Source organism: Primulina eburnea, chromosome 11 (genome assembly GCF_022965805.1).
Source record: "Primulina eburnea isolate SZY01 chromosome 11, ASM2296580v1, whole genome shotgun sequence".
NCBI lineage: Eukaryota > Viridiplantae > Streptophyta > Magnoliopsida > Lamiales > Gesneriaceae > Primulina > Primulina eburnea.
Window position 1 is genome coordinate 31,493,904 of NC_133111.1, and position 69,691 is coordinate 31,563,594.

Genomic DNA, 69,691 nt, shown 5'->3' on the forward strand with positions numbered 1-69,691 from the left:
ATAGGCCCTTAGGGCAGCCATGATCAGATCCTTACCCTTGGACAGAATCTGAATTTTCGAGACACACATATGGACACAAATGAAGTTGCTGTCAAGTTCTGAATTCTCAGCGATATGGGGGCTGCATGAATGGACAAACACGATCCTAATGCATCCTATTACATGTATAGGAGTCGCCTTGGGAGCCTGGATTCGAGCCAATCACCTGAACACACAAAAACAAGCAAACCGTGAAGAGCATCATGAAACTCGAAAATTCTGCACTTTGCATTTTTCTGAAAATTCTAGGTAGATTTCGGTTTTGCCATAAAATGATGATCATAAATCATAAAAAAAATAATGATAGTATGACTTGATTGAGGTTTTTAAAGAATCTAGACATGCCTGGTTTGTTTGAAATAGAATCGAAAAGAAACAACGACGACGCGACGCGGAGGAGTGGAGCGCTTCTTTTCTACCTTCCTTCTCTCGATTTCCTTTCCTATTTCTTGCTATGCTTCTCACGTTTTTTTCCTCTCAAAGTGCTCTGAATTTCGAAATGGAGAGGGGGGAGAAATGGTTAGGGGAGTGAGGGAGTGGTTGCCAAAATATAAGGCCAAATCATGACCAAGTCCACTCTCATTTTGAATTTTAAATTCTTGTTTGATATCAACTCATCATGGGTGCTTCTAGAATTGTGAGGGCCGATTGCTACCTTGGAAATTTAGACTAGGATAAGCTCTTAATTAATTAAATGGTGCTAAACAAAATTCTAGAATTATCCTACTAGTTAAACATCAAGAAGAGGTCAAAGGGATGAGTTGGCAATGAATCTTCTTGCACCATGGGTGGGCCGAAATTCTTAATAAAAAAATGAGGGGAATTTATTTTCTAACTAGTAGATTTATAACCCTTAAGAGCCTCACACATCCTTTAATTAATTTAGTAAATAAATCCCTTAATTATGTAACTTAAATGAGCTTATTTTTCTACTCACCTCAAGCAACTTAATTAATCCCTTAAACTCTTTTTTAACTTAAATTAACTTACTTTCTAGTTAAATTAAATCCTGGAAATATTTCTCGAATCTTAAATTCTATTTCAAAACTCCAACTCCGGTCCGGCCTCACTGAAATAACTGAAATGCTGAAAATCAATTACTGAACTGAATAAATAAATAATTAACTTCAAATAAATGCATTAAAAATAATCATGCAATGAAGTTAATTAAATTTTAAAAATCTAGAATTATGCATGACTCATACGTTTACTGATTTACGGGTTCTACAAACCAATAAGCTAACTAATCCAGTTGAGCTAACTGATCGCTTAACATAATTAGTTTGGAAGATGATAGTGCAGAAGAGGTTCATGTCAATCGAAACATCCTTCAAACACCAAAACCAGAAGTCGTGGATCAAACAGTTGAACAGGAAGTTGTTCCTAACAATCAGTTGGTTGAACAACATGATGATATTCAAATACCAACTACAAAAAAGAAATGTTCAGTTACAAACAAAAACGGTTGCTGAAATTAATCATCGAGCAAAACTTGCACTATAAAATCCTTAATAAAAATTTATAATATTCAAGCTCGAAATAATTGCAAGTGCATGATGTTAAGTAATAGTATAATGTACGAGAGTACGAGTATCGTTCCACTAGAAACTTTATTTTGCAATTATTATTTCCAGTTATTAAACTTTAGCAACGAAATTTGAATGATTGTTTACTACTACTGTGTTTAAATAAAACTCAATGAAAAAGTTCAAGAATTAAATGATGAAATATATAAGCTAGAATGATTAATTAAAATTCAATGAGAAATGAATTCGTTGGGAATCTCGGTTCACCTATCCCTCGTCATTTATTTAATTCGTTCGATAGTGATCTGCGCTTCTGACAAAATTTCCTATCCAATTGAACACGTCCTATCGAGCTATGCCAAACTAATTCTACTCAGTGAAGTAATTAAATCTCTTTAATTATTTATCACAAGTGAATTGCATGTTGTTCTATGAAATCCCCTAGCTTTCGCACTATCGGACTAAGACTATCGACATGTATCCAACTTCATATTTATATATAGATTGTAAATCCACAGACTATGCTACTCTTTCTTATCACAGATCATTCTCTTGAACTCACTTGCAATATAAAATAGTTATTAAAATTATCTACGCTTTAACAACGCAATAAAATAGCACAATCAAGAAAAAACAAAAAATCGAAATATGAATTAACTAAACTCGGTTTCGGGGTAGGATCCTTTTAAATCCCAACAAATAAAGTAAATTAGCTACTCAATGACATAATTAAACTAAGCAAAACAATGTTTAAATAAGAGAAAATAAACTCGAAATACAAGACGTGACGAAATATGAGAAGAACGGTACCCAGAAATATTCAAATCTTCACTCCAAGCACAAAAAACTCTCCAAAGCTTGTGGCGGCTCTTCAATAATGTCTGAATGATGCTCCAAATCGTCCAACCCTCCTTTACATATCATCTTCCTTTAGAAAATAAGGGAAGAAATCGGCCAACCAATCTTTCCAAAATTAAGTGGCGCTCGGGTGGCCAAATCCTATCGCTCGAGCACCACATCCTCTGTTTTCATCTTTTTCTCGCAGCCAACCACGCTCGAGCGGTCAAATCCTACCGTTCGAGCCCAAGTCTTCTGTATTTTTCTTCTGAAATCACACCACTCGCGCCCGGGTGGTAGAATATTACCGCCCGAGCGCCACGTCCTATGGATTTTACTCTTCAACAGTCACACCTCACGCCCCGGTGGTAAGATTATACTGCTCGAGCGCCAGCCTTTCTGCCACTTTCTTTTGGTTTGCATATTTTTGTTCCGATTTCAGTTTCCCGGCCATTTTACCTGCAAATTCATCACGTACAAGTGAGACGCGATCATATGCATATGCTTACTCTAAAACAAACAAAATGTAAATGAAATGCATGTATGCACAATGCAACAACACACAAAACTAATGCAGTAAAACACGTAAAAACGACACCTATCAACCCCCTCATACTGAACTTTTTATTACCCTCAAGAAAATAGGTCATATACCACAACTAAGACACAAAATAAGACACCAAACAAAAGTACTAAACAAATCTAATCAATGGCGAAGCAGCAACTAGTGTCTCATGCCTCGGCGGATTTTTGAACTACATCCAATTAGTCAAATCACGGCATCCATTAACACCCCTTTCAAAGCACCACATAGCATTTTTATTTGGACAGAAAATGTGTTCGTGTTTGTACTGTGGGTTCTACTAGCTTGTGCTTCAGATAGTTTCATTCTCAAATCATGTGAGTCACCAAATCAACAATTCAACTCAAGTTTTCACTCTCCTGAGTTCTGTTTCTATTCGTGATCGACCAGCAAACGCAGAGTAGTAGAATTTTATGGTTGAACAACGATATTTAGGGGGGTAATGTCAACAAGTGTTCAAGTGGTCCAAAAAGATGGGGATTACACCGATCATTTTCATTATGCAATTGTCAGGATTTTCATATGACATTCCTCAACGCCTTACATCTCCATCATTTTAGCTTAGGGATAGGATTTAATCCCTTTTTTTGGCTCCCCCACACCTTACATCCTCTTTTGTTTCACATTTTTTTTAATATGTGCATAATTTTCTCATGTGTACTCCCCAGGCTATGAATATAAGGCATGTTTATTTATTTGGCCTAGGGACGAATTTTCAGGTTCAATGCACGATTGGGAAGAAGGTTATTTTAGGTTTACTTTGGTTTTCTACTCGATTTCATGCTACTGGTGTCACTCCTTTCAACAGACATTCATTCAAGTTCTACTCGCATCTCATGTTTTTCCAGTTTCCCCCATATATTTTTAAACTCGACTATCATTCAACCACTACCAAAACCCATTCTTTGTGCTTATTAAAAACTCACAGTTCATGCTACAGGGGTATTCATTACGGGTGACAAGACTCAGAAACATGTAATTCATTAAGCCCAAAATCATCATCGGCTACCAACCTGCTTGTTCCACCATCAATTGACACACATGCAAAACACAAACGAGCAAAACACAACCGACCCCCTCATACTAAGAGTGCGCAATGTTCCAATTGCACAAAAGACAGACACACATAAATGAAACATGAATGCATAAACACAGAAACAAATGCAATTTAAAAGACAGAATGAAACAAAAATGATAACAAAAATAATGCAACAGAAAATAAAAAAAATGAAAAGAAGGGAAAACAATGAACTCCCTTGATCAAGGCTCATCCTCGTCGTGTTCTTGTGGTGGCACTCCTGATGCATCCCCCTGCTGATAGTAGTCATACTGAAAATGGTAAGTGTGAATAAACGGCAGAGGTGGTGGTAAGGTCCATGGGTCAACACCCCCTTGGACAAGCATAGTGCGCATCATGGACTCGACGTACGCGAAATGTTCATTAAAACTCGCTTTGACTCGATCTTGATGAGTCGTGAAGGCGAGAGTCTAATCCATCTTGTCATTTTGGGACCGTCTGTGGGGCAGTAAGCGATGCAGGGCGGTGGTGCTCGATCCATCTGCATCCCCCTCATGAGTGGAAAAGTATATATGTCGTTTTGCACTCTTCCGCTGCAAGTCCTCCACACAAAGGGGCTTCATTGGTTGCAGTCATTCCTCGTCATCTCGGAAGACAACCCCCGCCATGGCACACAACTCAGATATGATAGTGGGAAAGAAAAAAACCGATGTGGTTGTTATGAATGCTCATCATGATTTGAGAATTGATGAGCTTGCCCACATTGATGCCATAGTCCTGATATAAAACATATAGCACCACTGCCCACTCCTTTTGTACCTCTCTCTTGTGTGAGACATGCATCATCCTCCTTGCCAAAAACAAATACCAAAGGTCAATATCGGCCCGCAAATATCTCTCGTCAAAACAACTCGGTAGCGCCCCTAATGGTTTCCAGTTCGCCCCTGGAAGACATAGAGTCTCGAGTATCATAGTGTAATCAGGGGCAGCAACCAACGCCTTGAATTCGGAGTCATCAACCTCGATCTTTCTAACAGTGAGTTAATCGTGACATAATCAAACGGCACAAGTCGACCTCTTACAAAAGCCTTATCATCCGTACTTTCACCCGCATTGTCATAAAATTCTCTAACTACAGACACGACAACAGCAACTGGTTGACTTCCAAATCTTTCCCGTCCCCGCTTACCCAACTCCACAAGAGGTGTTAAGTGTCTATCTTCAAATTGCCTACGAAATCCCCTCTCGGCAATTGGTTTTCTATGAATCTTAGCATGATTATATAGAGTCCTAGTCGCCTCATTCACAAAGAGAGTTCTATCAAATGAAGAAGAAGGGGAGGAGCTGGGAATACCTTTCAATTTCTTTGGGGCCATGGTGGTAAATGATGGAGATGGTGACTGGAGGAAGATGCCGCTTGACTCTTACTGGAGTAGTGCGAGCCACGCCGCTTGAATCCTGAGTTTGGGAGAGATTCGCTGCAAAAAAAAGGGATAAAAGGCGAATTTGAGTGTTAGGTTTTCAAAAACTTTTGTGCACAATGAGATAAGGAGAAAGGGAGGAGCGAATTTATGTGTAGTCGCGCCCGAGCGGCGATGCACTGGAATTACTCACGGGCAGAGGCGTTCGCATTTTACCGCTCGGTCTCGAACCTTCACCCTTATTATTATTATTATTATTATTATTATTATTATTATTATTATTATTATTATTATTATTATTATTATTATCAATTAAAAATAATAAAAAATTATTATTTTGTTTTTTATAATAATAGCAATAATAAAAAAAAAATAACCAACATCTAGATTAAAGACTCAACTCAATAAAATAAAAATTAGAAACGAATAGGAAGGGAAAGAAAATAGATCTCAATTTATAGTCGAGAGCTAGACTGTAGGTTCCTCTCAGCTATGACTGTTTTGGAATCGAGCGACTCCAATATGTGGCTCGACTGTGCCACGTAAATAATACTTCAGTCGTTGAGTATTGACTGTAAACGGCTCATTTTTTCCATCTTTTAAAGTTATTGCTCCCGAGGGGAACACCTTGGTGATCATGTATGGGCCCGTCCATCTGGACTTGAACTTCACAGGAAATAAGCGTAGGTTGGAGTTGTACAGTAGCACCGCTTCACCTTCTTTAAATTCCATCGGTGTGATGCGCTTGTCGCGTGCTTGCTTTGTACGCTCCTTGTAGGTCAAAGCCAGGTCATAGGCTTTACCCCGGAATTCTTCCAACTAGTCCAACTGCAGCAACCTGTGTTCATCTGCAAGGGAAAAATCAATATTCAGTGCTTTTGTTGCCCAATACTCTCTATGTTCTAACTCAACAGGTAAATGACACGCCTTTCCAAAAAGTAATCTATACGGTGTCGTGCCTATAGGTGTCTTAAAAGTAGTCCTATATGCCAAAAGCGCGCCATCCAAACTCAACCACCAGACCTTTCGATTTAACCCCACAACCTTATCTAAAATCCTCTTACTCTCCCGATTCAACACCTCCACTTGACCACTCGTTTGGGGGTGATAAGGAGTGGAGATTTTATGAGTGACCCCATATTTACCCAAAAGTTTTTCAAAAAGTTTATTGCAAAATGGGTACCATCATCACTAATGATCGCTCATGTTGTTCCAAATCTGTTGAAAATGTTTTTCTTTAAAAATTTCAGCACCACTTGTGCAACGTCCCGAAAATTTGAAAGTTCACGGGAACCACATGCATGCAACTTATTAAATTTCTTTGGTATTTTATTAAATTGTTTTAAATCAGTAAATACATGTTTATTTCATTAATTATGTGTTTAATTATTTTTATGCATTTTATACATAATTCATGCATGATATGATTTAATTCATGAAATTCATGCATTAGGATTTCTAGATGCATTTCACGTTCGAACGAAGATCGGAGACCGGAGAATTTTCAAGAAAATTATTTTATTGCATGATTTATTGTTATAAAGTAAGTTAAGGTGTTTTAAAGGTATTTCTCAAAAAATGAGATTTTATTTGGGTATTTTTATCCGTAGCATTTTATTTTTAACGGTATGCAAATTTTATCGAATCAGGGAACTTTTTAAGCGTTTGGCTATTATTTTCAAAACATTTTCAACACAAAACATTTTTCGGGAGTACGTTTAGATTTAATGGGCCTAATTTTAAGCTTGTTGGGCTTAAAACCCTTTTCAAACCCTTAATTATCATATTAGGGCCCATTAATTATTTGATTAACTACCTAATTATTATAAAATAAACCCTTAACCTCCCGTAACCACTCCACACAGCCAGTTATACATGCCTCCCCTTTCAAAATTCCTCGGATCAGAACACAACAACTGAAGGCTTTGGTCCCTCTTGGTTTGCAAAAGAAAAACTTCATCCGGGTCTCCATTTGCATCGATCTTGTCTTCAAATTATCAAGGCACGCATTTTATCATCCTTTATGCATCATACACGTTACATATATGTTGTTATATGCTTGTCAATTCATGAAATTCTCGATCCAGCAACTGTACATGAGGATTTATTGGTTTTGCCTTGTTCCATGCATCTCCACGAGCACCACTCACGTTTTCTGATTTGTTGTGCAAGGGCTGCTAGTGCTGGTCTTTTAGGGGCTGAGCGAGGTCATGAGACGATGTTATGGGGTTAGAGTTTAAGGCAGCTTGCGGTAGGATGAAGAGCCGAGGAGTTGAGCGTATATGGTCTCGTTTTAGGATGGGGCTCGGACCAAAGGTGCAACTGGCGGGGTGAGGGCATCTCCAGGCCGTGGACTGGTCTCTGATAAGTCTAAGTCACGATCTGGAAGGGCTTGAACCCTGCTGGTCTGAACTCGAGGGCCACGTGAGAGAGCTGCATGGAGGAGGAGTCATGGCCGAGTACTTTGTAAGGTTTAGCGAGAAGCTGGAAATCACCAGCGTGCAGGGGACTAGTTTACGTGGGTTCAGTGGAATCAAGGACGTCCTAGGAGGGTCTAAGAGGACTGATACGGAGCTGTATTGATTGTGTGTAGGCTAGAGTGCATTAATGGGAAGTGGGACACTAGGGTTGGTGGAGGTAGGGAATATGAAACTTTCCAGCAACTTTCCAGCAGCTGTAAGAGACTGATTTCCGTGAGTTATGGGCCTTAATTGTTGGGTTTTAGGACTATTAAGTGTTTTTAAGTTATGGTAAAAGTTTGGGAAAATTTGGGTAAAGTTCGAGTCGATTCGGGTTAAAAACGGGACCCCGGTCCAAGTTTTAAAACGAATCGGTTAAGTTCGGATTTTTGGCTCGAGTTTATGTCTAAGAATGCTTTTATAATGCTTTGGGACATTTTAAGGAGTTTGGTTAGCTTCGGGTCAATTTTAGAAGTCCAGGGGGTGAAATGATAATTTTGGGTTTCTGGGGGCAAAATGGTCATTTTGCACCCGAGGTGAGATGTTGGTCCTTGCAGCGCCCTGAGCACAAGTTTATGATATTTTAAATGTTACGCATCACGTTTACGAATTTTACGCAATATTGATTAATACGTTGCATGCTTGGTTTAAAGGAAAAGTTACGTATATGCATGCTTTTATTAAGTGATGAAAATGATGATATTTTTTGAAGGATGAGAATTGGTTGTGACTGACGATGTATATGTATACGATGACATGAGATATGATGAGCTTAGGCTCGGGCTCGGTGGGCGGGTAATGCTGTCGCTGATGTCCCTCGCCGCCGAGTACCACGGTTTTTATAGATGGATCCATCGATAGAGCTGATACGAAAGTCACAACTAATGAACTGAATTCAAGTAAAAGAAAATGTTTAATTTTATGATGACACGATGAGCTGTTTTGACATGTATATGATGATATGAGATGACATGAGTTGACACGACATGATTTTAGACGACACGTTTACGTTATGTTTTTAAGTTCATGAAAGATATGTTGAGTATGATATTTTTCACTACTGTGTGCTATGTATATGTATTTGTTATTAACGGTACAGGTGTGTTGAGTCTTTAGACTCACTAGGCCTGTGTGATGCAGGTGAGCTTGTTATTGAGAGGACTGGAGGTGCTGAACACTGAGTAGACAGACCTGGTGGGGTGACACGACCCGAGGACCACATGTTTTCCGCATTTTGTTTTTATGAGATTTGAGATGATATGAACATTTTTATATGCTGGTTTTAATACGCCGATGATTTTCACAATTTTTACTCGTTTATGTTTACGCACTATTTTTATTGTCAAATACTTAAGACATTTTTTAAATATTATTTCGAAAATGCGAGCTTTTATTAAAAAAAATAATTCCGCGCTTTTAAAATTAGTAGATGTTTCAACTTGAGCGTCATTCGTGGCATATGATTCCGCCTCCACCCATTTGGAAACATAGTCAACCGAAACCAAAATGTATTTTTTTTGTAAAATATGTTGGAAACGGTCCCATAAAATCTATCCCCCAAACATCAAAGACCTCGCACTCGATAATATTATTTAAAGGCATCTCATGATGATTAGAAATGTTACCTGTGAATTGGAATCTATCACAAGAGAGGACAAATGAACTGTACATCTTTAAATAGATTTAGCCAATAAAAGCCACGTTCGAGTACCTTGGATGCCGTTCATGTGGGTCCAAAATGACTACCTACCTCGCGGTCATGATAATGACTAAGAATGGATCTCATCTCTTCTTCTACTACACATCTCCATATCATGGCATCTGCACAGATCTTGAACAAAAAAGGCTCCTCCCAAAAATAATATTTCATGTCAGAAAAAATTTATTTCTTTGGTGAAATGTTAAATTTGGGCGGGCCTATAACAAGAAAATTCGCAAAATCTACAAACCATGGAAAATTTTTCACCACTAGAAGCTGTTCATCCAGAACCAATCATCTATCTCATCATTTTCACAATCTTTTCTAACATGCTCTAGCCTAGAAAGATGACCAGCTACTACATTCTCTACACCGTTTTATCTTTTACTTCGAGGTCAAACTCTTGAAGAAGTAAAATCCACCTAAGCAATCGTGGTTTGACCTCTTTCTTAGCAAGCTGATATTTAAGGGCAGAGTGGTCAGTAAACACAATAACTTTTGACAAGACAAGGTATGAATGGACCTTATCAAGTGCAAATACTACTGCAAGTAACTATTTTTCAGTGGTTGCATAATTTAATTGTGTTTCATCTAGAGTTTTACTTGCATAGTATATAGTGTGAAATACATTGTTCCGTCTTTGGTAGGACATCACCAACATCAGTATCACTGGCATCGCACATTACCTCAAAAGGTAGATCCCAATCCGGTGCCACCAACACAGGAACCATCACCAAGCGCTCCTTCAGGTTCTCATATGCCTGCAGACAATCAGAGTTAAAGTCAAATGGTACATATTTCATGAGTAGGGACGATAGAGGCTTTGAAATTTATAAAAATCTCTAATGAAATGCCGGTAGAACCCTGACATGCCTAAGAAACTACTAACTCCCTTTATTGAAGCTGATGATGGTAGGTTTTTGATGACTTCCACTTTAGCTTTGTCCACCTCAATCCCTTGTTCCGAATCTTGTGCCATAATACAATTCCCTCTTGTACCATGAAGCGGCACTTCTCCCAATTTAGCACCAAGTTCGTCTCCTCGCACCTCCTCAACACTGAGCTCGGATTCTGCAAAAACTCATCAAACTTTGCACCAAAGAAAAGTCGTCCATAAATATTTCAAGAAAGGTTTCAATCATATCATGGAATATAGCACTCATGCAACGCTGAAACGTAGCAGGGGCATTACAAAGACCAAAAAGGACATACGTCGAAAAGTAAAAGTGCCATATGGACAAGTGAAAGTGGTTTTCTCTTGGCTCTCAGGTGCAATAGTGCTTTGATTATAACCCGAACACCCATCTAGAAAACAATAAAACTCATGCCTCGCTAGTCTCTCAGGACACTAGCCTATAGAGTGGCATTACCACCGATGCTAGCTGGAGTGCATAATGTGTTCCACATCTCGATGCTGCGAAAGTACATGTCAAATCCTTCACATGTACTAAATTATGGGCCTCTACACTTGACTTCAAATATTTCATATGAAGAAAGACCTACAGAAATCCTGGAAAGACAAGAAAGGAGACAACGAAACAAGGTTATTCCAATGGTAAAAGTCAAGTGGTTAAATCACTTGGAAGAATAAGCTACTTGGGAGACCGAGACTGACATGAGGAGTCGCTACCCGAAGTTATTCAATAAGTTTTAATTTCGAGGAAGAAATTTTATTTAAGGGAGGGAGTAATTGTAAAGTCCAAAAATAAGACGATGTAATCCAACTATATGCAAATATAGGAAAATGCAAAATGACTAATTAAATAATTTTAATGGCATTATTTAATTGTGATATGCATGATTACATGTTAAAATAGGATTTTACTACAAGAATGCATAAAACTGAATTTTTAAAGGTTATCGAAATGCGATCGAAGAACGGATACCGATGGCTGAAAAAGGGAAAATATTTTTATTAAATAATTGTTTACAATTATTTAAAATAAGGTTGATGCTATGTGATATTTTTGAAAATGGGGTGTTTTGAGGTGATTTTATACGTTGTGACGTAACTTTTAATGGTATTCGATTTTCGATGAAAATATGAACTTTTTGACAACTCGGCTAATATTTTCACGAACTTTCCTAAACGAAATATTTTAAAATTGCATTAATGAGCTTAATGGGCCTATTATGCCATACTAATGGGCTTAGCTTGCAAACTTGTGTATTTATCAATAAATAAAAGCCTAAACCCGAACCCATTAAACACCAAACACACGCCCCCTTCCCCTCAATTTACATGGACTCTCCCCTCCCCCTCAAACACACGCGTACACAGGAAATCATTAAGGAAGGCCACGGTTTTGAAGGCAAATCAACCAAGGGTCCTCCGTTCGTCGTTGTTCTTCGCATCTCAACGTATTTGTCGTGCGTAAATTACGCAAAGGCACGCCATAAATCTCCTTTTTTTCATCTATCACACTATAATACTTGTTTGCATTGTGATTGCATGGAAGAGATGATGGCCTTGCTTTTGTTTCGTTTTAATGCATAGACATGTGATTAATTCACGATTCATGTTCCAAAACTTGACATATATTTGCGTGAAGGGGCTGTCATGTTAAAGGATCATAGAGGGACGTTTTTACTCAAGTTTAAGGGCCACACAATGCACAGACAAGGCAGCACATGAACTAGAATACGTTGGAACAAAAATTATCACTTTATAGCACCAGGGTTCGGTTATAAGGGAAAACCATTGGCTCGACCAGGGCTGGGCCTGAATGTGGTTGGGTGTGCGGAGGAGTCCTAGCCATTATAGGACTCAAGCTCGACGGCTAGGGAAGAGTCCATGCGAGCTAGGACACTTCCCAGGACCGCCCGAGAGTGCAGCTGTGCGCAAGGTGGCTCGGCCAGGGTGGTCAGGGCTAGTCTATGCTAGGTCTTGGAGAGGTCCAGGGTTGGTCCAAAGAGTGAGTGCTCGGGTGGTGGCTCGGGCGAGGGGTCTTTGCTGAACCAGGAGTCTATAGACGAGTTGTAGGGAACTAGCACAGCTTCTGTCTTGTGCAGGAGGCTTTGGTGCAGGCTAGGGCTGAGTCCAGGGATCAACATGGGTGCAGTAGGGTTCCTAGGAAGGCTGGTCAGGGGGTGGCTCAGGGTGGCTCGGGTGCGGCTCAATGGAAAAGAGAGTTGGCTCGAGGAGAAATAGGTGAGGGTTCGGTTTTAGGATTTAAGGGCTAAAAGGGTCGAACTATGGTCCACGAGGGTCGAATCATGGTTCATGAGGGTAGTCTAGGTAATAAAAGTATATGTTTCAAATTTGGGAGGAAAACATTAAAGTTTGAATTCATTCGGAATTAAAACGCTTCATGAATTAATAATTACGAAATTAAATCGAAAGCCTCGAATTTAAGCTAAATAAAAATATCAGAAATTTATTTAAATAATTATTTTGGATGGTCTACAGTCAATGAAAGCAAGAAGAAGTCAAAATCGAGAAATTTTACGTCTAAGAGTAAAACAGTAATTTTAAACTGAATATTGGGTAGACGTCATGGTAGTGCCCCGAATGTTGTAATACATGATAAAATGCTTATTTTAAATGTTTATGTAATTTTATGATAAAAAGTTAAAGCTAAAAGATATGTTGCATACTTGTTTTAAAAGAAAAAATGATATTTATGTGCATGATTTTTGTAAGTGGTGAAAATATGAAACGTTGGAGGATGTAAGATAATTGTGACTGGATATCCCAAGGGAAAAAGCCCTAGAAGAAGTCCATTTATGGGAGAAGGCCCCAGAGGAGCCCGACGATCGTATTTCCATATGATGATGATAGGCCAAGGCTCAGTTATGGGTGAAAGTGTCGCTGATGTCCTCGCCATCCCTGTGGGTACGATATTGTAGTGGACTTGTAATTATCTTATCTTCCCTGTGGGTACGATATTCGGACTCACCAAATTATAATATTTGTGGACAACCTGCTCTTGGGAGTGCAACAATCAAAGTCGATCAAAACCTTGTCTTCGACTTTGATTTTGGTTTCCAGGTTTAAATTCATTTTTACTACAACATTTACTTCTGAAAATGACGTTGATCTAGTGGGTCGGGACTGATGATTTGTGGGGACCCGGACGCTAATCAAGTTCTTAATCATCATTGGGACTAATTAATTAATTAAAACAGGGTCTAAATTTTTTTTTTTAAAATGCGGAACGTAGTGACATACAACATATATACATATCAGTATATAAAATACAAATCCTGTATTTCAACATTTATTCAAACTAGTGTTTAAAACTAAAGTCAAGTGTTTAACCCTATATCTAGTCCAAGTCCGGTGCCACCACTCTAATCACGATCTAGCTCTTCATCTCCTCGACCCTGGACCTATCCCACCTGTTGTCAAGTACACATACAGACAAGACAACAACCGGATATACCGGTGAGAATATAATCCCCAGTATAAATCAATGAAACATGCAATCATATAAACAATATAAAGCATGTAATCAGGTAACATGAATATGAATCCAAATCTGAAACATAAACAATATTAAATCAAACTGTCGACACATAATTCAGACTAGACTCCATCCTAGTCTAGGGATCCCGGTTTCCAGATGTGGTATTCCTATATCGAATTCCGTAAAGGATGGAACCATAATCTCTATTACTCGATATAACCAGTGCCCTGGTATTCCTATATCGAATTCCGTAATATAAGAATTCCAATACCCTTTACTCGATATAACCAAATATGGTGTTCCTATATCGAATTCCGTAATATATTCCATTACTCGATATAACCAAACATCCAGTGTCCTAACCTAACCGTCAAGGACTATAGCTCTATCGCTAGCATCCTATCTTGAGACATAGTGCAATGTGCCGTGGCGATCCCACCACTATCCGACACTTCTGTCACAAGACAACTTGTCTAATACCTGTCATCTACTACAAGAGAACAAGTACATTAATCAATGTAATGCAAATATCCATGCAATAAAATAAAGTATGTGATTTAGGGAAACCCAAGTCTAAACCGACTCAAGTCCATCTCCCAATACCACATTGACTTATACCTTTCGTTGCAGTCTCGGTTTCCTGCTCAGTCGAAGTCCTGAATTCACAGTCTGTCTGGTAATCACAATATCAATAATCTCATATCAATATACCTCCCAAATCGATAACAATCTGATCAATCTGAATTTAATTCAAAATCAACGGCATAACGGTACAATTCCAATATTCCCGTCTATACCCATTCATCAGATAACATTTACCATCTATAACTCATATCCAATACCATCTATAATCAATCCATAATCCAAATCTGTCCGGTATTACTGATTATAATCAGAAAATCATAGCAATTCCATGATCAGTCTATTTCTTAATCTGACTTCGATTCTATGATGTCTAACATGTCAAGAACATCATATATGAATCCTATTCAATTCTGACAATAGCCTAAATTCAAAGCATGTCAAAACGTAGCAAAACTTACGTCAAAGTGTAGCCTACGTCGATAGGAACTCACTACCGAAGTCGGATTACAATTCGGACGGACGGATTGATCACACGATTGAAATTGAAATCGAATTCCAAAATTTCCTCTCAATTTCCCTTTTCAGTTTCTGAAGAAATGTTTGCATGTTTATATATATATATATATACAACTCCTGCATGCACAAGGGAAAATGGCGAACTCTCAGCCAAACACGTCTCGCGCATATGCGCGACTTCCTCGGCGCATATGCGCGAGACATTCTGTCTCGGCGCGTGACTGGCACCTCGCCTCGCGCATATGCGCGCACGCTATCCGCGCATATGCGCGAGGTCCAATCGAAATTTAGGGGGGCTACTGTCCCCTTCGCGCATATGCGCGCAATCACTCGCGCATATGCGCGAACCCTTCTGTTTGATGCGCGCATGTGCGCACATTGTCCGCGCATGTGCGTGCTGTCTCCTTTGCACATACACACACTTTTCACACATACGTGTATTTCGTGTCCCGATTAATCCTTTCATAATCATATCAAATTATAATTCAATAATTACCGATTACTGGGATTAATTTTCCGAGCATTACATTTCTCCCCCACTAAGATACGATTTCGTCCTCGAAATCACAGGCAATCAAATCATATCATTAAGAAGGAATGTAATCACAAACTAGTACGTCTTTACATCAGTGAAACAAGGCTGGGAATTCCTGTCTCATGTCAGATTCAGTCTCCCACGTGGCTTCTTCAACACCATGACGAGTCCATTGAACTTTCACCAATGGAATCATTTTCGTTCTGAGCTGTTTTTCTTTACGATCGATAATCTGGATCGGTTTTTCAATATAACTCAGATTTTTATCAAGTTCTGCCTTGTCTGGTTGAATCACGTGTGAATCATCAGGGAGATATTTCCGCAGCATCGATACATGAAAAACATCATGTATTCCAGATAATGAAGGCGGCAATGCTAGTCGATAGGCACGATCTCCTATATTTTCTAGAATTTCATATGGACCGACGTATCGTGGAGACAACTTCCCTTTCTTGCCAAATCTGACAACTCCTCTGAAAGGTGAAATTTTCAGGAACACTTGGTCTCCAGCCTCAAATACCAACGGTCGTCGTCTGAGGTTGGCATATTTGGCTTGTCTGTCCTGAGCTGCCTTCATTTTCTTCTGAATCAGCTTTACTTTCTCAGTCATATCTCTGATCATATCCGGTCCAGTCTCAGGAACTTCAGAGATATCATCCCAGTAAAGAGGCGATCGACATTTCTTTCCATACAACGCTTCGAATGGAGCCATCTCAATACTTGTTTGATAGCTATTGTTGTACGAAAACTCGCAAAGAGGCAATGCATCTTGCCAATTAGTGCTAAAATCCAGCACTACAGCTCTCAGCATATCTTCTAATGTCTGGATCGTACGTTCTGACTGTCCGTCAGTTTGTGGATGATATGCGGTACTCAAATGCAACTTCGTACCGAGAGCTTGCTACAAACTCTGCCAGAAGTGCGAAGTAAACCGAGAATCACGGTCTGAAACAATCGACTTCGGCACTCCGTGCAGTCTGACAACTTCCTTGACGTAGATATCGGCCATCTGATCGTATCTGTAGGTCATCTTGTATGGAATGAAACATGCCGATTTGGTCAATCGATCAATCACGACCCAAATCGCATCATAACCTCGGGAGGATCTCGGTAATTGTGTCACAAAATCCATGGAAATATGATCCCATTTCCATTCAGGAATAGACAAACTCTGTAACAATCCTCCTGGTTTCTTTCGTTCAGCCTTCACCTGTTGGCAATTCAGACACTTTGATACCAATGTAGCAATGTCTGCTTTCATTTGTTTCCACCAATATTGTGTCTTCAAATCTTTATAAATTTTCCTGCCACCAGGATGAATGCTAAATCGACTGTTGTGTGCTTCTGTCAGTATCCGCTGTCTCAATTCCGAAACATTCGGTACAACAAGACGATTATTCACATACAAAGTACCATTTTGGACCTGATATTCTGACCGATGTCCAGCTTCGATCAAAGCAATCGACTTCTGCACATTCTGATCAACTCTTTGAGCCGCTTTAATTTTCAAAATCAGCTATGGTTCCGCTTGAATAGTATATAATCTCATTGGTCTCTGATCTGTCTCAAATACTAATCCAGACAAACAGCATTCTTCAATCAAATTCGAAACACCTATCGTCGATAAGGATAGTGCACATACCTTTCGAGTCAGCGCATCAGCTGCTGCGTTGGATTTCCCTGGATAGTATTTATCTCACAATCAAAGTCTTTCAATAAATCCAGCCATCTTCGCTGTCTCATATTCAACTCTGATTGGGAAAACAGATATTTCAAGCTTTTATGATCAGAATAAATTTCGAATTTCTCACCGTACAGATAATGTCACCATATCTTTAATGCAAAGACTATAGCTGCCAATTCAAGATCATGAATTGGATATTGAGTTTCATGGGGTTTCAACTGTCTCGAGGCATAAGCAATCACATGCCCCCGTTGCATCAATACACAACCCAATCCTCGGTGAGATGCATCGCAGTAAACAACAAATCCACCAGTGCTTGAAGGAATCGTCAACACAGGAGCACTGGTCAATCTCTTCTTTAGCTCAAGAAAACTGGTCTCACATTCCTCAGACCAGACAAATGGAGCATTTTTCTGAGTCAACTGCGTAATCGGTTTGGCAATACTCGAAAAATCTTGAATAAAGCGGCGATAATACCCCGCCAAACCCATAAAACTACGAATTTCTGGTACAGATGTCGGTCTTGGCCAAGAAATCACTGCCTCAACCTTACTGGGATCAACTGATATACCGTCTCCCGATATAATGTGACCCAAAAACACAACCTGTTTCAGCCAAAACTCGCATTTCGACAATTTAGCATACAGTTTCTCTGCCCTCAAAATTCTCAACACAGTCCTCAGATGATTAGCATGCTCAATCATATTCTTTGAATAAATCAATATATCATCAATGAATATGATAACAAAATCATCCAAGTATTTCTGAAATACGCGGTTCATCAATCCCATAAATACCGCAGGTGCATTCGTCAATCCAAATGGCATGACAATAAATTCATAGTGTCCATACCTGGTTCTAATGCAGTCTTTGAGATATCAGAGTCCCTGACTCTCAGTTGATGGTATCCCGATCTCAGATCGATCTTGGAATATACAGATGAACCCTGCAGCTGATCAAATAAATCATCTATACGAGGCAATGGGTATTTATTCTTTACCGTTGCTTTGTTCAGCTGCCGGTAGTCGATACAAAGTCTCATCGACCCGTCTTTCTTTCTCACAAACAGTACTGGAGCACCCCAAGGAGATACACTCGGTCTGATATATCCCTTGGCCAGTAAATCCTCCAACTGTTCTTTCAACTCCTTCAATTCGATTGGTGCCATCCGGTAAGGAGCCCTCGAAATCGGAACTGTTCCTGGCATCAATTCAATGCTGAAGTCTATTTCTCGAATCGGAGGTAATCCAGGAATCTCATCCGGGAAGACATCAGCAAATTCACACACCACTGGCAAATCCGCCAATGATGGACTCGGTTTCAGTAAATCAACTGAATATACCAGGAATCCATCCGCTCCCTTCTGCAATAATCGAGTCATATTCATTGCAGATATCAAAGGAATTCTAACACGAGAACCCTTACCATAAAATTTCCACTCCTTAGCCATCTCAGGTCTGAATCGAACTATCTTGTGGAAACAATCGACTGTAGCTCGGTACTTGGTCAACATGTCGATGCCGACAATACAATCAAAATCAGATAAACCAAGAACCATACAGTCTAAATCAATCGTATGCCCGTCGTACTGCAGTTTACAAGATTTCACAGATTTCACCGATATCAAACCTGTTCCTAACGGAGACGTGACAGATACTACAGTAGCCAAGGACTCAACAGGCAATGAATGCATTAAAGCAAATCGCTCAGACATAAAAGTATGTGACGCACCAGTATCAATCAGTACATAAGCAGGATAACCAGAAATAAAACAGTTACCTGCAACTACATCCTCAGGTGCATCTTGTGCCTGCTCCTCGGTCAAAGCAAAAACTCTGGCCTGCTGTCTCGGAGGCTGGCTCGCGATCTGGCCCCCTCCTGGCCTCTGCTGTGACAGAGTAGACGGTGCTGGCTGAAAGGAATGAACGGCAGAAGATCGTCTCCCTGCCTGAGCCACGGATCCCGATGACTCAGCTGCCTGAGATCCCTGGGCACTCCTCTGGGGACACACTCGGGCAAAGTGTCCCTGCTGTTTACAGATATGACAGCTGCCAACTACTCCTCGGCACTGATCTGTGGAATGTCTCCCTCCACAAGTACCACAGTATGGTCCAGTATAACTTTGGCTCTGGCCGATTTGTCTCGAGCCACTCGAACTGGACGAGGTAGTCCCTGATTTCTTGAATTGCTTCCCTCTAGCCTTCAAGAAATCCTTCTTTCCGGTACTGCTGCTGCTGCCACCTTCAAATCGAGGAGGTGGTTGTTGTCCCCATACTGGAACCACAAAAGAAGCCTCTCTCTGTCTCATCAGTCCTGCTTCGGCTCCCTTGGCTCTATTCAAGGCATCGGTGAAATTATTTGGCCTTCCGGTATTCACCAGGGTAAAGATTTCTGGATTCAGGCCATTTATGAACTGGTCTGCAACGGCCTCATCATGCTCAGCGACATGGGGAGCGAATCGAAGTAGTGTAGAGAACTTAGCCACGTAGTCCTCAATGTTTAATTGGCCCTGTTTCAAGTTTGCAAATTCGGCTCCCTTGTCCTTCCTATACGATACTGGGAAGAACCGCAGATAAAATTCAGTCTTAAACACATTCCAGGTAATGGCCGTACCTCGTTGTTCCAATGCCCGTTTCGTCGTGATCCACCAATGTTTAGCAACGTCATGCAATTGGTGTATTATCAGTTTTGCCTTCTTTTCCTCCGTATACTCCAACGAGTCAAACAGTGATTCAATGTCGTCCAACCAACTCTCACATTCCACGGAGTTCTCCGTACCTTTCAAAGTCGGTGGATGAAATGACTGGAACCGTTTCAGCAATTTCTCCATTGCTGTAGGTGTCACATCCATGGGAGGATTCGAGGTACTCCCCTGTTCTGGCATTCTCCTCGGAGGCATATCTGATAACCAAAAGGGTTAGCAGTTCCAACAATAATCCTATTTCAAGCCTCCCTGGATCATCTTACAGCTGATCCATTCCAATAATATACAAGACCATATCAACATCAGATAATTCAGGTAGCATATATTAAAACAGGAATCATGCTAGCAATCAAAAGCAGGTAAGAAAACACATTCTACCCCGCTCACTAGCTCCTATCTTAATCTCAATGATCTATCGCTCTGATACCACCTGTTGTGGGGACCCGGACGCTAATCAAGTTCTTAATCATCATTGGGACTAATTAATTAATTAAAACAGGGTCTAAATTTTTTTTTTTAAATGCGGAACGTAGTGACATACAACATATATACATATCAGTATATAAAATACAAATCCTGTATTTCAACATTTATTCAAACTAGGGTTTAAAACTAAAGTCAAGTGTTTAACCCTATATCTAGTCCAAGTCCGGTGCCACCACTCTAATCACGATCTAGCTCTTCATCTCCTCGACCCTGGACCTGTCCCACCTGTTGTCAAGTACACATACAGACAAGACAACAGCCGGATATACCGGTGAGAATATAATCCCCAGTATAAATCAATGAAACATGCAATCATATAAACAATATAAAGCATGTAATCAGGTAACATGAATATGAATCCAAATCTGAAACATAAACAATATTAAATCAAACTGTCGACACATAATTCAGACTAGACTCCATCCTAGTCTAGGGATCCCGGTTTCCAGATGTGGTATTCCTATATCGAATTCCGTAAAGGATGGAACCATAATCTCTATTACTCGATATAACTAGTGCCCTGGTATTCCTATATCGAATTCCGTAATATAAGAATTCCAATACCCTTTACTCGATATAACCAAATATGGTGTTCCTATATCGAATTCCGTAATATATTCCATTACTCGATATAACCAAACATCCAGTGTCCTAACCTAACCGTCAAGGACTATAGCTCTATCGCTAGCATCCTATCTTGAGACATAGTGCAATGTGCCGTGGCGATCCCACCACTATCCGACACTTCTGTCACAAGACAACTTGTCTAATACCTGTCATCTACTACAAGAGAACAAGTACATTAATCAATGTAATGCAAATATCCATGCAATAAAATAAAGTATGTGATTTAGGGAAACCCAAGTCTAAACCGACTCAAGTCCATCTCCCAATACCACATTGACTTATACCTTTCGTTGCAGTCTCGGTTTCCTGCTCAGTCGAAGTCCTGAATTCACATTCTGTCTGGTAATCACAATATCAATAATCTCATATCAATATACCTCCCAAATCGATAACAATCTGATCAATCTGAATTTAATTCAAAATCAACGGCATAACGGTACAATTCCAATATTCCCGTCTATACCCATTCATCAGATAACATTTACCATCTATAACTCATATCCAATACCATCTATAATCAATCCATAATCCAAATCTGACAATAGCCTAAATTCAAAGCATGTCAAAACGTAGCAAAACTTACGTCAAAGTGTAGCCTACGTCGATAGAAACTCACTACCGAAGTCGGATTACAATTCGGACGGACGGATTGATCACACGATTGAAATTGAAATCGAATTCCAAAATTTCCTCTCAATTTCCCTTTTCCGTTTCTGAAGAAATGTTTGCATGTTTATATATATATATATACAACTCCCGCATGCACAAGGGCAAATGGCGAACTCTCAGCCAAACACGTCTCGCGCATATGCGCGACTTCCTCGGCGCGTGACTGGCACCTCGCCTCGCGCATATGCGCGCACGCTATCGGCGCATATGCGCGAGGTCCAATCGAAATTTAGGGGGGCTACTGTCTCCTTCGCGCATATGCGCGCAATCACTCGCGCATATGCGCGAACCCTTCTGTTTGATGCGCGCATGTGCGCGCATTGTCCGCGCATGTGCGTGCTGTCTCCTTTGCACATACACACACTTTTCACACATACGTGTATTTCGTGTCCCGATTAATCCTTTCATAATCATATCAAATTATAATTCAATAATTACCGATTACTGGGATTAATTTTCCGAGCATTACATGATTTCTCATGAGCAACTCGTTGTTCTTTTCCGCCGTAAGAAGTCATGTGAGAAGTTCAGAATATCTCACAAATCTACGCACTCTATATTGTTGTTGTAGAGTTATATTTGATGCGTAAAAGTAAAAAATATTTTTCTAAGCATTTTCGATTCCGTAACCTCATGTCCACAAAATTTTAATTGCGAGATTATTCGATACATTGCCGAGTTATAATCACTGACTTTCTTAAAATCTTAGAATCTTAACGTATTTCATTCATCACGGGCGGTCGGAAGTATAAATTTTCTTATATGTTCAAATATTTATTTTAATCTTTTCCATAAAGCCATAAGATCTTGTTGGAAACTAAATTCTGGAGTTTGACAAAAACATAAATCAATCGATTAAATCATCTAATACGCGAAAGCAAATTCGGCAGCTGGACTTATCAACTGAAATCAGTTAACACAAACTGATCAGTTGAGAACTGATCAGTTAAAACATTCAGCCGAAAATATTAAAATCTCTCAACTGAAGATACCTCGGGAAAGATCATATCAGCAACTGAATATGGAAAGTCGCACCTCGATCACTACAACATAGAACAATGTGTTTCGGCTATTGCATTTAAGACGCCGTATCACAATCAATGAAGAGAACATTGCCCAAAGGAATATTGAAGAAGCAATCAACGGATACATAAATTCAAAGTTACCGTTGAAAGACAAGTCTATAAATATGACAAAAGAGCAGTTGAAGAACAACAATCTATCAATTTCAAACTTGCTATTACTCTGTCAAAATCTCAGTTCACTCTTATTAGACTTATTCGTAGCAATCAAGGCTACAAGTTGAGCAAACTAGCACTCTGTAATATTGATAATTCAACAAGTGCTAAAGTTCAGTTACTTACAGAGATCATTGTATTATACTAAGAATTTCAGTTTAGGCAATAGATAAGTCCTAACTGAAGTGGGTCTGTACAAGTGTTGTACTAGATCAAAGTCTTTTAGTGAATATCCTATCCTTGAGATAGAAGGGGTGACGTAGGAGTTATTCAAATCTCCGAACATCCAGAAACATATTGTGTTGTCTTTACTGCAGCCTTTCATTTTCAGTTAGATATTCTATCTTTCAATCAGTTTATTTTCCGCAACTGCTTATTCAGTTTAACTGATTATTATTGACCGACGGGATATTTAGTTCAGTTTGTAATAAAACTGAACTATCTTTTTCAAAGAACTTTTATATTCATAGAAGTGTTTATTCAACCCCCCTTCTAAACACTCCTTAGTCAATAACCGATCATATCAAGTGGTATCAGAGCAAGGCATATCCTATCAAAGACTATCTATACTCAATCTGATCACTATGTCCTCATTCAATAAGATTCCTATGTTCTCCAGAGAAGATTTCGATGATTGGAAAATAAGAATGCAGGCTCATCTAGCTGCACAAGACGATGACATGTGGTACGTTATAACCGACGGACCCATGAAGATTTTGAAAGCAAACACAGATGTTGCTATTACTGAAGGGCCACCTCACCGAATTGAAAAGCCCAGAGATGAGTGGACTACCGAGGACAAGAGAAAGTCAAATCTAGACAATGTTGCAAAAGCCATATTGTATAAGACACTGGACAAAGTAACGTTCAGTAAAATCAAAATGTGCAAAACCGCCAAAGAAATTTGGGAGAAGTTAATTCAACTTTGCGAAGGCAATGAACAAACCAAGGAAAACAAACTTTCAGTTGCTGTGCAGAAGTTCGACAACATCAGAATGAAGATTGGAGAAACAATGCACGAATATGATGAAAGAACCAGCTGTATCATCAACGAACTCAATGCACTTGGAAAAGTGTATACAAATAAAGAAGTAGCGTTGAAAGTAATCAGAGAACTTCCCAAAGAATGGGATGTCAAAACTATGGCAATGAGGGAATCAAAACATCTGAACAAAGTTGAACTTCATGATTTATTTGCTGACCTGAAAGCATATGAGTTTGAACTTCAAACTCGAGAAGGGGAACCATCTACCCCAGCAGCAACTACTGCCTTGACTGCTGTTAGAAGTGAACCAACTGGTTCAGTTGAGAAAGCTGCTGATCAACTGAGCAATGATGCTATGTCACTATTCATTAAGAAATTTGGAAGATTCATGAGGAAAAATCAAGGAAATTTTCAGAAGAATTATCAAAGAAACAACTCTAGAGAAGAGTCTAATGTATGTTACAACTGTGGCAAATCGGGTCACTTTATTGCTAACTGTCTCAAGCCTAAAAAGGACAATCAAGCCTCAACTGAAAGAAAGAAGAAAGTGTATGAGCATAAGAAGAGATCTAAGGACGACTAAAAGCCTTACAGAAAGAAACATGAAGTACTCCTAGCTGAAGATAGCAAAGCCAAATGGGCAGAAACTGACAGCGAAGAGTCAGAACCAGAAAGTTCTTACAGTTCTAGTGAGGATGAAGAAGAAGTAAAATGTCTGATGGCTGATAACATAGAAGATCAATCAAACTATCAGCAGGTATTTGATTTTAGTTCAACTGATTTAACAAGAGAAGAACTCATATCAACTTTTCATGACATGGTCAGTGAGTATCAAAAGCTTGCCTTATCATTTGAAAAAATCAGAGCAAAGCAAGATGATCCCAAAGACAATAAGACAAAAACTGATGAATCAATTGATATGTTGAGTCTGAAAAGGGAGATTGCTGAACTCAGAAATGAAAGAAGCAGAGATCAATTAATGATTCAAAAATTGTTGCTTGAAAATTCAAAGCACAATGAGCTTATTCAGGCTTGGAACAAATCATCTAAAGCTTTAACTAATATACAGAATTCTCAGAAATCAGTTGAAGATAAAACTGGTTTAGGATTCTGTAGTAAAGATGATTCGTCTTCCCAAGATACTCAACCAAAACTGAATATGAACAAAGGGAAATATATTCACTTTGTAAAATCAGTTATGGTACAAGAACAAGCAGAGTCGAGTAAACTGATTGTACAGCCATCTCAGAATATGAATAAAGGAAAGAGATGTGAGATTGGGTATAATCCAAAAAGTAAGACTGACTCATGGAGTCAGCAACTAAAAACTCTTAGCAGAAAATATTCAAATGGCTACTCAAACTACTACAACAGTAAGCCAGTTCAGAAAAGATATCGGTTGAACAATCAGTTGAAAAAGGGCAAAATACATGTTGTATCATCCACACACCATACACCAAGCACAAACAGACAAGGAAGGATCATATGGAATACAGCAACAGGACGGTCAGTTAGATTGATTCAAGTCTGGATTCCTAAAGGACTAATCAACTTTGGACCCAAATAAAAAAAAAAAGGTACCAAAATCTTATTTTGTGTTTAATTGCAGAAAATAGGTACAAGCATTGGATCAATATGGTATTTGGACAGTGGATGTTCACGACATATGACAGGAGATTCAAATTTATTATCTCAACTGGTCAAATACACTGGTCCAAACATCAGTTTTGGGGATAACTCCAAAGGTAAAACTGTGGGTAAGGGTAAGCTTATCCATGGTAACTTCACCATTCATGCTGTTTTATTAGTCGAGAATCTCAAGTATAATCTGATAAGTATTAGTCAGTTATGCGATAATGGATTCTCAGTTCAGTTTGACAAACACTCCTGTTCAGTCAAAAACTCAACTGAAGAGATTATTATAACTGGCAAAAGGTGTGGAAACATTTACAAAGTCAGCTGGAATGATCAACCTTATACACCAGTATGCTTTATTGCATCTAAATCATCTCAAAACTGGTTGTGGCATAAAAGGTTAAATCATTTAAATTTTAAATCCCTTACCTATCTGAGTAAGCATGAACTTGTAACTGGTTTGCCCAAAATAAATTTTTCAAAAGAAAAACTTTGCTCAGCATGTCAGTATGGAAAACAAGTACGATCCTCTTTCAAAAACAAAGGCTGTAAATCTTCATCCCGATGCTTAGAATTATTGCACATGGATCTCTTTGGTCCAATACCAGTCATGAGCTTAGGAGGAATGAAATACACCTTGGTGGTCGTAGATGACTTTTCAAGATTTACTTGGGTTATATTTCTCAAATCCAAAGACCATACGACTGCACAACTGATTAAACTCTTCAAAAGACTTTTAAATGAAAAATCAGTTGGAATTGATCGAATCAGATCTGATCGAGGAACTGAATTCATCAATCAAACACTTTCAAGCTTTTTAGAAGATACTGGAATCAAGCATGAGCTCTCAGCAGCAAGAACACCTCAGCAAAACGGTGTAGCTGAGAGAAGAAATCGGACTCTTAAAGAAGCTGCTAGAACAATGCTTGCTGATTCTGGTATTTCTCAAAGATTTTGGGCAGAAGCAGTAAACACTGCATGCTATACTCAGAACAGATCAATGATTAATAAGAACCACATGAAAACACCATATGAGATCTGGCATGGAAGAAAAAGCATAATCACTTACTTCAAAATATTTGGCTGTAAATGCTTCATTCATGATAATGGTAAAAATTATTTAAAGGCTTTTGATGCAAGATCTGCAGAAGGAATTTTCCTTGGATATTCATCAGTTAGCATAGCTTACAGAGTATTTAATAAGAAAACCTTAAATGTCGAAGAATCTGCACATGTTGATTTTGATGAAACGACACTAATTGATAAGCCAACTGATCAAGTTGTGCTAGCTGATCAATTTACAGATATCAGTCTGGAAGATGATGACTCAGACGAAAGTCGTAATAATCAAAATATCCTTCATACATCTGAACCTGAGATATTGGATCAACCAGCTGAATTAGAAGCAAATCTTGACAATCATTTAGTGGAGCAAACTAATGTGAATCAGTTAACAACTGAATTAGCTCCAACTGAAACTGAGAACATTCAGTTACCTAACGAAGAATTTGCTGACAGTGTAGCAACAAATGCTGAACTTAGATGGAAGAAATCACACCCTCCAGAACTGGTAATAGGTAACCCATCTGATCCAGTAAGAACAAGAAATCAGATGCTCAATCTATTTACTCATTCAGCTTTTGTATCTCAATTAGAACCAACAAAAACTGACGAAGCTCTTGCTGATCCAAATTGGATTAATGCAATGCAAGAAGAGCTAAATCAGTTCGTTCATAACAATGTCTGGAACTTAGTTCCAAGACCAGCTTTTAAAACTGTTATAGGAACAAAATGGGTGTACAGAAACAAACTGAATGAAGATGGTTCAGTTGTGCGCAACAAAGCAAGGCTAGTGGCACAAGGATATAGACAAGAAGAAGGAATTGATTATGATGAAACATATGCACCAGTTGCAAGACAGGAGGCAATCAGAATATTTCTTGCCTATGCATCCTTCAAGAACTTTAAAGTCTATCAAACGGATGTGAAAAGTGCATTCCTAAATGGCCAATTGCAGGAAGAAGTCTACGTTGAACAACCTCCAGGTTTTGTCGATCATAACTATCCTGATCATGTCTATTATTTGAACAAAGCGTTATATGGTCTCAAACAAGCTCCAAGAGCTTGGTATGAAACCCTTTCAAAATTCCTAACTGATCATGATTTTTCTGTTGGATCAGTTGATAAGACTTTGTTTAAATTTTCGAAAAATGATCATATCTTACTTGTTCAAATTTACGTTGATGACATTATTTTTGGGTCAACTAACCCCAAATTGTGCAAGAAATTTTCCAAGTTGATGCAGGATAATTTCGAGATGAGCATGATGGGTGAGCTGACATTCTTTCTTGGTTTACAAGTGAAGCAACTGGATTCAGGAACATTTATCAGTCAAACCAAATATACCAAGGAATTGCTGAAGAAATTTGGCATGGAATCTTGTTCAGCAGCAAGCACTCCAATGAGCTCATCAGTTAAATTAGACACTGATCAAGGGGGAATATCAGTTGAGACGACACTATACAGAGGTTTAATAGGTTCATTATTGTACCTAACTGCTAGTCGCCCTGATATTATGTTTGCTGTATGCATATGTGCAAGATTTCAAGCTAATCCTCAGCAATCACACTTTTCTGCTGCCAAACGTATCTTGAAATATCTTAAAGGCACGAAAAATGTTGGATTATGGTACTCTAAAGACTCATCTTTCAATTTAGTTGGCTATTCAGATGCAGATTATGCAGGATGCAAGCTTGATCGGAAAAGTACAAGTGGATCATGTCAGTTTCTTGGAGACAGACTGATCTCTTGGTTTAGTAAAAAGCAAACATCCATAGCAACTTCCACAACTGAAGCAGAATATCTTGCTGCTGGAAGCTGTTGTGCCCAATTACTTTGGATTCAGCAACAATTGAAAAATTATGGTGTTGATGCAAAGGAATCACCAATATTCTGTGACAACACGAGTACAATTGCTATTACATACAATCCAGTTCTTCACTCCAGGACTAAGCATATAGATGTCAGACATCATTTCATCAGAGATCATGCACTGAAGAAGAACATCAGATTAGAATACGTCTCAACGGAACAACAAGCAGCAGACATCTTCACAAAACCATTACCAGAGGCTAAGTTTTCTTATTTCCGAAATATTATTGGTTTAATTGATCTATCTTAAGATATTATTAGTAATATAATTTCACTAACAAAATTAAGTGCAAAAAAAAAATAAGAACACAACAAATTGAAAATAATATTTCACTAAGAATACCAACGTTCCCAATGTACAGAAGAAATCATAGATCCAACTGTATCTAGCCATGTCCTAACCCAATCATTTAACTCATAAATTCGAACTCCAGCAAATGCCCTTGACTTTGAGATCTTATCAATAACATGCCACTCCTTCCATAGCATTGCTTCTAAAAGACATTTGTCTTCAACCAAATCATTAACATGCCTAACCTCAAAACGAGCAAGGTATTTCAGTGCTCTTGCCTCCTGAGCACGAGTAGGAATGACACCACTATCACTCACCATCTTCAGTTCATAAATCTTTTCCCAGGTTGTCAATACCTTTTGAAAAACATATCTTTCCATTTTTCTTTTGATCTCAGTTAAGCGAGGGGCTGACTGATCAGTCACATGAACGTGAGTGCTACTGCATGCATCTGAATCAGACATGTTGAAATACTTTTGAACTGATGTGGAATCACATTTTTATCACTATCATCTCATTTATAAGAAAAAGGTGTTGAAGAAGTTGAAGAATCACAAGTCAATTAAAGCGTCTCTCACATTTACCGAGGACATTTAAGATATCAGTTGATCATTGTCAACTGATAACAGTTTGAATTTTATTAGTTGTTTCATTATCAACTTATGAAAATAAGTTTTTTTTTTTTCAGTTCATTTGTTTACTTATCAAAACTGGTGACTGTTAGCATTTCATTAGATCATATAACAAATAATTGTGTGAAGAAATAAAACAAAACGATGCAATAAATATTTTATTCATCCATAAATATTTGAAAGGATTACATTATCATAAGTTTCCTTCACACTAGCTATCCACATATTCATCCAAACAGCTAGTGCTGAGGACGAAGTTTTGCAGAAACTATGTGAAGAAGCAATGCTGTTTAGAGTCTCCAACTCCTTGCGCAGCATCAGCTCATAGAGATGGCCTTCCTTGAAGGCATCCACCTCTGCAGAAATCTTTAAGTGCTTTCGCACTTCTCTCAGTTGGGCCATCCGCCTGAACGAAGTAACCCTTCCTAAATTATACAGGAGCTCGAGCTCCAGTAATTCTTCCCAGTAGGGAAGACTAGCATAGAAAACTTTGTCTTCCATAGCAGCTTTCTGTGCTTCCAGCGAAAAAGGATCAACGTTTGAACTACTTGCTCCTGCCATCTTTGAGTATTTTCTGCTGATGCTTGTGACTAACTTCTCTACTCTTATTTATAGGCCAGGTCAAAGAAGATGAAAGGACACTCCTTTAAAAGACGATTAAAAGCCTTGGAATTTCCTTAATCAAGATTATTTTATTTAATGCATCTATTTAGGGGGAATGAAGGTTTAAGAAGTTAACTGAGAAGACAGTTATTAGTGAATTCTCAACTGAAAGGAATCAGTTTTCCCTAACTGGTCGTTCAGTTGATTATTCAACTAATCTTCTCATCAAAGTTAAATAATTAAACCTATTATATTACACATCAAATGACATGACTGTCTGCTAATTTATGATGAATTTCAGTTTATAACATGTACACATTTTTAACCGCTCATTATTTTACACACAAAATTACAGTACACGTACACATATTTTTACTCAACATTTTACTGGACTGACACGTGTCCGAGAATTCAAACAGTCATAAACATTAGTACTATTTCCCGCTTCATCTCAGTTTTCCTTTACGAGAATTTTATCTTTCTAAAGAACTCTCACTTCTCCTAATTTTTATCTTGAGAAATATCAGAATTTCTAACACTTTCAAATGGCAAACCAGATTCCAGCACATCTTTTGAACGCCATGGCTATCAACTTCAACTCAATTATGACCATTACAGACGCTGATGTAAAGAAAGTATTTCAGCAACTAGAATCAGCAGGCTTAAAACCCTTTCTGGGTCTCTACGCTCAGGAAATTTATCCCAAAGAGCTTCACAACTTCTATTCAACAGGATTCATCAATTCTGATGAAAACATTGCTGCTACCATCAATAACAAACTAATGATCATCTCTGAAGATTATTTTGGAAATTTGTTTTCACTGCCTTCTGATGGGCTAGCACAAATTTCTGAGATCCAGGCATCGGAAGTCGAAGAGATGCAAACTTTACTCTCTGCAGATGGAAGGAAAATCAAAGTTTCCGATCCAAAGAAGGAGTTAAAGCACGAAGTGCAACTGCTGGCAGATATTGTAGCCAAAGGGCTTTTGGCGAAGGCTGGGTCGTTTGCTGCTCTGACTCTGAAAAAGTTTCAGCTCATCACCGTAATCATGACTGGACGACGAATCAACTGGAAGCATCTTCTATTCACTATTTTGAAGAACATGTTCTCTTCTGCTAAGCAATCCAAAGGTTTTGCTGTCCAGCTCAGTTATCTGCTGAAAAACCAAGGGTTAATTGCTGATGATTCTGACAGATTAACAAGATTCAAGGTATTCAATGCTAAAAACATTCTAGCATCCAAAACCAAATTAGATCTTTCCTCTGAGAAATTCATCAAGATCAAAAAGGAAATTGGGATGGAGCAGGCTGCTCCCAAATCAGTCAAAGTTGCCAAGAACTTGACAAAGAAGAAAGAGTCAAAACGCAAACTGACTCTCAGTGATTCTGATAGTCAGAAGACTCTACCTCTTCAAATTGTCAAGAAACCAAGGACACTGAAGACCAAATCAATTGATCATGTTAAACCCACATCCACTGATCAGGTAATGGATACAGGAACTCAACAGCCAATCCAGGATGTTTTCTCAAAGGAAGTTTCAGTTGCATCCTTAACTGAGGATCAGTTACCGTTATCCTCATTACTGCCAAACATCACTGCATCCAGCAAATCATCAAAACTTCCAGGGGTCAAAGCACCACTGATTAGTATCTCACCTTACTCTTCTTTACCATTTGCCAGACCCACCGGAATAATACTCAGAGAAAATATTGACGCAACTACATCAGGATTAACTATTCCACACATTTTAAGTGACTCTAAGGGCAAGAGTAAACTTCAAGAAGAACCCAGGCCCTCAAATGCAATTCAGACTCATATTGACCTTATCTGGCAAGAAGTCAATACATTTGCAGCAGAGAAGCACCAAGTTTTTGAGAAATGGGTCAATTTCAGAGTTAATGTTTTTGCTAAGGAACTGCGCAATAAATCAAAGTTGAAAAGATTTATTGATCTAGAACGATTAGTGCTCAAAATAGTTAAGGCCTCCTCTATTCAGCAAGCTTTGCAAAGGAAGAAATATTTCTTTAACTTACATCGGGAACAAAAGTTGCAGCAAATAGTTTCTGAACTCAGGCAAAACTTTAATCCCCTTAGTCCAACTGCATTCAACGACAAAGCAGCCTATGCTCAATTGGAAACAGATCTGATAACACTACAAGCAGAAATTAAAGACTGGGAAATGGGTCAAGAGCTGATCATCCCAGAGATGTCTCAAAAAATTGCTGAAGAAGCTCCAGCTGATCATTCAGTTGGAAACCCAGTCACGGATCTTGCTGATTCTTCATCTCAACCAAAAGGTATTTCATCAATTGCTCCATCTTCATCCGACACAGCACCTACAACTAATATTCCTAAGATGTATTCTGAGGCTGAGCTGAAATTGGGAAACATTGATGAAGTTATTCAGTCAGTTGTTCAGGAATTTTCCACAGTTGATCACTCTGCTGATCAAATCAATCCGGAGGTCACTATTGAATCTGTACAACCTGATCTATCTACTGATCCGGTTCACCCCACTAATGAGCCAGACACTTTAATCAATCATCCTGAAGAGGCACCAACTTCAGTGCTTTTATCATCTGCTGAACAGAACCCTTCTTCATCACCTCAGGATTTAGATGAAATCACTGCTGATGATATTCCAGTTCAAGGAGAAATAACTGAAACTGAAATTTCAGTTCAAAATGTTATTGAATCAGTCTCAACTGATCAAACTTTGGTCATTTCTGAGCACATCTCTAAAGAACCAGGAACATCTTATCAGTCTCCTCCTTCATCTTCTTCAGATGTTGCACTTATCTTGGAAGAAGTTCAGCACCTACAGAATAATATGGAGCAAATGATCTCTACCATCTCCAAAATTCAGAACACACAACTATCTCACACTCTAAAGCTGGACCATTCACAGGCATCCAACTTAGAGAAAATGAATAAACTTCAAGCCAATATGGACTCTCTTATCCAAACTGTAACAGATATGAAGAAGGGACTCATCAACTCTTTCTCTACAAATCAGGATGTAAACAGTCAAAGAATTGGACGACTGGAAACCTCTGTTTCAAAGAAGATAGAATTACTGCAGACTTCTTTCACCACTATGGCCACAAGTATCTCCTCAGATGTAAAACTTCTATCCATCGATGTTAGAAAGCTCTCAGACAGAATGGAGGTATTTGACAAAAAGGGGGAAAGCAACTGAAGCAATTGATATCATTTGTCCAGTTATTTTATGATTCAGTTGTGCTGAAAAATTAGTTGAAGAAGTAATCAGATTATTATTATCAACTGATATCATTTTCTCAGACTTTATATTATCTACAAGGAACCCAGCTATTCTATGATTCAGTTGCGTAATCTATTATCAACAAAGAGCTGAGTTAAATCTCTTGGTTTTGTCAAACACCATAAAGGGGAAAATTGTTGGAAACTAAATTCTGGAGTTTGACAAAAACATAAATCAATCGATTAAATCATCTAATACGCGAAAGCAAATTCGGCAGCTGATTCGGCAGCTGGACTTATCAACTGAAATCAGTTAACACAAACTGATCAGTTGAGAACTGATCAGTTAAAACATTCAGCCGAAAATATTAAAATCTCTCAACTGAAGATACCTCGGGAAAGATCATATCAGCAACTGAATATGGAAAGTCTCACCTCGATCACTACAACATAGAACAATGTGTTTCGGCTATTGCATTTAAGACGCCGTATCACAATCAATGAAGAGAACATTGCCCAAAGGAATATTGAAGAAGCAATCAACGGATACATAAATTCAAAGTTACCGTTGAAAGACAATTCTATAAATATGACAAAAGAGCAGTTGAAGAACAACGATCTATCAATTTCAAACTTGCTATTACTCTGTCAAAATCTCAGTTCACTCTTATTAGACTTATTCGTAGCAATCAAGGCTACAAGTTGAGCAAACTAGCACTCTGTAATATTGATAATTCAACAAGTGCTAAAGTTCAGTTACTTACAGAGATCATTGTATTATACTAAGAGTTTCAGTTTAGGCAATAGATAAGTCCTAACTGAAGTGGGTCTGTACAAGTGTTGTACTCGATCAAAGTCTTTTAGTGAATATCCTATCCTTGAGATAGAAGGGGTGACGTAGGAGTTATTCAAATCTCCGAACATCCAGAAACATATTGTGTTGTCTTTACTGTAGCCTTTCATTTTCAGTTAGATATTCTATCTTTCAATCAGTTTATTTTCCGCAACTGCTTATTCAGTTTAACTGATTGTTATTGACCGACGGGATATTTAGTTCAGTTTGTAATAAAACTGAACTATCTTTTTCAAAGAACTTTTATATTCATAGAAGTGTTTATTCAACCCTCCCTTCTAAACACTCCTTAGTCAATAACCGATCCTATCAGATCTTTTTCAATGACATGTTTACATTTTAATCCTCCATAAATATGTCGACGCAAAATATCATAACTTTTGTTTTTTCTTGTGATAATGAGATACTATTTTCTTTAATGGACTCATTTAAACCTAATGACTCAAGATGTATTTCTACATCGAAAGTCCATGGCATAAAATTTTTTCCCGTAATATGGAGCGCAACGAATTCGAGCTTTGCTAAATTTGACATGATGATACTTTTTCTTGTGTTCTGGAGTTTGGAAAAATATAGAGAACCTTCGATTATCGTACTTATAACGTGTTAAAAATAAAAATTTACGGTAAAAAAATAAAATCTCAAACTCACAAAATATATTAAACTACACACTTTATAAAATATTCTCCACTCATTTGTATATATTTTTCACAAATTGAGAGACTTATTTATAAAATTTATTTGAAAATAATTATATCAATACATACATCAGCATATACTAATTTTCAATGTTTTCGACTCTTATTTACAACACTATTGAATATTTTAAACAATAATCACCAAAATTTTATACTTTCTTTAAGTAGATATGATCATTAATAAATTTGAACGCATTCATTACTTGTCTGATCTCACAAGTCACAACGTTTTTTTTATTATTATCAATCACAGATTACTTATTACAGAGTAAACTTAAATAATGATATTCATGACGTCATATATATAAAGAAATAATTGTTGTGGAATGAATATACATAATTATTTGGTAATGACAATATTCACACCGCCTACCCAATACCCAACTGACACAGTATGATCTCCGTACACGTAAATTGTTCTTTGAACAAGCATGAAAGTGTTTTTTTTTTTATAAAAAAAATATTTTTCAACTTATAGCCTTACAATTATATATTACAAGAGGTATACTTAGTCAATGTGACGGATTTCTAGTTATTTTATTTAATTTCTCAATTTATAATAAAATCCCTCGATGAAACATGACCGGGGTGTATTGGTTATAGACTTTTAATGATTTTTTGGAATTTAAAAGTTTAGAGATATTCAAACTAGACTTTTATATACTCCATAAAAGTTGTGTGATATTCAATGTAAACTTTTGTAGAATTTTAAAAAGTCATGTGGTATTCAAACTTGACTTTTAAAAACTCTACAAAAGTCTATAGGTATTCAAAATGTCAATAGACTTTTAATGACTCTATGGAATCCTATTAAGCACAAGAATTATAGCCTAAAGTACAACAATAAAATGTCAACAAAAGTCTTTGATTCAATCTAAAGATTTGGATGTACATTTAATACAAACTTTCATTCTTTTCTCATCTATTTATTTTTCCTTTTATTTGTACTTTTTTAAAAACTAAAATTTAATTTTTTTATTAATTATTATATAAAATTTTATTTTTAAAAAAATTTTCAAATTAGATATCATTACCGTACCGAAAAATTCGGTATTGTTACCGTACCGTACCGAAATCTTCGGTATACTTAAAATTCGGTAAATTCAATATTTTTTGTTACGGTAATCTCGGTATACCGAAAATTCGGTATTTTTTCCCACCCCTAACAGGGCTTGCATTGGCATGTGCTATATTACACAATTTTCTTTGAAAGAAGTGTCAATTTGATGAATTTCAAATTCAACTAGATAATGAAGCTCAATTTTCTTCATTAGCACAACTTTATGAAGGTGACGACTTTGATCAGTTATTTAATACTCAACAACAACAACGAGCAAATGCTAATACATGGAGATATATCATAGCCAATGGAATGTAGAACGATGTTGATCAAATTGTCAGTAATGATTAGATTTTTTTTAATAAAAGACTACTCATTATTTTAAGTGTTTTTTAATAAAATTTTATTGTTAACTTATAAAACTATTATTCATTAATATGTTGAATTTACATAAAGAATTGAAATTTTGATTTCAATAAATTGGATAGTTCATTTGTCGTTTTTTACAAATTAAATTGATTTAACTTTTAAATAAGTAAAATTCATTTACATTCATAAATAAAAATAATAATTTAAAATTGAAAATGTTATCTATGTCCAATAATTATTTTAAAAAATTTAATAAAAAATAAATCACAATTATAAACTACAAAATTCACATAATTCTATGAAAAAGTTTACAAAAATCTTGAAAAAGAGTCTATAAGAGTCTATGAAATTTGTTTTACAATTCTATGAGATTCTATAAAAGTCAATAAAAATCCATCAACTCCACAAAAGTCCATCATTTAAAAAAGTCATTAAAAGTCTTTGAAAGTATTGAATGAATACACCCCCTACGAATCATTTGGAACCATAACTTCAAGCTGAAACTATCTCTAAATAATCGAAATCGAAACCGAAACCGAAACCGAAACTGAAACTGAAACTGAAACTGAAACTGAAACTGAAGAAGTTCTCAAAATTAGAATCAAGACCTTTGTGTTAGATTTCAGTTCCTAGAAATAAAAGACATCAGTTGAATCCATAATTGAAACCGTATAATACGTTGAGAGCTTGTGCTATATTTAGACAACATAATTTATCTAACTAATTAAGTTACTTAATTTATAATTAGACACTTATATTTTTATTTATTTTTAGAAAAAAAATAATGATACTATTATGTAATATAATCGTCAAATTCCTAAACTCACTTTATTTAATTATCTCACGAGTTTTAACATTATTGTTTTTACTGCTAAAGAAATAAATTGCAGTTCAAATTTATTCAAACTATGATCAAATCGAACCAAAACTACATCTAATCGGTTCGATACCAAAATCGTAGATTTTAGAATCGTTATCCCTACTACAAACACAATTTTCACAAAATCTACTGATAAATTGTTCGATAAAAAGAATAATATGTAATTTAGAGTTATGAGATACACATTGAGAGTTACACATAATGAACAATTATTCGAGTAAGAATATAAAATTGATTAATAGAATATGATAATTATTCTAAAATTCATATTTATATACATTAAAATTCAATTTTTTAAAAGTATTTTATTCTAAAATAGATGATTAAATCATCTATTTAAAAAAAATTATTTCTGCGCAAGTGCAGACAAAAAGCACCATTTCAAACGTGGTAAGAACAGTAAAAATCGTCACCTCGAATCACTCCTTATCCGGACGAATTGGGCCAAGTCCGCCGCCGCCCCTGCTCGAGCATTCCTCCACTACGGAGCTGTGGGCGGTGCCAATATTCTATTCTATTAATCATTTCTCACACTTATGGTCCTCGTTTCGCCAGGTTGGATCATTCCACTATGCCAAACGACAGAGTTGTCGCTTTCGCCAACCCAACAAATTTCAAATCCCACACAAGATTATTAACCCAAAACCCCATAATTATTGATGGTCGGTAATATTATATAGTGAAAATCGAGTCATCAATGGAGGTCACTAGGCCCCATTGGCCACCCACTATTCCTATATTTAAGTCTTCACTTACCAGTGGGAGCAAAGCCATCAGCTGATCTATTCAAGAATTATTGTTTGTTTTATAGTGAAAAGAGAGAAGATATGGAGGGAAAAGAGGAGGATGTCCGTCTTGGAGCCAATAAGTTTGAGGAGAGGCAGGCGATCGGGACGGTGGCGCAGACGGAAGACAGGGATTACAAGGAGCCGCCGCCAGCGCCGCTGTTTGAGCCAGGAGAGCTGAGTTCTTGGTCCTTTTACAGAGCCGGGATTGCTGAATTTATCGCCACTTTTCTGTTTCTGTACGTGACTATTTTGACAGTCATGGGATATCAAAAGGCCGACTCCAAGTGCAGGACTGTTGGCATTCAAGGCATCGCTTGGGCTTTTGGTGGCATGATTTTTGCTCTTGTTTACTGCACTGCTGGGATTTCAGGTTATCTTCTTGGCTGAATTTACTGTGTGAAACTGTTAAATCTAAATTAACTTCTTTCCCAACAGCGGCGATGGCCGAGAAATCGTCGATATTCGATAAAAAAAAAAATCATGTTAGAATTTATGGGTCGTTTCTAAATCAAAATCTCGATGTTTTGATGAAATTACAGGGGGGCACATCAATCCGGCGGTGACATTCGGGCTGTTCTTGGCGAGGAAACTGTCCCTAACACGAGCCCTGTTCTACATGGTGATGCAATGCCTGGGGGCCATCTGTGGTGCGGGTGTGGTTAAGGGATTCAACAAGAACCTCTACGAGACAAAGGGCGGTGGCGCCAACACCATCAACCCTGGCTACACCAAGGGGGATGGCCTTGGTGCCGAAATCATTGGCACTTTCGTGCTTGTTTACACCGTCTTCTCCGCAACCGACGCCAAGCGTAGCGCCAGAGACTCCCACGTCCCCGTACGTCCTCAATCATCACCTTGTTTATATGAGTGGCGATTCCATGGTTTTGTTGTGTATATTCTATTAAAAATATGCATCTTATTTGCAAGATGGTAATTCAGTGATATTTTTTCAGATTCTGGCACCTCTGCCTATCGGATTCGCGGTGTTCTTGGTGCACTTGGCCACCATCCCCATCACCGGCACGGGTATCAACCCCGCCCGGAGTCTTGGAGCAGCCATCATCTACAACAAAGACCATGCTTGGGATGATCATGTACGCTAATTATCCTTGTCTTGTTCATATTTCTTTCCAAAAAATTCGAAAAAATGGGAGGGAAGGAAACTTGAATCTTTAGCACTTGTTGTCACACAAGATTTACTGATCTATTTGATGGGTATTGCAGTGGGTGTACTGGGTTGGACCATTCGTCGGGGCAGCACTCGCAGCTCTCTACCATGTAGTGGTGATCAGAGCCATTCCATTCAAGTCTAGGTGATTTTTCTGCCGAGACAAACACACTCCCTTCAACAACTGGCCGATGCTTTTTTACTTTGTTTCCTTTGTTGTTGTACGTATGCATTTGGAGTCATCAATTGTGTAATCTTATCCCCACATGTTTGGTTGGCTATGGTGTCATTGTAATACTTTTATGGATGTGAAATGGCAACTTGTAATAATAATAGAGCCGACCAGTCCTACATTGTCTCTCTTCTTTCACTTTCTTGCTTGGCCTCCACAAGTTGCGTAGTGCTATTACAAAAACCTTCTCTAAACAATAGCCGAAACTTGACGATTGGATCCTCAGAATATGAGATGACATCGGGCGTGCTTCTCTCGGTGTAGGGTCTGGTGACCCGGAGTAATGCATTTGACTTGGGATATTTAGGTTAGGCTTCATTTTCAAGTTCGTTTTAAGAAAATTTATTAGTATTTTAATCTATCCGTTTACGATCCTAAATAACTACTCAATTATTATATTGTAGTAGTATTTTAACACGCAAAGGCCCTGTTTCTCTCGGTGGATTGAGTAAACCGAGGATCTGATGTACTACTGATTGTAAGACTTAAGTTATGGATGACTACACTGCCCATGATTTCATATATGGTGTTTGGTAAATTATGACAAAATTTGAAGCACAAATATACATCAACCCCCCAAAAAAAAATATGAGTCTTAAGTACTGTAATGCCCTTGCACATTTTTCGAAAATATTTTACAGCTCATTTGTCACTTTCACCAATATTGCTCCAGTAAAGCAATCTCCCATTCCCGATTTCTCTTTTTCAAACCTGGACGAAACCTTCCTCTTCTTCTTCTCTACGACCATTACATCAGATCAGAGTGTGAATCAACAATGCTGTGAAGAAAAGGGTGGGCTCTCAAGTTGCTGAAGCTTTTTGTTTCATTCGTTCGACGCATTTCAGTTTGGTTTGCGACGTCATTCTAGGTCTGTGAAGCTTCTTTTTTTTTATAGATCTAGTAGCATGTTCTTCTTCTTTAAATCTTAAGTTCTTGTTGCAGCTGGTAAAATTTTTTGTGTCTGTTAAGATTTTTTTTTCGCACTGTTGTCCTTCTTTTTTTTTTCGGAAATCTGATTGAAGGACACAAAAATTCGACGATATTGTTAAATCTGTTCAAATATTGGCCATTTATTGTTAAATTATGTTGAGCGTACATATGTTTACGAGCAGTATGTCGACGATATGTCCACCAAACTGATTTTTGCGAAAAACAATTCAGTTACACATTGTTGTTGAGATTCTCAGTGAATAATCAAGTTCCGATACTGCCATTTTTTTTTCCTTCTCTCTGTAGTTTCATTTCACCACAACCTTCTTGAATGCACTTATGTTGGTATATGATTTTGAACATTTATTATGCAGATTGCTATGGAATTACGAAATCCACCACAATGTCAGTGTGGGCATGGTTTGATGATTCTAAGGCAGGCTGGAGAATTTGCTACCCGTCCCATGAAGTATTACTACATCTGTCCGGCAGCTTTGAAGCATCCAAACAAATTCATATGGTATGATGAATACCATGGAATCCAAAGCATGTCTACTATGGATCCAATTTTTAATGGAAGTGTGTCAAGTGGTACACCATCGACCAACTTTGTTAAAAGAAAAAACGTGCACGCTGAGGCTCCCATGAATGAGTCTTCAAACAAAGCTGAGTCATCGACGTCTAACATCGAACACAGGTCAATCTCGCCCTCAGACATTGACATGCATGTCCGACCACCCCATAAATTAACTGGGGATCAAATATGTTGTTGTTTTGGTTGCTTCTCCTCATTGCTTTGTGTCCTCCTTTTAGCAATATTAATTTTAATTCTGTCCAAGTACGATGCATGTCTCAAATCGCGTCTTTGTTAGAAAACTATGCATTGGGATCGTTTAAGATAGAAATGCCGTGGGATCATTTCCGTGGGTTTATGTTTTGCTTTATTGTGCTTCTTACGTCGGTACTTGAATGTAACAATCGTCGTACTTCAATCAAGTTGATGCAATATATCTATATTTGCTTACATCCAACAACCTTGACACTTGTTTTTCATGCAATTTAGTTATATATATTTTGTTTTTATTCAGTGTACTAATGTGTATTGATCTCCGATCACATATTTTATTTTAAGATATCGTAGATGATTCTTCAAATGTCATGTATGTGTCATTATTAATGCCCAACATCGAATGCCTGTGTGTTTCCTCTCTGTTCATTTATTTCAATGTACCTATTTCCCTTCAACTGATCTTCGGTGATGGCATATCGGTCATTCTTCCAATTAGTAACTCTGCTCGACTATGTTTTGGTTAAATGAAGTAACTATGTAATGATTACATGCATTTACTATATCCAACCACCAAAAGATTTGTTATTGATGTGCTACAGGAATGTTTACTCATTTCGTGCACAGTCATCTTACTCCTTGCATTACATCAATTTATGTGAGGTTTGATTGATTTGTTTCGGCTGAATAAAATGAGTTTGTTGTGTACATATATTTCCTATTTAAAAGCTTAACACTAATTGAGGTAAAGTGCACACAAAATACATAACACAAGATTTACATTTCCTTCTCTCCCCTCTACTTGAACGTGAGAATGAGTCAAAAAAAGGCACAAGTTTCTGATGATAGTATTACAAGTACTTGGAAATACCTGCTGCCCACCTACTGGAAAGAAGACTTCGGGTACATTTATCTCACTTCGGACGACGAAGTTGAGGTGTTACCATCACCTCCAAAACGTCAAAAATCCACATGTCTCCAAGATGTTAATGTTTCGTATGCAGACATAAAATCAGCAGATGGTAATGTGCAGCTGACAGCAAAGACTGTTGTGCCTCTCACTGAAGAAGCTGCCGGCTGTAGCAGGATGAAGACTTTGGCTTGCATCGATGGTCCGAACATGGTGGGCGGTGTAGGTAAGTTGCGTGCTGGAAAAGAAACTGATATCCAAAGCTCACAGTCTAGCTGCTCACCTTTGAAGAATCGTGGCTGAGATATTACTTGGTGAATGAATGTAGTGGTGTGAATTACCTGTTTTTGTGTATTTTGTTGCTTGTAAAAAATGTACATAAGTTAGCGTACGTAGGTGTCACTAGTCAGCCTGATGTGCTGCTTTTGTGTAAATCTTGTGACACATATGGTTGGGTTTGTTCACACCTTACTACTGCATAATTATGAATGTATTTGGTATTTTGTTTGTTTAGCATTTTTCATTACTACTGCTTTCGAATATAAGTACGTGTGATTGCAATCTTCGAATTGTAACCTATCACCTGTACAAAAAAAATGAATCATAACACTATCATGAGACATTCTTACCCACCTACTGAAGTAAGCACAATTGAGTTGTAACCACTTACTAAGAACACAGTTTCAGACTTCTCACATGTTAATTTTCTTCTTCTTAATTCAGTTCAAAGCTTCCAAACCACACTGTCAAGCACATTTCGCTGAAATACTACGCACAAACGTAAAAGGTTGCTTATCGTGGACATCAAGTACAATTGGCACCAAAATTTCTATTTATGCCGTCTACGTAAATGCAATAAGTTTGATTAAAAAAAATTAAAGATGGCAGGAAAGTTAAAAAAAATATAGTAAAAACAAAACAACTCAAAATTAGATCAACAACCCATTAATTTGTAGTGCCATATCACATATCATTCCCAAATAACTCCATACAGATATTCAACAAAATTGGAAGACACATATGATGGTATAGAAAAGTTACTTCCACGAAGCAAAATACATATCCTGTAACACCACATCACAGCAACAAAATGGGAAACTAACTTAGACAGGAACAAGAGATTACCATCACAGCATTGTTAATTGGTTTTACTAATCCTTCGCACAAACGATAGTTTCTCATCATCGTGAAGACTGAAGAACAATGCTAACTTCTTCGGTTTCTCTATCAAAATCTCCGCTGCAATTTGCTTCTCATCCCTGCTCAGTCCAGGAATTTTTTCTAAGACTTCCAGTACATCCTTCGACACAGGCATCGCCATCTCGTAGTCGTGACTAAGCCGTTTACCAAGCTCAGCTATTGCCTCTTTTGTCATAGCAGTAAACTTATTGATGGCATCAACAAATAATTCCTCACCTTGCGTTGCTTGCTTTCGTTTCTTTTTATTAGCCTTTTGGTTATCCGATGCTGTGAATGAGGTTGTATTTGCAACAGAATTAGTTTCACCACCCCCCTCCATGTTCAGCGGTGTGTCTTCGAATCCTATATTCATTTCAGGTCCTACGACATCGTCAATGTTTAGAACTTGTTGAACTGCAGTTGCGAAAGTTGATGTTCTTCCCCCTGTTGCACGATCACATCCAAATATTTCACACCAATCTGTATAATGTGGCCATGACTTGAATCGCCAAGTTTTGACACTACTATCAATCTGTCAATTTCATATTCATTAAAATCCAATCAGTTTCCCAAGTTTAAATTATTACACACATAAAATTTAATGAAGAATAGAAAAGATAAAAATGTTTTTAGTTTGAACTAAGCGTTACCTTGACAAATGCATCCCACGCTTCATCCGAGGCCTCGATCATTTTTTGTGTATCATTCCACCCCATCCCACTTCTACTCAACATGGTGACCAAAGTGCCATGAGTTTTTTTCCATACATGAATCTTCGAGTTGATGTGTGGACAGCCTCGTAAGTCGGTCCCAGGGAATATTTTCATTATTGCCTTCTCAAGGAAATTCAAGTAACCGCACTTGAAACCGTTCTCACTTTTCCAGCCATTTGCAATTGCTTCTTTCAAGGATTGTATCAAAACTTCCTCCTCACGAGCACTCCACACCCGCCGGCCTTTTTCCGATTTCTTCACCTTGTTAGCCATTGTACTACTACATGTTCCGAAGTCCATAATCACTTCTGGTGATCTATGACCTGACAGTAAAAAAAAAACACAATTGAAGGTAGCACATTGTTTAAGACATTAACAAAAGCATAAACATGTGCACAATGAAATTAAACACACAAATTTCAAACGCTCGTGTCGTAGGGATTGCAAGAACTGAACTACGTCCTAATAAAGACCTCTTCAATTCAATCATCGCAAAACATCCCATTGGTGAACGTAAACGCATTACAATGAAATAAAGTTTATGCTCTAGTTGTCGCATGATACTTAATTATTATACATAGACATTGCAAGGTTATCTCTCCACAAATCCCAAGTTGGAGAAGACTCAATATTGTCAACAAATTCATCTTCAACAGCTTCTATTGGAACATGAGTTACTTCGTCAATCCCTTCTAGTGGGTCGTCTGGCATTTCAACACGGATGAAATTGTGTAGCAGCATACATGCCAATATGATATGGTTTTGAACTTGCAACGGATAAAATGTCGGACTGCGTAGAACTGCCCAACGTCTCTTTAGTAGACCAAACGATCTTTCAATAACATTACGTGCACGACAATGTTTTGAGTTGAAATACTCTTTGAAGTTTTGTGGACCTCTAGCTCCAATTGTCCAGTCGTCCATATGGTACCTTGTTCTCCTGTAAGGTGTTAAGAATCCGTCGACGTTTGCATAACCATTATCACATAGATAGTAGCAACCTGTAAAGTTGTCCCAAACTTAGGAAAGATTTGGAGTTCCATTCGCATTGTTCATTAACCGTCTTTGGTTATTAATATTATTGCCTCAAAATGACATGATACTATATTACCAAAAAGAAGAGATTGATGCCATACCTCGCGGAACCTTTAGACCATCTTCTCGGTGAATTGCATCTCTAAGAACCCTGGCATCTGCCGCCGATCCTTCCCACCCTGTTAGTGCGTAAATGAAATTCATGTTACGGTCACACACGGCCAATACGTTCACAGCTATTGTTCCTTTCCTTGTTCTGTATCTTGGCTTGTCTTTATTAGGTACTTGAACATTCACGTACGTACCATCCAATGCTCCAAGACAACCCTGCACAGATTGTGAGAACAAATAATCGACGGCAATTAAAATAGGTGACAGTAATGGGTGTAGTTGTAAAACAAAGGAAAGGACATGTATCTACAAAATCTGTAAAACAACGAGCATATATCATTGTACCTTGAAAAATTTCCAAGCTTCATTTGAGCAGTCTTCTGTCACTGGGTCTGGCTTCACGAGAAGTAATGTGTGTAGTTTCAAAACACATCTTAGCACTTCGTGGAAATGAGTGCTGACAGTATGACCACTACGTAGGTAGTCATGGCCAATAACTCTATTTTTCTTGTGATGTGCTAAAATAGACAAAAACATGGCAACCTTCTCCTCAACTCGTATATACCTAGACTCCCCTAGTCCACCCACATGGGTTAGGAGATAGCATAGACGTGCGAATGCATTACGATTCATTCGAAAATTGACAATACATTGGACGTCTCCTAGGTCAATAAGCCTACGTAAGTGGTTCACTTGGGCAGCTATTCGTTCAGGATCATCATTGCATACACGTCTTTTATTCGTCCTACGATTTTTTATGGACACAAACTTGGTGTAGAAACGCGAGACAATGGTGACGAACACAAACGAAGATATAAGAATTTGTTGCAACACTAGCAACTCTTGTGTGTATCCATCTTCTTCACCCATTACAGATAAATGTCTGTGACATCATAAGTTAGTAATATAAAGTTTAATTTTAATCCATGTAAAAGTCGAAATCTGGTCAACCATTCAGGAAAAACGAACATAGGTACACATCTTTACATGCGAAATTGAAAAAAAATTCGCCCGATCCTTCGAGGTAAGTATGTGGCACATAACAAATAACACAACTGGTTGTACATAAGCGGACGATTAAGGAAGAAAAGGGACTACGAAACAACAAAATATTTCAGCTGAGAGCATGGAATTTAAATTGAAGCCAAAAATAACAATCTGTATCTCAAAAAAAAAAAACGTAGCAGTGAAAGTAGTTTAGTATTCGGCAACAAGAACATCTAACCAGTAATTTTGACGAGATAAGTTGTATTTCCAAATTGAGTTTCGCGAAAGCGTGTGGTTCGCTGAATCTGGTTATCGGAAATCGATGTCTTCCTCTTGGGTCACTGTATTTCACACTTGTTGGTCCCCATTCTTTCTTCTTCACCTTTTTCCTTCCCCGACAAGCTTCATCATGTGGGTTCTTTCCCTTTTCAACTTTTTTGTGATTGTATATCGAATCCTATGTAAATTCAGTACTATTAACGAGGGCATTATGGGAAAAGTGCAAGCAAATCTAAATTACTGTAGCAGATGTGAGAACACATCTCAAGTGAAGATTGTGATATCTTGTACTAAGATTTCGGAAATCAATAGCGGGCCCATGGATAGTTTATTTATCTCAATAACACAAAGGAACAACGGATGAGAGAGTATGTGTCATTATATCACTCTCTCATCCACCGAGACAAACGCTCCCAAAGGGAAGTTAATAAGTATTAACCTTTGAAAATTTATTAAAATTTTGATATAATATATTATTTGAGATAATGATGAGTGAAATTATTACTAATAACAAAACAAAAAATATTTATAAAGAATCATATATATTTTTGTGTTAAATTTATAAAAAATAAATAATTTTTTTGAAAAAGTCAAAATTTTTTGTAGAAAAATAAATTTTGATTAAAATTTAGTTACTTTTAGAACAGGATAAAAATTTATATTGAAATTATAATTAAAATAAATAATAATAATAATAATAATAATAATAATAATAATAATAATAATATTAGCAAATTACGTACAGTTCATATATCAAAATTCACGATGACGTTCTTTTAAAAATTTGAAAAACGTAATATTATATAAAAATTATATTTTATTTAATATGATATAGAATTATGATAACTAATATATAAAAGTAGCACAAAACTCAAAATCATAAGCAAAATTAAATGAAACGATATTATTAATGTCGACACTTAAATACAGTTTATATTTTCAAGGAATATCAAATTTGAATTTGAATTTTAAAAAATAAATAAATAAATATTTCACATTTAAGTACAAATTTATTTCCTATTTTTTTCGAATATTTAATGTAGTAAATGAATACATAAATACTAACAAATATTTTTTTTATAGTTTTTTTTTTTTTGAAAACTTCTCAAATATGACAAAAATTCTGTATTTACGTAGACTACTATCCCATCGACACTATGTAAGAAATATTAACTTAGCAAGTATGAGCGTTTTCATAATTATTTAAAATTATTGATAAATAAATATATTTAATTATTATATATATTTTTTACTATTTGAAATCATATTCAAATAAAGATATCAATCATGTCATCAAATTGAATTATTTGTCGTTGTATTCCATATATTGAGTTAGTGAAAATATTAATAATTAAAAGAATAAAAAACGTATTAAAAAATCATATATTATTACTCTCTTTGAAAAATTCTAATATTGAATTCAGGTACATTCAACAGGAAAAATAATCCTTCTTTATTGAACGTTGCAAATCAACTATATAAAGGTCTTCCGATGTTTCACAAAAACTCTCCAACTCTATAACTCTGGTTTTATTGTGAACAACCGTTAAAAAGACTCAAGATTTTCAAAACCTCAAAAAACCAGCAAACACTTTAAAGACGTGTCAGATCCAGAAGATCACTTCGTGATTTATTCGCACTTACTCACTGTTTCATCTACTATAAAGTGTGAAGTATTTGTAATATGTGTAAAGACACTTTTCAAGAACTAAATCTATTAAAGCATTGCATTGTAATTCTAGGAGTTTTAGTAGGTACATGTAAGATCTATTGAATTGGGTTTGTACAAGTGTAGACCAATCAAAACTTCTATTGATACCTTCTAGAAATAGAAGAAGGGAAATGTAAAAGGGCTTTTTCCTTTGAGATTCCATAAACAAGTTTTATGTCTTACTAACCTACTGCATTTAGTTTCACTAAAGTGTTGCAGACTCTTTTCGCACTTATCAAAGTAGTTTGCTGCACTTTCCAAGAACGAGAGCAACTTCTGGCTTCTTAAAACATTTAGAAGAACACTTTTCATAAGAAAAATTATATAAAGTTTGGAAATTTATTCAACACCCTTCTAAACACTTCACCGATCTTAACAAGTGGTATCAGATAGAATTTGAAAATTTTTGACATATCTACTGCATATACACATGGTATCCTTCAGCAAAATTCCTATGTTTTCAAAAGAAAACTACGATGACTGGAAAATCAAAATCAAAGATCATCTAGCAGCACAAGGAGATGGCATGTGGTATGTCATTACTGATGGTCCTATTAAAATCATGAAAGCAATTCCAGCAGTGGACATAACAGAAGGTGCTCCACGAATCCTAGAAAAACACAGAAGCGAGTGGACCAACAAAGATAAAAAGAAAATTAATCTAGATAATGTAGCCAATGATATTATGTACAATACTCTTGACAAGAACACCTGTAGCAAAATCAAGTTGTTTTCTTCTGCAAAAGAAATCTGAGAAAAATTGGTCCAGCTATGTTGACCAGACAAATGATAATAAACTTTTTTTAGCAATGCAGAAGTTTGAGAATGTTAAAATGAAGATTGGAAAATCTCTAATGATTTTTATTAAAGATTCAATAGCATTATCAACGAGTTAGCAACTCTTGGCAAGGAGTATGACAATAGAGAAATTGCTCTCAAAGTCATGAGAGCACTGCCCAGAGAATGAGATGTTAAAACTATGAAAATGATATAATCAAAGGATTTGAAAAAATTGGAACTACGTAACATGTTTGAAATTTCAAGGCTACGAATTTGAACTGGAAGTAAGAAGTGGTGAAGATCATCAAATCAGTCAACTAATGATCTTATTGATACCGCTTCTGTTCAAATTGTCTCAACTACTGCTATTATTAAGATAATATCTAAGAAGATTGCTAAACAATTAGCAACGATGCTATGCATTATTTGTTACGAAATTCTCAAGATTAATGAGGAAGAGCCACATAACCTGTTAGGATCCCAATCAAAGCTTCAACAAGGAGTAACCATTTGGTGGTATGATCTGTTTCGACTGTGAAAGGATTAGTCATTTCATTGAAAATTGTTCTAAGCCCCAGAAAGATGATTAAGATAATAAAGGGCATAATCGCACAACAAAAGTCCCCAAAATATCGCAAAGCAATGATTTTTCAAGAAAGCAAAAACAAATGGACATATTCTAGTTTTGGATCTTCTGACTCAGAAAGCCAATCCAGTGATACCGATTCTGAATCAGTGTCTCATGACAAACACTGATTAAACCTCGACATCTGATGAGGTATTTGATTTCAAATCTTAAGAATTTATACGCGATTATTTAGTTCAAGCACTACATGATATGGTTAAAGAATACTCGAAGCTATCCTAATCATTCAAGGAAGTCAAAACTGAAAAACAGAGCTTAAGTGATGGAATAAGTCATCTGTTTCATTAGAAAAAAAAACAAGAAAGCAATGAACCTAATGTTCAAGTTGAGAAACCTATAAATAAGATGAACAAAGGCAAGAACATTTTTTTTAAACTCGACAGGAAAACTCATCTGAATCTTGGATCTTGGAATGGTTTTGGTTCAGTAACACAATCCTCAAAAAATGCTAATCACTACCCATACTATAATTGTAGGAAAATTTAGAAGAGATATATACCGGAAAAAAAGAACAACATCCTAGAGTGAATTTGTTAAGAATAATATTAAATCCTTTGTTGAACACACACACGAGGCTACTCAAAGTACAAAGTTGTATAAGATTATACAAATGTGGGTTCCTAAGGGACTAATCAATTTTCGACCCAAATAGATTGAGTACCAGTTACTAAAATTTGTATCTACATGTAAAAAAAGATTTACTGATATAAAAGCTCTGTTTGATATTTAGATAGTGGATGTTCAAGATACATGACCAGCCAAGACAAACTACTTCAAGAAGTAATCAATTGCAATGGCCTAAGAATCACATTTGGTGATAATTCTAAAGGTAAAATCATGGGTAATCGTAAGATTATCCACAAAAATGTTATAATCAATGACGTGTTACTAGAAATTTTTTTTGTTATAGTTTAATAAGTATCAATCAACTTCGTGACAATGAATATTCAGTAGTTTTTTAAAAGCATACATGCAAAATTAAAGATATTGTTGGAACGATTCATGTTCGAAATCTTAATTTTGATATTAACAAAACTTTTTATTGTGCTTCTAACATATTTACTCAAGTGTGAAGTTATTAAAACAAGAAGCAAGCTGAAACTGAATTCTGCACAAACTGAATTTCTGGCAAGATTTGGTATTTTGATGATATCTCTCAACTGGATCATTCCAATGACAATCCTTTAACTTTAATTAATGAGAAAACTCAATTTGGAACAAGTTGTATTTCACATCAATTGGGTAAAATCGGATGTTATTGAGGCCTAACTGATCGCTTAATTATCAAACCGATTGCACGAAAACAACAATCAGTTGGATATGAGCAAATGAATATTTTGTCCTCCCTCATTTTACAGTTCTAAGACTTCAGAGTTTCATAACTTGAAGCAGGGCGATATGTCAGTTGCGGAGTATGCTGATACTTTTTATGCTATACTGAGATATGATCCTCATGTTGCTGCAAGCCAGGTTGCTGTTGTCGAAAGTTTCATTGAAGGATTGAACGATCATCTGCATCCTTTTGTTTCTATTGGTAAGCCACTAAATTATCTTGAAGCTGTGGAAATAGCAAAAAGGGCTGAAGCTAGTCTTAAGAGGAGTGGAAATCGAGTGCCTACCCAACATCATCATTCGGGAAGGCAACAGTTCAATCAATCTGGTTTTGCATCTCTTCGTCCACGTGGGAAGCAGTTTAAGAATTTTGGTTCTTGTTCATCGAATTCAGGGAGTTCAGGGAACCGTGGTGGATATCGTTATAATTGACCTTACGGAGGCAAGCATTCCAGTAATCAGTGTGTTGGAGTTCAAAGGGTTTGCAATGTTTATGGTTGGCCAGGTCATTTTGCTAGAGTTCGTCGTAGTAAGACAGAGAAATCAGCTCAGTCAGGTAGTGAAGTTTAAAGTAATAGATTCCCAGCAGTATCTCAGTCTTCCCACCAACCTAGTCACCCTTCATATCAGTCCAGTGGGCAAGGTGGTCAGCAGGATCAATCACATGTTCATGTATTTGCCTTGACTGAGGATGAGGCTCAGGAAGCTCCAGGTACTGTCATTACCGGTACCTGTACTTGATGTGGTTTTATAGCACGAATGTTATTTGATATTGGAGCATCTCATTCCTTTGTTTCTCATGCATTCGTTGTTTCGCATGATCTTCGCACCAAATGTTATATATCTGAATCTCATAGTCCTATCTATGTATGAATTTGATTGTATCGTCGGTATGGATATTTTGACTGCAAATCGTGCCACTGTTGACTGTTATTAGGAATAGTTCGTTTCAGGCCTAGCTTTGCTCCTAAATGGAATTTCTATGGCCGTGATTCTAAAACTAAGATTCCTCTAGTTTCTGCTATTGAGATGAATCGATTGTTAGATTCTGGTCATGAAGGTTTTCTGATTTATGCTGTTGATCTATTGCAAGATGAGCGACGAATTTCTGATATACATGTAGCCTGTGTGTTTCCAGAAGAGATTCCTAGTTTTCCACCAGAACGAGAAGTTGAGTTCAATATAAAATTAATGCCAGGAATTGAACCCATATCTCGAGCACCATATCGTTTAGCTCTCACTGAGCTAAAAGAACTGATAGAAAAATTGCAGTATTTGTTGAGTAAAGGTTATATTCGTCCGAGTTCTTCACTGTGGGGTTCACCGATTCTATTTGTCAAGAAGAAAGATGTATGATACAGATGTGTATTGATTATCGGCAGCTGAATAAGTCTACTGTCAAGAATAAATATCCACTCCCTAGGATTTTTGACTTATTTGATCAGTTGCAAGGTACTTCGTTGTATTCTAAGATTGATCTTCGTTTTGGGTACCATCAAGTGCGAGTTAGACAAGAAGATGTGCCAAAAATAGCTTTTCGCACCAGATACAGACACTTTAAATTTTTGGTTGTGCCTTTGGTTTAACCAATGCTCCTGCTGTGTTTATGGACTTGATGAATCGAGTATTTCGTAAATATCTCAATCGTTTTGTGATTCTATTCATCGATGATATTCTTGTATATTCCAAGTCTGAAGAAGAGCATGTTAAGCACTTGAGATTAGTTCTTCGTATTCTTCAAAAGAAGCAGTTGTACGCCAAACTGTCCAAGTAGTGAATTTTGGTTAGATAGTGATGTTTCTGGGCCATGTCATATCTAAACATGGTATTTCTGTTGATCCAAGTAAAGTGGAAGCAGTTCTGAACTGGGCACAACCGACCAATGTGCCAGAAATTTGTAGTTTCATGGATTTAGCTGGTTATTACCGGAGATTTATCGAAAATTTCTCAAAGATTGCTAGACCTATCACTCAACTGACTCAGAAAAATCAGAGATTCATTTGGTCTGATGAATTTGAGTCAAGTTTTGTCGAGTTGAAGAAGAAATTGACTTCTGCACCAGTTCTTACCATTCCAAGTGGATCTGGAGGATTACTGCATAGTCTTGAGGTTCCTCAGTGAAACTGGGAGCACGTGGCTATGGATTTTGTCATGCATTTGCCACGTATTTCTCGTCATTTCCATGCCATTTGGGTAATTTTAGACAGATTATCTAAATCGGCACACTTTATTCCGTATGAGATGACGTATTCGTACAAGAATATGGCTCGTCTGCATATTTAAAATGTTGTGAGACTTCATGGAATTCCTGTTGCAATAGTCTCAGATCGTGACCCTCGTTTTACATCAAAATTTTGGACTAGTTTCCAAAAAGAAATGGGTACACGACTTGCGATGAGTACTGCTTACCATCCACAAACAGATCGTCAGACAGAGTGTAAGATCCAGAAACTCGAGGATATGCTTCGAGCAGTGGTTATGGGTTTCAAAGATAGTTGGAAAGAAGCTTTACCTCTACTAGAATTTTCATATAATAGTTTCCATGTAACTATTGGTATGGGTCATTTTGAAGCTTTGTACGGCAGACGATGTCGATCACCTCTTTGTTGGGATAAACTTGGTGAGAAGCTGTTGACTGGACCTGAGATTGTTCAGGAAATGCATGATAAAGTCCAGTTGATTCGCCAGAGAATGAAAGCTGCCCAAGATCGACAAGCTAGTTATGCTAACAGACGTCATCGACCTCTAGAATTTCAAGTTGGAGATTTTGTATTTTTGAGAATCTCTCCGTTTAGAGTTGTTATTGGTTTTGGCATGAGAGGTAAGTTGTCACCTCGTTTCATTTGTCCCTATGAGATTGTTGAGTGTATTGGGACTTGTGCTTAACGTTTGGATTTGCCCCTATCATTGTCTAGCATCCACAATGTTTTCCATGTTTCTATGTTGCGTAAGTATGAGCTCGATCCATCTCATGTGATTCTGCCTGATGAGGTTGAACTATATCCTTCTCTAGTATACTGAGCATCCTCTTTGTATCTTGGATTGTAAAGATAAAGTTTTACGAAATAAAGTTATATCACTTGTTCGAGTTTAATGGTCGACGAATAGGGTAGAAGAATCAAAGTGGGAAACGGAAGAGAAGATGAGAGCATCTTATCCATATCTGTTTAATTCTTAGTATTGTATTGATGTTTTTGTATCGTGTGTAAGATGTATGTGTGTAAACAGAAATTTCGAGGACGAAATTTGTTTTAAGGGGTGGACAAGTGTAAGACCCTATAATTAATTATACGGTAATTTGACATAATTAGAATAATTATTGAGTTATAAATTAAAATAATTATTTATGCCAAATAAATTCAAGAAGTGTGTTAAAAATATGTATTTTAGAATATCGGAGAATTTAACGATATAAAATGCATATAGAGTTTAAATAACACATGATAGCAAAATAAATGCAAAACCGGGATAAAAAGGGGCATGAATATTACATTATATACAAATATATACACACAGACCTCCTTCAAAAATAAGAAAACGAGATAAGGAAGAGAGAATGAAGGAAGAAAACCCATTTCCCTCAACCCCATTCCCGACACCCTTGGAGCAACCACGGCAAAATCGTGATATCTCCTCCGTCCGGTGTCGAAATCTCGATCGGTTTGAGGGGTTTTCTTCCTTACATCAGTAGATTCATTTTGAGTCAAAAAACCACGAATTTTGAGAAAAGAAGCGAGCAGATCAAAGCTCCATTCATGAGCCCTGGTTTTGTGCAGTAGTTGGTGGGTTTCAGTTTTTGTGCTTCTGCATTTCGAGTTTATGTGTGTTGTGCACTAAGAATCTCGACTTTTGGTTCAAATAGAACTTGTAGCTCTGTTTGTTAGCTTTCTATTGCCACTAAAATTATCGAATTTTGATTAGAAACTGATTTGATATGATTTTTCTACCAAAATGTGCCAAAATCGAATTATGAAATTATGATGTGTATAATACCTACTGTATTTCGGGATTATGGAATATATGCAATCGAATTCTGAACTTATGATTCAACAAAAGTTGTAGAGCTATGTATTGTCTTCGTAATGATATAAGATTCGTAACATTCCATTATGAATTGAGATAATTATGCTCATTTTGCCGAAACTGCTCAATTACATAATTCTGCCGTGAAGTGCGTATAGAATAGCGTCTTCTTGATAATTTTGTGATTTATCTATTAGGATTATTGATAAACATAAATTTTACATTAATTAAATGTTTTATAATATAAATTTATAGTTTTTGTTTTATTAAATGTTTAAATATTATATGTTTTATAATAAATTGTATAAAAATATTGTTGTGTAATTATAAGTTTTTACTATTTTTACAGGTTCGATAAAACAAGAATAACCTTGGCGTTGAAAATGAGATTAAGATGATTCTTGGACCTGTAGAAAGATGATGATAATATCTACAATATTGGTGACAAGCATGAGATAAAAATCCTCTCACAATTGGGATCAAATAAAGCAACAAATAAAGTTACCAAAGGAGTGACAATTTTACCATGTTCTAGCATTTTGACCATATATCTCTAATTACTTGGTCAAATGGTAAAAAAAAAATACCAAAATTCAAACAACTAAGATATCTACATGTTTTTGTTTTATGTGGAAAAAAAATTCGGATGAGAAGTTTTTCAAGTGTGAAGTGTATTAAAATATAGTTTCTTAGAACATCAATGAAGACTTATGTATAAAAAAATAATATTTTATTTGTGGTTGTCTCCCCAAATTTGGCTATAAATAGGGGTGCAGTGTAATGAATTGGGATATCCCTCATTCTATGAACAAATCTTTAAGTTCATAATATTTCTCTCTTTATTTCTTCATTTAAATATAATTAGCATGTTAATTTCATATTCAAAGTTTTATACTTTGAATAATGAGTAGCTAACTTCTCAAGGTTGAGATGAAAAGGTGAAGGTCTTTGTATGATAATAAGGTTATTAAAAGATAATAATCTATGTTTTCAATTATTTAATCATTATTTATTGTTTATGTTATATTTATTTATTTAAGTATTATTATACCCTAATTATAAGTGGGAGTTTTAATTTATTGTTGCTATATGTTACACTAAATTCTTGGAACCATTTAAATGTTAGTTTGGTATTACCAACCATTTAAAGTGATGCTTTGATTTATTATATATGAATATATTATAATATTAATTTCTTGGAACCATTGAAATGTTAGTTTGGTATTACCAACCATTTAAAGTGGATGCCTTGATTTATTATATATAAATATATCATAATATTAATTTCTTGGTACAATTTAAATGTTTGTTTGGTTTTACCAACCATTTAAAGTGGGGACCTTGATTTAGTGTTTACTAATTTATATATAGCACAATAAATACTTGACAAAATTTATAAGTTTTGATATATATTATATAGTTATAAGATAATAATATATAATATAATATAATATAATATAATATAAATATGATTATTTAATATATAGTAGAACCATTTTGTTAAGTGGATTTCAATAATGTTCAGTAATGTTAACTTTATTAAATTACCAAGAGTGGATCCTTTAATCTCAACTACTTAAATTAAAATTTGAACAATTAAAACCAATTAAAGATTCAAACAATTAAAAAAAAAAACAAAAACAAAAACTAAAAGACATTGTAGTGTACTTGTAACTACCTTTGCTTCCCCGTGGATACGATATCGGATTCACCAAATTATACTTGTGGACAACCTACTCTTGGGAGTGCAACAATCAAAGTCGCAACAATTATGGAAATGGTTTCTTCTAGAAAAACTTTTATATTTGAGTTGTCTTTCATTTCCAATTGGTGGATATTGATTTGGGTCAAAAATGAATTAGATATGAATTTTATGGTCATAGGTGCCGAATCTGAAACTGTAACAGAATTCATTTTTCTTGATTTCTGGTTGTGGATGTTTATCAATGTCAAGATGATTGAATTTCTTGTTGACATCTTCTGATGAAATATGGGTTTTTGAGTTAGGATTCCAACCATGTATGATAAGTATATTTTAGTTAAGTTTTGGTTAAGTTATGACCTTAAAACTTAGCATAGGTACAAGCTGAAATTTGGAAATATTGTTATTGAGTTGGAAATTTCGTCGACTTGTTATATTATCTTATTGTTAAGCCGAGGAGATCAAAGTTGAGCTTGTTGTATGTTACAGCTCGGTAACATACAACGGTAAAACATAAATTATGTTTAATTGTCATTCTGTGTTGCACTGAGGGTGCTTATGATTTGTTGACTGATGTAAGTTGTTAAAAGCCTTCGTTGTGATATATGTTTAGTATTGTGACATATTATTGGCATTTAGCATTAGGGCATACTGTTATGACATTCATGTTGAGCCCTATCGTTCTTGTTATCCCGTTGTTGATATCCATTGTTATCTGGCACTATTGTTTATCTCGGGATCATAGTGTGGCTGACAGATCTATACACATGAGACCGTGTGGTTAGTGCAGCCTTTTGAGGTGAGCGCTGGGATTGTGTCATCTAGTTCGTTCTGTTGTGCCATCCTGTTATATCGTATCAGCTGTATGGTGGCTGAGTCAGGGGTGTTATTCAGCACAACTTGACATACCTCGCATACTTGGCAGGCAGTTTAGCTGCATGACGATGTAGCTCCCTGTGTTGTTGCTCGAGCATTATTCCAGTTGTTATCGTACCGTTTGTTGGCTCCTGTTATCTCGATTATTCGTTGAGACTTTCATGCGTTGCACATTGCATTTTATTATATGATTATTAATGATTTATGATTATTGTTGTTATTGTTAAATTGTTTGATACCAGAATCCTAACCTCAGTTGTTTTCTGGGGGGAGAGGGGTTGCTGTTGTTGCTATTGGGCAACATGGTAGATCTCCCGAGTCGTTTTGCAGCATCAGGCCGAGATTTCGCCAGTGGACTTGGGGTTGAGGTTGGATTGCTTGGTTCCGTTCAGTGGACTCTCCCGGTTAGTCTATATGTAAGTCTTGAGTGTTTCGGTCTTGTATTGTAGTTTATTTGCCGGGGAGATGCCCCGTGTATCCGTAGTAGTATTTGGTTGTTTTTGTGATATCCTGAGTCGCCTCTGTGATATCTATGATCTGGTGAGCATTTGGTAAGTTTTAATTTCTGCTTAGTCTTGGCCAGTGCGGCTATAGGTGTTTGACTCTAGTTGGAGTACATTTTGATATAAAGCGCTGCTTGAGTTTTCAGGATGTCCTACTTTTGGGAAGGTCATGCCGAAATTTTTCTAGGCCCTGAGATTCGTTTTAAAGCATTTTAAACCTTTTTCCGTTGCAGCTTTAAATCAAACCATTATTGTTTGATCGTTAATTGTCATTAGAGTAAATGAGCCTCACAGAATCAAAACATAAGATGCTGATAAATGACGATGAAGCTACTGGTTTTGCACAAACTGAAATCAGCTAAGCTGATTTCAGCACACCAGCAGAAACTTTAATGAACCAGCAGCTGACAAACTGAACTGAACCAGTTGCTGACCAGCTGAAATTGAACTGAACCAGTTCCTGACCAACTAAACTGAACTGAACCAGCAGCTGGCCAACTGAACTGAAATGAACCGAACCAGCTGCTAACCAATTGAAACTGAACCAAACCAGATGAACGAACCAGACCAGTTGACCAGTTAACCAGATTTGACCAATCAAGAAAATGTCCAGCAAGACGAATTTAACCGTTGAAATTTCAAAAACAGTACAAAAACTTTCCAAACAGTTATATTCTTATGTCTAACGTATATATCATCGTTGGGTCTTATAAATACATCTTAAAGATCAAACAAGAGCTTTTAAATAAGATTCAAAGTATGGGCAGTTAGCATGATGAAATCAGCTAGTTTAGATCACAAGCCCTTGTGTGAGGATACATTTGAGATGTACACTGTAAATGATAAATTCCTCATACACAATCACTAACACATTTATAAGAGAGTTGAATTTCAAATATTAGTTGAGTGAGTCTTCACACAAAGACGTAAAACAATGTGTTTGTAGTCTTTGCATATGAAACATTAAATAATATGCTGATTGTGAGGTGATGTCCGCAATCTTGGGAGATAGGAGTTCTAGTGGGGTGCTGTCCTTCCGGAATGGGTTTGTACAAAGAGTTGTATAAATCAAAGTCTTTTAGTGGATCCTTCCCAAGGGAAAGAAGGGGTGACGTAGGAGCATTTAAAGTTTCCGAATATCCAAAAACAAATTCGTATCTATTTATTTATTGCATTTACTTATCATTTTCATAGTTTTAAAGATGCATTTTTGAAGCATTTTATGGTTCTTCAAATATGAAAATATTGCATACAAAGTGTTTGATAAAACGCTTCAACTAAAATATTTTTTTTCTTTTCAACTTGCATATATTTTAAATGCTTTAAAAAATATTTAATCGACTTCTAAGAAGGATTATTTCAAGTGTCTTCCGCTTGGTTTGAACACCAAACTTGATTTAATTTATCGATATTCAATATTTCAAGAATAGAGCTATTGTAGCTCAACGATTTCCCCCAAAATCGATCATGTCAAGTGGTATCAGAGAGGGTTGTTCTTGAAAGAACATTGAAATTTATTTTGATGTTTAAAATTTGAAAATTTCAGAATTTTTACACATATATATTTAAAAATGAATTTTCGTGCAGTTTGCAACGACCGTGGGAAAAAATAACATATCTCCTTGCTCGAGTGTCCAAATGACAAACCGCTTTTTGCGTTGCAAACTAGAATCATAGAGTTTTACTGTGGCATAAAATTTGCAGCATATTTATGCTCGAGAAAAATCAGTTTATTTGTTGAATGTAGAGCATATGTTCTGTGGCAGAAAATTAGCCATGAAGAAAATTAGTTAGTTATCCCTCTTCTTTTATAAATTTGAAAACTATCAAAAATATAGGGGGAGAACTCATTATAATTTTAATGGAGAGATTATTTTTAATATTAAGGTGGAGAAAATTTTGTGCTTAAAATGTTTTGAAAATATGATTTTTTGATTCACAAAAAAAGGGGAGAAATATGTTAATTGAATCGATTATTTATTCAAGTTTTGTGATTATCAAAAAGATGGAGATTTTTGGAACATTTCATGTTCGAAATCTTGATTTTTATGTTAACAAAACTTGTTATTGTATTTCTAACATATTTACTCATGTGTGAAGTTATTAAAACAAGAAGCAAGCTGAAACTTAATTCTGCACAAACTGAATTTCTGGCAAGCTTCGGTATTTTGATGGTACCTTTCAACTGGTTCATTCAAATGATAATCCGCCAACATGATCAGAAAATTTAATTTCGAACAAGTCGTATTTCACTTCAGTTGGGCAAAATCGGATGTTATATATGGAGGTCTAACTGATTGCTTAATTACCGAACTGATTGCACAAAATCAGCCATCAGTTGGGTATGAGCACTTGCGGTATTTTGGTCATATCTCTCAGCTCGATTATTGGAATGAAGAGATTCAGTATGTGTTGAAAAGATAAGGCGATGATCTACAAATTATCTTCAGATGTCAAAGTCTGAATCGAAGCTTAAGATGTTGATAAATGACTATGAAGCTACTGGTTCTACACAAAGTGAAATCAGCCTAGCTGATTTTCGCACACCGGCTGAAACTAAACTGAACCAGCAACTGACAAACTGAACTGAACTGAAATAGCTGCTGACCATCTGAAATTGAACTAACCAGCATCTGACCAACTCAACTGAACTGAACCAGCTGTTGACCAGCTGAAACTGAAATGAACCAGCTGCTGACCAACTGAAATGAACTGAACCAGCAGCTGACCAGCTGAACTGAACTTAAATGAACCGAACCAGCAGCTGGCCAACTGAAAATGAACCGGTCGAACTGAACCAGACCAGCTAAACTGTTGACCTGTTGACCACTCGAGAAAATTTCCAGCAAGGCGAATTTGACTGTTTCAATTTTCAGAAACTTTACAAAAACTTTCCAAATGGTCATATTCTTGTGTCTAACATATATATCATTGTTGGGACTTATAAATACAACACTTTAAAGATCAAACAAGAGCTTTTGAAGAGGATTCAAAACATGGACAATTAGCATGATGAAATCAGCTAGTTGAGAGCACAAACCCTTGTGTAAGGATACATTTGAGATGTACAATGTAAAGGATAAATTCGTCACACACAATCACTCACACATATATAACAGAGTTGAATTTCGAATATTAGTTGAGTGAGTCTTTACACAAAGACGTCAAACAATGTGTTTGTAATCTTTGCATATGAGACATTAAACAATATGTTGATTGTGAGGTGCTGCCTGCAATCTTGAGTGCTAGAAGTTCTAGTTGGGTGCTGTCCTTTCGGAATGAGTTTATACAAAGAGTTGTATAAATCAAAGTCTTTTAGTTGATCCTTCCCAAGGGGAAGAAGGGGTGACGTAGGGGCATTCGAAATTTCCGAACATCCTGAAACAAATTCGTATCTATTTATTTATTGCATTTACTTATCATTTTCATAGTTTCAAAGATGCGTTGTTGAAGCATTTTATGTGTTCTTTAAATACAAAAATATTGCATACAAAACTTTTGATAAAATGCTTCAAATAAAATATATTTTTTTTCCATTCAACTTGCATATATTTTTAATGCTTTACAAAATATTTAATCAGTTTCTACGAAGGATTATTTCGAGTGTCTTCTGCTTGGTTTGAACACCAAACTCGATTTAATTCATCGATGTTCAATTTTTCAATAATAGAGCTATTGTAGCTCAACGATTTTCCCCCTAATCGATCCTAACATATACTGATGGCATGACTATTTTACAAGGTAATAGAGATGGAAACACTTACATAGTTAATTGGAGTATTGGTCAACCTGGGCATCTTACATGTCTAGTGACATCTCTAAGTGACCAACATTGGCTATGACATAGACGTCTAAATCATCTGAATTTCAAATTTATCAACAATCATAGGAAAAAAAAACTTAGTTACCTGTTTACTCGATATTAATTTAATTAAGAATCATGTTTTTTCTACATGTAAGTTTGGTAAACAAGTAATATCAAGCTTCAAGAACTAAGGAAGCAAATCAATATAAAGTTTGTTAGAGTTACTATATGTGAACCTCTTTGAACCTATCTCTATAATGAGTTTAGGGAGAATGAAGTACACTTTAATTATTGTTGACGATTTCTCATATTTACTTTGTTTATATTTCCCAGTGGAAAATATCATACCGATGCACATCTGATCAAGCTTCTGAAACAAATTCAAAATGAAAAATATTTTTCGGTCAAAAGAATCAGAAGTGATCAGCTCACTATGTTTATAACAAACCCCTTGAGATATATTTGAATGAACATGGCATAAAACACGAATATTCAGTCACTACAAGAAAAACGCCCAACGACAACGTGTCTACGACAACGGTTTTTTTGAAAAACCGTTGTCGTATAGTTTTTAACAACGGTTTTCAGTAAGACCGTTGTTGTAGGTGCGTTTTGACAATGGTTTTATAAAAACCGTTCTCTTTTAGTGTGTCAACGACAACGATTTTGTAAAAACCGTTGTCTTTCAGCATTTTTTTATGGCAAAAGACAACGGTTTATGAACTGTTGTCTTTTGGCATGTTTTTTTTGACAATCGACAACGGTTTTTGAAAACCGTTGTCTTTTAGGGTGTCAACGACAACGTTTTTCTAAAAACCGTTGTCTTTCAGCGCCTTTTTAAAGCAAAAGACCACGGTTTTACGAACTGTTGTCTTTTCACGTGTTTTTTTAGACAATCGACAATGGTTTTTGAAAACCGTTGTCGATTAGGGTTTTTTTTTTAAAAAAAATAACAGTTTTTAAAAACCGTTGATATAGCGACGGTTTGATATTAACCGTGGCTATTTTTAGCGACGGTTTCTGTAGTCTGTCGCTAATTTGAAATTAACGACGGTTTAACCAAATACCGCGCAAACTCTCTATAAATATCTTCATTTTCTTTCCATTTTCCCCCACAATACTTAATTTTTTTTTCTTTTACACAATTTTATGACTTCACACAACATTTAAATTTTTTTTCACTACTTCATAATATTTAAAATTTTTCTCTCTTACACAATTTTATCACTTTACACAACACTTAAAATTTTCTCTTTACTTCATAACACATAAAATTTCTCTCTTACACAATTTTTATCACTTTACACAACACTTAAAATTTTTCTCACTACTTCATAACAGATAAATTTTTTTTCACTTCTTCATAACACTTAAAATTTATCTCTCTTACACAATTTTAGTTTCGATTGTTAGTTTCTTTAGATTTATTAAATTATTAAACGATTTTTTTATTTTTCGAAACAATTTAGCGACGGAAATAATGATACAAGACCGTCGCTAATATTAGCGACGGTTACCGTTGCTAAGTTAGCGACAGTTGACTTAACCGTCGCTAATTAGCGACGGTTCGTAATCAAACCGTCGCTAAAATTACTAGGGACGGTGTTGAAAAACTGTCACAAATTCTACCTACCACAACGGGTAAAAAACGTTGTCGTTGAACGGACTTTCAACAACACCCTTAGTTACAACAGTTTAAAGGCTACGACAACGGATAAAATCCGTTGTCGTATGCCGTTTTTCTTGTAGTAGTCAAGGATCCCAAACAAAATGGAATAACATAGAAAATAAACCGAAATCTCAAAGAAGTAGCTAGAACTATGATAGTAGATGCAGACATCTCTCAGCGTTTTTGAACCGAAGCAGTCAATAATGTATTTTATACACAAAGCAGAATCATGGTTAACAAAAGAGACGAGGATAAATACAATGAAATATGGAAATGAAGTAAGCCTAATGTATTTTATTTTCATGTGTTCGGATGCAGATGTTATGTGCACATTCAAAATCAGATTGTGGGACCGAGAGCTTGTTGCTTTACCAAAAGTCATAGCTGGTGGTAATGGTGCAACTCAAATCTTTTAAACCGCACAACAGCTCAAGCACCACGGTTCGATCTCTCTACCAAGTAGGGATAATTATTGCACCCAACACAAATGCTTACTTTTTCTTGGATATTCAGTAGTTAGTAAAGCCTTTAGAATATTCAATAAAATTAGCCTTAATGTTGAAAAATCATTTCATTGTGTTTGACGAAGTTGTTATTGCTCTTGAAAATTTTTATTTTTCTACTTTGAGCAACAATTAGACCGGACTGATCAGGAACAATGAAGATGAAACAATATCAAGAGGAAAATATTCTCAAAATCCAGAACCAGAATTTCTCATGATGGAGTAAGTTATTGGAACTCAGGAGGCTCCAAAAATTGTCCTAGAAAATTCAGAACTTTGTCATGACACTTCAAAACAGCTTGTTGATTGATCATGTAAAGAAGCAATACTCTCATAATCGAGTTATAAGTATAGCGATACCCATCCTCCCTCACTATTCATTGGTAATTCATTAGCACCTCTCAGAACCAGAAGACAAATGATAAATGAATATATGTATACTGCCTTCAACTTTCAGATGGACCCAAAAAATATTGATGAAGCTCTAAGTGATCCAAGCTGGATTGAAGCAATGGAAAAAGATCACATTCAATTCAAAAGAAATCAAGTATGACTTCTGGTGTAAGGTTCAGGAATTTAATTTACGTAACCTGAATGCATGCAATCTAGGTTTTTATTTAAATGATGTGTTTATTTATTTTTATGCGTGCATAATTATTGCATGATATGATTCATTTCAAGATTATTTTAAATGTTCATGCATTAGGATTTCTACATGCATTTCGCGCTCGATCGAGGAACGGAGAATTATCAGGAAAATTTAATTTTATTAATTAATATAAGGTGTTTTAAGTATATTTTCCAAGAAATAGGCTTTTTTGGATATTTTTATCCACCAGAGCATATTTTTAACCTGTACACAAATTTTATCGATTCAGAGGACTTTTTTAGGGTTCGGATAATATTTTCAAAAACGTACCAAAACGAAATTGTTTTTAGGGGTTGTTTTTGGGCTTGTTGGTTTGTTTTTATGCTAAACGAGCCAAAACCATTTTAAGGTTTTCTAGGAACCATTAGTGCATAATTAAGAATTTTTAAAAACCTACTAACCCACCCTAACCCTAACCCAAAACCTAGTATCACATAGCAGCCGCTCCTCCCCTCCATTCAAAAGCCTACACACGATTTTATTCAGCTAAAAACTTCGGCCATTGGAGCCCTCTCAAGAAAGTTCATTCCCGCTCCTCCGGTGCCGCCCCGACGCGAATTTCTTCACGTTTTTGTTCATAAATCTTCAAACAATATGTATCTTCCTTGCTCATCATTCACGCAATATTCTTATGTTGATATGCTGTTTTGGTCGATAGTTCTTTGTTCATGCATGTTAAATCATTCTTTCCTTCGGTTGTCGCGATTTCTGCCCAAAACCCAACTCACATTTTTGTTATTGCCTGCAAGGGGATATTTATTTTGATGCTAAAGGGGTTGTGGATATCGTGAGGGAGGGTTTCATGGTGCTGGAATCAGGAAATGGTCGAGCCAAGGAAGAAACCGAGCAGGCTTAGGGTGTAGGTCGTTTCTTGGGTTGTGTTGGCTTCGGGACTAGGACCGATTGTAGGGGAGTCACACGAGTCACGGTGCAGATCCTAAAGGGTCTGAGTCGTGGTCTGGAAGGGGCTCCATGATGGCTGGTCTCGCTATAGTAGTCGACCATAGTGGTTGGTAGTGATTAGGTTTGAATGTGGCCTTGTTTCCGGTGAGTCGCGTTAGGGGGATGGCGTGGATGGTAGGTGAGGTTAACGTGGGTCCAGTAGAGTGTCCTTTTATTGGTCTCGTCCTAGTGTGTGCTGGTTCGGGACTGGTTTGGTCCAGGGTGGACTTTGCTCTAGGGAACAAGGCTAGGTCTGTTAAGGTTTTACTGATAGCAAGTTCCAAATTTTTCCAGCAATGTTCGTGGTCTGATCGAGAGGTTGGGGGTCTGGTCTTGAAGGTTTTAGGGATGTTTATGTGTTTATAAGCTGTGGTAAAAAGTTGGGAGAAATTTGGTTAAGTTTCGGTTTGATTCGGATTAAAACCGGGACTCCGGTCCAAGTTTTAAAACGAATCGATTAAGTTTTGAAACATGATCGAATTTACGTCTAAAAAATACTTTTAATTATGTTTTGTAATGTTTTAAGGATTTTGGCAAGCTTTGGGTGACACTTAAAGGTCCAGGGGTAAAACTGTAATTTTGGGTTTCCATGGGCAAAATGGTCATTTTTCACCTGGGGTGAGATTTTAGTCTTGGTAGCGCCCCGAGCTCAAATTTATCATGCTTTTAAATTTTTATGCATCATGATCATGATTTTTATGAAATTATGAAACATACGTTGCATGCTTGATTTTAAAAAAAAATTACGCATGTGCATGATTTTGATAAGTGATGAAAACGATGATGTTTTGAAGGATGAGAATTAATTGTGACTAACTATGTATATGTAAATTCTTAAGATGTATATGTAAATGCTGATGATGAGGCCTAGGCACAGTGGATGTAATACTGTCATTGATGTCCGACATCCGTCGGGTACCACGGTTTTATGTAGATGGATCCATCGTATAATAATGAACGATGTTACGAAAGTCACAACTAATGAACTGAATTCAATTAAAGAAAATGTATAAGTATATGATGTTACGATGAGCTGTTTTAACATGTTATGATTTCATATAGCATGTTTACCTTTACGTTTTTTTTAAGTTCATGAAAGGTATGTTGATTACAGTATATTTTCACTGCTGTGTGCTATGTATATGTACTTGTTATCCCCGGTACAGGTGTGTTGAGTCTTTAGACTCACTAGGCGTGTGTGATTCAGGTGAGCATGATTATGAGGGGACTGGAGGTGCCGAACTTTGAGTAAGTAGGACTGGATGTGCGCGCACGACCCAAGGACTACATTTCTTCCGCACTTTATGATTTTCGAGATTTGAAAGGACATGATCATTTTTATACATTGATGACGATTACTAGCATTTTTACGCGTTATGTTTACGCATTTTGCTATTTGTCGAGTTTAGCCATTTTAAACTGCACTATTTTAAGCTGTTAAATATTTACGATTACCTTTAAGTGGGATATTTTTCCAGTAGGGTTGCATGCATGTAAAACTTTTAGATGGTATTTTCAAAAATGTGAGATTTAAAAAAATATATATTTCCGCATTTGAAATTAGTAGATGTTACAATGGTACCTAGGACAAGTCATCAATCAGTTATTGGAACCCAATGTGTATTCAGAAACAAGTTAAATGAGGAAGGAACGTTAGTTAAGAACGAAGAAAGACTAGTGGCTCAAGGATTTAGACAAGTAGAAAGAATAGACAATGGTGAAACCTTTGCTCCAGAGCCAGGCTTGAAGCCATCATAATCTTTCTAGCCTTTACAGCTTTCAAAAACTTTAAAGTATTTCAAATTATGTGAAGAATGTTTTTCTGAATGGTTTACTGCAAGAAGAAGTTTATTTAGAACAACCTCCAGCTTTTTTAGATCATTCACTTTCCAATTATTCTTTTAAACTTCATAAAGCTTTGTATACACTTAAACAAGCACCGATTCATTATTAATCATTACTTTACTATAACATTCCATATGACAACTGTCCTCATTGTACCAAGACGGGTCTTTCAAGAGTGCTTATGTCCTTACTCACACGCATCCTAAAAACTTCCCAGGGGATCACCCATTATAAAATTATCCCAAGTCAAGTACGCTTAACTTTGGAATTCTTATGTGATGAGCTACCGAAAAGAAGATACACCTTCTTGATATGAATAGTACATATCAAATATTTTAAGACCTCCTCAACTGCATAGTATCATACCTGAACAGTTTCGAAATCCCTCTTCTTCTGGTGTCAGATCAGTTCATTAATGTTCCCTAAACCTAGAAACCTGTCAGGAGCCGTTCATTGTCCGTGCAATCTCATGGCACCGACGATAACCCATCACCCTCTTCGGCCCCTGGCCTCACATGCTCACCAGCTTCCGCTTGGTTCGTCCCCGAACCACACCGTACTAAGAGAGGTCGGCTCTGATACCAACTGTAACATCTTATAGATTCGACGAGTATCCTCACTGTGCCAAGACGGATCTTGTTAGAGTAGGTGCACGTCGAGCCAAGTGTTGGCCGAGTGTTCACAATGAAACTCTATGTATAAACACTCTTTATTTTAATAATATTTGAAATTATTGTTTGTCACTTCTTTATCAGTATATCCATGCTAGTTGCATAGATAAAGTCCTTGAATATACAAATAGTAGAAAGAATATGAGAAGCTCATATGATGAGTATCATGAAACTCATATTTGCAATATTGTATATTCTAAACAGTTCCTAGTTGATTCAACCGCCGGTAAGAAGGATATAGGCCGCTCGAGTTTGAGACTAGTATCTGCGATGTGAGTACCATGTTTCATTGGTAGGGGTCATTGTGATGTCCGAACATGCAAATAGGTGCTCCTTGTAGAGTGCATTGAACAACCCTCCATAAAGGACTTTCCAAGTGGTTCTCACTTATCGAGTGGAAACGTCCTAGTTTATGATTGTATACCATTAGTCCTTATGACCCGGGATAAAATTGAGACTCTATATGCTAGCATTGCACTTTGACTTGTTTATCGACTCTCATGGGATCATCAGGTGGCAAGGTTAGGTGTTTTGTTGAAACATATATGAGTCGATGCATTGTAGTCGGGGATTAACCGCTTATCTTCGGGTATGGATATCCTATGTGATTTCATGTGTATGTAGTTTGAAATCTCTGATCAGAATATGGTGGTAATTAAGAAATGGGTTTCTTAGATTACACCATCGATGCAACTACGACATGACACATAGTATCGATTCATTGACAACTCTTGATATACCAATGGTTGTCGAATCGGTCGGGATATATGAGTTGAAGAGACCGTACTGTACGCTAACCATAACTAAATGGTTCTTGCAGGCACTATCATTTGATACCTAGAGAATCATGTAAGCTATGCTGCTAGGTGTTTAACATGATTGGTTGGGTACTATCAGACTTGAGTTCTGACGTTGTTATTATCAAGGAGTTGATAAGTAAGAATGGAGCAACTGGGGTATGCTCGAATAAGGACATGTTTAGTTCGAATCACATAGAGATGTGAACCCACGACTAGTTGTATCAATGAACCATTGAAGGCCACACAAGTGCTAGCTTTCTAGATTCCGTTGAGAAATAAAATAGTTCAATGTGTTGAACGGCTTGTAAAAAAGTTTATAAGTGTAAATAAAATAGAAGTATGACTTCTATTAGGAGAATGTAACTTTTAATTTGAGAAAGTGTTCCTAGATTAAATGTTGGCCAAACAAATAATGTATTTGAAAATTATGATTTTCATAAACATTATTATGGACTAAATTAAATTAATTCAAGTGTTGAATTAATTAATCACTAGTGGGCCTATTAGAGTCCAAATAGTTAAATTAATGCAAGTGTTGAATTAATTAAATCATATTGGGTTTTGTAGAGCCCAATAGTAAAATAATTATTCAACTAGTGGTTTGAGTAAATTCAAGTAATGTTTAATTAGTTTCAAATTTGTTTGAGATAATTAAATTAAGTACATGGGTTTTTAATTGTTAAAAACCAAATAAAATTGCATGCATGAGAGGTGAAAGGTTGGAGATTACTTTTTCAATCTCCAAAGCTTGACATGCTAAAAGTGGTTTTAGCTTTTTATACAACCAAGACTACTCATCCTTCTCTCCCATTACCTAGCCTTGGCCGAAATTTCCAAAAAAAAAAAACCCTCATTCATTTTTCTCTCATTTTTCTTCTTCAATTGTTGAGGAAAGAAAATGCTTGTCATTGAAAAATC

At 36.6% G+C, this 69,691-nt stretch overlaps 2 protein-coding genes across 3 annotated transcripts; one reads left to right on the forward strand and one right to left on the reverse strand.

Moving 5' to 3' along the window:
- The first annotated feature begins 37,914 nt into the window (after positions 1-37,914).
- Positions 37,915-39,518, forward strand: LOC140805076 (aquaporin PIP1-2). The gene is made up of 4 exons (XM_073161261.1): positions 37,915-38,354; positions 38,524-38,819; positions 38,938-39,078; positions 39,209-39,518. Exons 1-4 carry the CDS (start codon positions 38,024-38,026, stop codon positions 39,299-39,301), a joined length of 861 nt encoding a protein of 286 aa, XP_073017362.1. The 5' UTR covers positions 37,915-38,023; the 3' UTR covers positions 39,302-39,518.
- A 3,442-nt stretch (positions 39,519-42,960) lies between these two features.
- On the reverse strand, positions 42,961-46,361 carry LOC140804943 (uncharacterized). Of its 2 annotated transcripts, XM_073161106.1 has the most exons (5): positions 46,276-46,361; positions 45,396-45,933; positions 45,041-45,266; positions 43,842-44,227; positions 42,961-43,723 (listed from the first exon to the last, which is right to left on the reverse strand). In XM_073161106.1, exons 2-5 carry the CDS (start codon positions 45,918-45,920, stop codon positions 43,151-43,153), a joined length of 1,710 nt encoding a protein of 569 aa, XP_073017207.1. In that variant the 5' UTR covers positions 45,921-45,933; positions 46,276-46,361; the 3' UTR covers positions 42,961-43,150. The 2 variants fall into 2 exon arrangements, with proteins under 2 accessions (XP_073017207.1, XP_073017206.1); XM_073161105.1 differs by lacking the exon at positions 46,276-46,361 and having other exon boundaries at positions 45,396-46,261.
- Positions 46,362-69,691: the final 23,330 nt, after the last annotated feature.

Coding starts and splice junctions, on each gene's coding strand:
- LOC140804943 (XM_073161106.1), bottom strand. CDS start 45,920: ATGGGTGAAGAAGATGGATACACACAAGAGTTGCTAGTGTTGCAACAA. Junction 45,267..45,395: donor AAGCTTGGAAATTTTTCAAG/GTACAATGATAT, acceptor CAATCTGTGCAG/GGTTGTCTTGGAGCATTGGA. Junction 44,228..45,040: donor TGGTCTAAAGGTTCCGCGAG/GTATGGCATCAA, acceptor TTTTACTGTCAG/GTCATAGATCACCAGAAGTG.
- LOC140805076 (XM_073161261.1), top strand. CDS start 38,024: ATGGAGGGAAAAGAGGAGGATGTCCGTCTTGGAGCCAATAAGTTTGAG. Junction 38,355..38,523: donor CTGCACTGCTGGGATTTCAG/GTTATCTTCTTG, acceptor ATGAAATTACAG/GGGGGCACATCAATCCGGCG. Junction 39,079..39,208: donor ACCATGCTTGGGATGATCAT/GTACGCTAATTA, acceptor TGGGTATTGCAG/TGGGTGTACTGGGTTGGACC.